We start from the raw sequence: 71257 nt of genomic DNA, 5'->3' as shown, positions 1-71257 counted from the left end.
AACAGTGCTGAACACCTTCTCTGTGTCAGGCAAGGCACTGAGGATAAATGGTGAGCATTGCAGAGTCCCTGTGTTCACCCAGGCAGTATAGTCGGTGAGGCCAACAAGAAAACAGAGAATTACAACACAGCGTGAGAAAAATGATGAGAACAGAAGCATGGGGGTGGGGAGGCAGCAGACTGGGGAGGGGGTAGTGGGTACTTGCCAGGCAAAACCTAAGCTGAGTCTTGAAAGCTGAGCAAGAGTTAGCTAGGATGGGGTGAGCAAATGGATAGAAGGAAGGAAAGGTGCTCCAGGCAGAGAGAACAGCATATGCAAAAGCCCAGAGATAGGAGAGAGCATTCAGGGTGCAGCAAGCAGTTCAATGCAGCTGCAGCGTGGAGAATGAGGCTGAAAGAGAGGAGAAATGCAGCTCAAGAAGAAAGCAAGGGCAAGAAAGGGAATGTGCCTTGGTTTTCCATGGGCTTCCAGCTGCCCAACTCCCCTTTAAAATCAAACAGCACAGGTCCATCCATGTTGCTGCAAATGGCATTATTTTGTTCTTTTTTAGAGATTGTCATACTGAGTGAAGTAAGTCAGACAGAGAAAGACAAGTATCGTATGACATCACTTATATGTGGAATCTAAAAAAAGCCTACAGATGAACTTATCTACAAAACAGAAATAGAGTTACAGATGTAGAAAATCTGTACACCTGAAACTAACACAAGATTGCAAATTAACTATACCCCAATAAAAATTAAAAAAAAAAATTAAACAGCACAGGAAGAGATTAGTTGAGAAGTGGCTCTGCGTCTGGGGAAGGAGGGGCAGTGCCCCTGAGGTGAAGGGTGCTGCAAGAGGACAGATGGGGGAACTGTGGCCACACCTTCCCGATGCCCATGAGCCCAGCCAGCCCCAACTCCTGTTCCATCAAGCACTGCTGTTCCCCAGAGCATCACCACTGCTCAGACCCCCTGGAACACCCCTTTTCAACTTCTCTGTCATTCCATCCAGCTCTTCTAGGAGATGAATAACAATTTATTGCACATCAACTTGGGGTTGGCACTGTACTCAGTACTTCAAATGCAAAATTCATTCATTGCAAAAATAATGTTTGTGTTCCTTCTATGCAACAGACAATATCATTCAGATACTGGGGACATGGTCATGAACAAAATAAACTCTCCAGGAACTTATATTCTCAGGATGGGGTGGGGCTGGAAGAGAAACAAAAGCAAATAGACGTGTCTTACGTCAGGAAGACACAGTGGTCTAAGAAAAATAAAACCCAGTAAAGTGACAGAGAGTGACAGACAGGGGATGGTCAGAAAGGGGCCTGACCATCAGAACCAAGACCTGAGGGAACTGAGGAAGTAAATCATATGGAAATCAGGAGGAATAACGTATCATCACACTGAGGGAATAACAAGTGCAAAGGTCCTGTAGTGGACATGTCACTGACACATTCCATCAGTGAGGCTGGGGGAGCAGGAGGGGACCAGGCCAGATCAATGGAAGAGAATCAGATTGTTATTATCACTGTAACATGAAAAAGTCAAGCACTCTTGTTGTTCCAACATTACAGACAAATAAACTGAGGGTAAGAAATATGCACAGGGTCTCAAACGTTTTCTAGACAGAGCTGGGAAGCAAACCCAGCCGCCCAATCTTTAGAACATGGGCCCTTAATTGCTCCCTTAGAATATCTTGTCAAGAAGCTGTAGGTAACTAGAACAGATCAATAAGACTCCAACCCGTCTAAGTTACCCAAAGCCCCAGCGATTCCACGCCTAAAATTGTAGGGGATCATCAAGGACTTGAACAAAGATTCAGCTACTTTTTTATAATGGCAAAATAACTGGAAACAATACCTTTTCCCTAATAAGAAGGAATTGGTGAATAAAGAAGTTACGACACATGCATGTAAAGAGTGTCTCATGCATTGCCATTTTAAAAGACGTGGAAGATTATGCAATGACACGGAAAGATGGTCAAACTATGTCATTGAAATGAAGTCATATGCACAGTAGGATCCCATTTTTGTAGCAAATAAATGTGTGAATATACGCATAGGCAAAAGGCTGGAAGGAATTAAATCAAAATGTTGATAAATCGCTAACCCAGGGGGTAGGATTGTGGGTGGTTTTTCTTTTTGTTCAGCAGCATTCACTACAATGAATATAAATTATTTTTGCTCAGAAAAAGTTTACACGTACACAAACACACAGAAAGCTGGCCAGAAAGCTTCCTGGGTTGGCGGCCACGGGGTGGCACCAACCTGGGCTCCTCTACCCCCCACCCCACTCCCTGAGGTGTGCAGAAAGCAAGGATCCGCCAGGTCCCCATCAGAATCACGTTCAGGTTAGAGACCCTCATCATGAAGCAGCTCCCTGGCCTGAGCTGGAAAATTCGGGGGCGTACTGACAGCCTCACCTCACTCCTCAACGAAGCCTTCAGGATCCAAAGCTGGGGGAGGGCTCCAAGCCGGAGGGCGGACAGCGGCGGCAGCACGCGGCCAGGGTGCCGGAGCGGCAGGGTAATTAACACTTCACTTGTCAAAAAATCTGGTGCTATTTTTAAAATCATTCCACCGCATAGTTTCACAAAGGATTCCAGGAGTCCTTCTCAGTCCACCCAGTGCTTTAGGAAGGCAAATGAACCTATTAATGATTTAGTAGTAATCACCCAGAACTTTAGAGGAGATGCCTCACCCCAGCCCCACCCCAGGGATTCGTTTGCTGCTCTTCTTTCTGGAGATGGAGGGGAGTTGAGCCAACCAGAACTTTCTCACCTGCACTGTGTTTGCTTTCACCCTGCAAGACACCTGGAGCCATTCGTTTATTAGGCCCTGGCTTCCGCGAACAATTCAGCACAGAGGCTTCAGAGCCAGGCTGCGGCCCTGCCACTCACCAGCATGTTACCTTGGGCGGGCTACTCAACCTCTCTGTACCTCAGGTTCTTTGTTTATAAAACTGAGGATGTGACAGAGCACCAAGCGTCCAGGGCTGTTGTCTTTAGTCTAAAGCCAGAAAACTATGGCCCCCAGGCTAAATACAGCCCACCTCCTGCTTCTTTAAATAAAGTTTTATTGGAACACAGCCAGGCACATCATTCACAGAATGCCTATGGGTGCTGTCGAACTAGGATGGCAGAGGTGAGTGGCTATGACAGACTATAAGGCCCACAGAGTCTAAAATATGTATTAAATATTTATTATCTGGCCCTGTTATTGCCGACCCCAGCTTAGGTTAGAGTCTCCCAGAAGTGTAACAAGGATTTAGGGGCAGCGATTTATCAAGGAAATGCTGCCAGGAGGAACCAGTAAGGGGGTGAAGGCAGCAGGATGGGGAAAGGGAGGAGGCCAAGCCAGGGCATGACGTCAGGTAAAGCCTCAGCCTGTGGACTTCCCTGGTGGTCCAGCGGTAAAGAATCTGCCTTCCAATGCAGGGGGTGAAGGTTCGATCCCTGGTCAGGGAACTAAGATCCCACATGCTTCGGGGCAACTAAGCCCACGTGCCGCAACTACTGAACTCGCGCACCTCAAGGAGAAAGCCCGCGTGCCACCAACTACAGAGCTCACGTGCTCTGGAGCCCCCGCCACAACTAGAGAGAGAAAACCCACACGCCACAACTAGAGAGAAGCCTGCGCACTGCAACGAAAGACCCTGCATGACGCAAAGAAGATCCCGCATGCCGCAACTAAGACCCGACGCAGCCAAAATAAATAAATAAATAAATATTTTAAAATAAATAAATAAAATTATTAAAGCCTCAGCCTGACTTGACCCCGCACGAGCAGTTCCCTTGCAGGTGAAGTGGTTCAGGCAGCCCCTGAGGAAGAGAACAGGTGTGAGGAACTAGAAGCAAAGCCCACAGAAGCTATCCCAGGCACAGGGCACTGTGTCAAGCACTTTGGGTACATTATAACATTGCCTCCTCGCCGCAGTGATAGGAGGTGGGAAGTACGTGATGCCCACGTCACAGCTGAGAGTTAAAGGAGGTAATCCGTGTGGCATGCTCAGCCCATCACCCACCACAGAGGAAGAGGTGTTACTGTATCCTGGGTCTGTTCTTGTGCTGAATTCTGGGGCCGCAGAGATAAATAAAACAAGCCTAGGATCAACGTGACTGCTCATGGGGAATCTAGCACGTAACTTCCACCAGAGCCCTACTTAGTGCTCCTATCAGGGAGGGCGGAGGAGGTGACGCTGGGAAGGAGTCTTGAAGGAGAGATAGCAGTTGCCAGGTGGGGGAGTGACCTTTCCGACACAGAACACAACATATGCAAGGGCTTGGCCCCGGGGAACAACACACACTCTGGCAACTGCAAGGAGTTTGGTGGGGGTGGATGAAGGCTGCGTGGGGGGCGGTGGGAGATGAGACTGAGGGCATGGAGGCCAGGCAGGAAGCAGATCCTGGATGCTGGAGAGTTCATGTAGATTCCAAATCGGGAGTTCTGTGGTTCGCCTGGAGGGTTAGTTTTCTGGGGCTGCCATAACAAAACATCACAGACTGCATGGCTTACACAAGAGAAATTTATTTTCTCATAGTTCTGTAAGCCAGAAGTCCAAGATCCAGGTGTTGGCAGGCTTGGTTTCATTCTGACCTCTCCGTGGCTTGTAGGTGGCTGCCCTCTTGCTATGTCCTCACGTGGTCTTTCCTCTGAGCACCCCTGGTGTGTGTGTGTGTGTGTGTGTGTGTGTGTGTGTGTGTGTGTGTGTGTGTGTGTGTGTGTGTGTGTGTGTGTGTGTGTGTGTGTGTGTGTGTGTGTTTCTGGTGTCTCTTCTTAGAAAGACACCAGTCAGATTGGATTAGAGCTCACCCTAAGGACCTCATTTTAACTTAATTACCTCTTTAAAGGTCCTATTCCCAAATACAGTCACAGTCTGAGGTACTGAGGTTAGGACTTCAACATATGGATGGGGGACGGGGTGGAGATGGGGGAGACACAGTTCAGCCCGTACCAGCAGGCATTTCAGAAAGCTCTCCCTGGTTCTGGTAGAAAGGGCAGCCTGGAGAAACCAGAGGCGGCAGGCTGGATGAAACCCATTGTAGCTCTCCAGCCACTTAGAGCCTGAAGTCAGGATGGCTGAGTCTGCAGTCTGGGGGACGGCTGAGCAGCGGGGGCCAAGCTGCACTCTCCCTGCCCTCCGGCTGCGACTGACCTTCAGATCCAGGCAGCAGAGAGAAGAGGAGGACAAAGGTATGCTTCTGCATAAAGGCAAGCAGCTGGTACCCAGAGCACCAGAGCCTGCAGAGCAAGTGTCAAGGCCAACACAGGCACAAAGCCAGCTGTCACCTGTCCCCTGGCCACGCCATGGGGGCTTGACCTCCTGGGCAGCACCTGGTGGGGGGTGCCCCCATTGTCCTGACTTGTTCACATACTCCATGTCCTCCCAGCACTATCTGGTCATCAGAGAAGCCTTGTACCATCCAGGCTGAGAGTTCACATCAGGAAGCGTCACACCTTCTCTAACCCGCCCTCGGAAGCTCCGGGGGCCACTAAGGGGGACCCACACTGCTCATTCCCAGGTGAGTCCTTCCCAAGGAAGCTATTGATCTATTATATCTTTAGGGCCAGGGCTCTACAGCTTCCTTTGTGATTAAACATTTTTCTCTCTTTATGTCTCTCTCTCTCTCTCTCTCTCTCTCTCTCTCTCTCTCTCTCTCTCTCACACACACACACACACACACACACACACACACACACACACACGATCCACAGTTCCTAAAATTCCACCACTCAAAGACTTATTCCTTCAGTTCAATCTCCTGGGAGAAGGAGGGCACAAGACATTAAGTCACCAACACCTTAGGGTGAATTTATTAATCAGATTCTTCCCTCTGCCTTAGCCAGGTGTTAAGAAAGTACCAAGCATCTGAAGGGGAGGGTTATTAAAAAGAGATGGCACTGTGGAGGAAAAGCAAATGTAAGCGGGGAGAAGCAACGTTCCTTCTACCCAGTCTTGGTCAGCCTGATGCTCTGAGTCAGAAGTCAGCCAACTTTTTCTGAAAAGGGTCAGACAATAAACATTTTTGGCTTTTCTGGCCATAGAGTCTCTGTTGCAATCCCTGGACTCTGCCGTCGTAGCACGAGGGCAGCCGTAGACACCAAGTAAATGAATAGGTGTGGCTGTGTCCCACTAAAACCTTACTTACGGACACTGAAATTTATCATTTTCATAGAATATTCTTCTTCTAATCTTTTCCCAACCACTTACAACGTAAAAGCCATTCTTAGTTTGCAGACCACGCAAACATAGGAGGTGGCTGGATTTTGCCTGAGATCCGCAGCTCGCAGCTCCCCGTCCTTCATGAGACAGAATTTGCACCTTTCCCATCTTGTGAAACCGTCCTCTCCTCAAGGACAAGCCCTTGGTCATTCTTTGCTGCTCGCCTCTCCAGCCCTCAACAGAAAAAAGTGGCTCCTTGTTCTGTGTGCTCTGTCCACGATCCCTGGGGATCTGCTTTCAAATGTGGAGGAGACAGGGTGACAAATGGGCTGGTATGCAGGCTAGCCACCAGCAAGCTGCTGCAGAGCAGTGGCCTCGGGCTCACGCCAGCTGCCTGAGGGTGGCTCGCATCTGACTACCCCTCCCCAGCCCACATGGGATGTATCAGGCCCCGAGGGGTCCATCCGTCACACTTCTGGGCCACTCTTTAGGCGCCTCTCCCAAATTACCAAAGGTATTTATTATTATCATTATCATTATTATGACATCTGACTTGAGGCGAACCACCCCCACTAATAAAACAACACTCACTTCGTACTGGGTAGTCGGCCTGTGCAGGTGCCATGTGAACCTTCTGTGGCTAATGTTCCCAGAATGAGCCAGGCTCTGTTGTAGGTGCTTTGCATGCGCTTGGGGCTCTCAGGAACCCACGGCTTCAGTACCAGCATTATTTTCATCTTATGGATGAGAAAACTGAGTCGAGAGGGGTTAACAACACACCCAAGACACACAGCCAGTCGGATCTGTCTGACTCTAAAGCCAGGTTCTCTGTCACCGGCTCCCCCAGCCCTCTCTACCTCACAGCCACACTCCAACACGGTATCCCAATTCCTCAGATGTAGAAATAGAACCCCTGAGAAGTTAACGTCTTGGTCCAAGTTCACGTAGCTAATAAATGGCGGTGCTAGAACCCTTTGTTAGAACCACTGACACGCTGGAAATATCCTGCCCTCTTGTGAAAACACAACATTTCTAGACAGTGTCAGAAGCCAGAGTCCTAGACTGAGAGTGGGGCTTTCCAACAAGCGGCGAGAGAGGAACCTTAGCCTGAGAGCGTGTCTTAGGTCTGATCTAAAAGCAGAGCCCACGACAGGGATTCTGCGCAGGTGAATTATTGAGGTGAGGGCACCCAGGAGGAACCCTGAGAAGGTACAGGTTCAGCTGAAGTCTGGCCTCAGCCTGATCTCTGGGGAGCTCTGGAGCATGAATGGGACACAGGGTCCTCTCGCCCTGAGGCAAGGAACCAGGCTGAGATATGCTGTATCTGTCAGTCATTGGCCATGGGCTGTCCCACGGTGGGGTAGGGGAGCATCTCTGGGCAAGGTGGCAATTCTCCAGAGAATGGTACAGCTTTGAGCCCTAGCAGTCAACCCTCACAGCAGCTGGTGGGCACAGTACCATCGTTTGAAGGGTCCTCAGCAGGGCGCGATTGGCATCTACTATGGGCAGGTGACCCTGTAGGCGCAGACCTCACTATCTGTCTCTGTGACTCCTGGAAAACCACATTCCCTTCCCTCCCCTCCCCTTTCTCCCCCTGTTCCTCTCTTGCTTTTGGACCTCCTCCTTTGTCACCCTCCAGCACTGGCTGGGCTGGGCTTGGCCCGGGCTTCTGGCTCCTGTATCAGACCACCAGCAATCACAGCCAGAGCTGAAGGTTCCAGGAAGCGCCCCAGTGTGGCTCCTTCCGGCCTGGGCCTGCTCCCTGCCCACCACTGCCCAGCCCCATCCTGTGTTCTGCCTGTGAGGGGATCCCCACTGACGTGATGGGGAAAGCGGGGCAGGGAAGCAGCTATGAGCCAGGTCTGGGAATTAATGAATGAGGGAGAGGACGAGAGCCAGGCAGCTCCTCCTCGCCAGACGGTGCTTCAGCCGCCAGCAGGGCAAGCAGCTGCCCTCCCGAGGGTGACCCTGGGGGCCCGTTGCCTGGCACTTGACTCCCAGGAGTTGAGCTGGCGAGGTCCATGCAAGGGCTCATTTCTAGAGCTTTCAGAGGGTCGTAATTCTCTAAGTAGAAACATCCTCTTCCTCTCTGCTGCCCTTTATTCATTCATTCATTCACTTAGCAATTATTCATTGGGCACATATGGGCCACAAACTGTGCTGAGAGCCAGGAAAAAGTGATGAACAAAATAGACAAGGTCCCTACCTCCATTCTAGTGGGGGCGACAGAGAAGAACTGAGCATGGTGGGGTCACAAATCACTCAGAGAGATGCACAACGAAGATACAGTTTCTTGGGCCTGTCTTCCTCAAATGCCTCCACCCGGCCAGGCAGTAGGGGGGTGGGAATGGGGGAACACACTTGAAAATTGCCAATTTATGGGACTTCCCTGGCGGTCCAGTGGTTAGGACTTCGCCTTCCAATGCAGGGGGTGTGGGTTCGATCCCTGCTCGGGGAGCTAAGATCCTACATGCCTCGTGGCCAAAAAACCAAAACAGAAAACAGAAGCAATATGGTACCAAATTCAATAAAGACTTTAAAAAAAAATGCCAATTTATGGTACCACTATGCTGTTTTGCTCAGAAGGGCACTCTTGAAGAATCTGGTTTCCTTTGGAGAAATGTTCAGTCTTTTCCATCCTCTCCTCACCTCCTTCTCCAGCATGGTGTCTGAGCGTGAGGGAGGGCAGTGATAACGGGATAACTAATGGTGGGGGGATGGAGGTCACTTGGAGGAACACTGGGTCCTCCCTGCTGGCCGCTGCTCCAGAGTGGCTGGCCTGTTCTCTTGCTGGCTGCACTGCTGCGATGCACCTGTCCCGTCTGGGGCACAGCAGCTGCTCCTGGGGCCCCACTCCATCCCCTTTCCTAACCAGGGCTCCCACCTCACAGCTGCTGCAGGTGTTGGCTGCTACCTGTCACACCTGCACCCTTCTCCAGGGATTGCCCTTGACGGAAGGAAGGTGGCCACCACCCCTGGAGATGGACCCTGGCCAACGCCTACCTCTCCAGGGTCACCATCCCACCACACACCCCTCCCGCCCTATGCTCCAATCCCACTAGTCTTCTTACAGTTCCTCCACCACGGAGCACGGGGTTCAAATCCCAGGAATGCTCCCCTCCTCCCTTCTCCCGGTTAATTCCCCCTCAGAATGACCTCCCTTAAACACTAGATATTTACGGCACTCTTGTTAAAAACTGTTTGCCCTTCTATGTTCCATTATGTGGTTTGATCAATATCTGTCTCCCCACTCGACTTTAAACTCCTGAGGGGAGGGACTAGTTCTGTTTTTCTAACCAGTGACTCCCTGAGGCCTACTACAGTGCCTGGCACAAAGCCGATGGTTATTAAATATTTTTTTGAGGGCATGAATAATTCAGTTTTAAACGAGCTTATGAATGAATGGAATGCAACCCTGACCTTTGAACACCTCACTCCAACATCCCTGGTACATCCTGGAAAATCCTGGAAGTGGGACACTGCTCCTCTAGGGACACTTTACCTATCCTTGGTGAAAGGATCCGAATTCTCAGCCACCAGGAAGTCCCATTCTGGCAGGAAATGGAGCAGGTTTGTTTGCAAATCGAGCCCAGGGCTCCCCGCCAGGCCCCAAGCAGAGGCCAAGCCAGCCTCACACAGAGGCCCTGCAGGTTTGGATTGGTTTGCAGTGATATTTCCCTCTGCCGGCCTTGCCTGAGCCTTATCTTACTGGACCTCCTTCACCCCGGTCCTTTAGTGATCTTCTCTAACCTTCTGGAGAGAGGAAGTATCAGCTCCCAGCTCAGCTCAGAGAAGATGAAGAGACTCTTGTAGATTCATAAATTCTGGTGGACCTAGAATCCAGTTATTCTGAGATCCAACCCAGTGATAAAAAGAATAAAAGCAGTCAATATCTATCTACTCCGTGCCAGACACTGTGCAGAGTAATTTACATGCATCATTTTACTGAATCATTACAGTTCTTCTGCGTAGGTTCTATTAGTGTTCCTGTTTCATAGGAGAAGAAATGGAGGCTTTAAGAGGTTAGAGAGAGACTAAAAATTCACTCTACTTGACCAGGAATCAGCAAACTATGTCCCAGGCCAAATCTGGCCCAGTGCATGTTTTTGTAAATAAAGTTTTATTGAAACAGAGCCATGTTTTTTTACATATTGTCCTTGGCTGCTTTTGTGCTACAATGGCAGAGTTGCGTAGCTGAGACTGACACTCTGGCCTGAAAAGCTAAAAAAACTTACTACACGGCCCTTTACAAAAAACAAGTTTGCCAACCCCTGTTCTAGGTAACACCCCCTCCCCCTGTTCCTTTACATTTGGACTCACTGGTCAGAGTGCTTTTTTACCCAGGTTTACATGTCCCACTGCCTATTTGAGTTTTCCATGTTGAGCACCCAAGACTAGAGGTGTTCATTAATGCCACTGTGCCCACAACTCCCTCTAAGGGAAACAGCCGCTTCTCTGCACTGCGCCCCCCCCCCACTCCCCTCACCCCCTTCTGACTGGATCCACAGCTGATGGGATCAAGGGGTGGGTGCCATCCACAGCTGGGCAGCAACTTATGACTTGAATAGCCTGACACAAAGAGATGAACTAGACCGATCAGATCCTTCTCTTGGGATTTGGGAAAGGGAAACAAACAGAGGGGAAATGGAAGCTGGGACTCTTGGGACAAGTCAAGGCGAGGTGGCTATGACAGGCAAGGAAAGGCAAAGTCATGAGGACAGGTGCTGTGGGAGAGAAGAAACTGGACAAACTGTGCAGATGGAGACAGAATCTGAGGAGTGGCCTGCTGCCCTAAGAAAAAAGGAAAGAGAGGAGCCTTGGTCCCTGAAGGTTTCCCAAGTCCAGGTCTCACGAGAACAACTGTCCTCTTCTTGGATTATTAGTTTGGACTTTTTGGTTACAAATGAAAGAAAATCTAATATAAATGGGCTTAAACACCAATGGTTATATATCAACTCATGTAACTGAAAAGTCCAAGGTACTTCAGACTCAGCTTGATCCAGCAGCTCAAATGATGTTACACGTGACCCAATTTCTCGCAGTCTCTCTGTCTTGCCTTTTGTGATTGGACTGCATCCTCAGTCTCCACTCCGTGCCCTTCTCCATCTTGGGCCACTCTAGACTCTCCCTCATGGTGTCAAGGTGGCTGCAGCAATTCCAGACCTCACAGCTGCATACCAGTCTGTTTGCCGTAGAGAGGGCATCCCTTCCAGCAGCTCCTTCCCATTCTGGAATGCGATCTCTTACTTCCTATCCTTGACTGCACTTTGGCCGGGGGGTGGGCTGCACTGACTCAATGAGACCCCTTAGCATCTGCCTTCAGTTTCCTCACCTATAATAACAACATTTGAGTGCTTCATATGTTCCAGGCCCTACATCACTCTTTACATGCTTTCCAAGTCTTAATGCTCACAAAGGTCATATGAGGAAGTTACTAGATCTTACCAACGAGGAAAGGAAAGCTCAGAGAGGTTGGAAGCCTTGCCAAGGGTCACACAGCCATCACACGGCAGAACTGCTGATTAGCAGCAAAACCAAGAGCCAAAAGGGGCCTGTGGGATCCTGAAGCCTGAGCTCTCAGCCTCTTCTGTGTCCCTGCCTATTAGGGGAGGATGTCACTCAACAGCCCCCAGTTACTGTCATTCCACCTCCTACTGCTATCCTGGTGACCCAAATCCTTTGCTCAGAGAGGAGTATTTTGTCCACAGATTCTCAGGCTTCAGACTGAGTTTATTCAATAGTCCTGCTCCCACCTCTGGGTTCCTCTGGACTCTATTCTCCCTCCACCTGATTCGTTTCCATGGAAACTGCTGGGCTCCTGCATCCTTTTCATCCTTCTTTCTGGGAAGCAAGGCCAGCTCTCCGGCACCCCAGTAGCCAGGCCTAACCATTTTAAAAACCAAAGAGGCAGGGGCTTCCCTGATGGCACAGTGGTTAAGAATCTGCCTGCCAATGCAGGGGACGTGAGTTCGAGCCCTGGTCTGGTAAGATCCCATATGCCGCGGAGTGGCTAGGCCCGTGAGCCACAACTACTGAGCCTGCGTGTCTGGAGCCTGTGCTCCGCAACAGGAGAGGCCGCGAGAGTGAGAGGCCCGCGCACCACGATGAAGAGCGGCCCCCGCTCGCTGCAACTAGAGAAAGCCCTCGCACAGAAACGAAGACCCAACACAGCCAAAATAAATAAATACATAAATAAATTTATATATATTAAAAAAAAAAAGACCAAAGAGGCAACATCTGAAAGAAATATTTCCAGGCAGAGGGAGGAACCAAGCAGGGTTTCTGATTTTTTCTTTGATGCTCTCCAAAATAACACCAGGTGCTCTGAGCAGCTCTGCCAATTACCTCAACACAGTGGATACTGGCTAACAAGTTGTCATCTGTTCTCCATCTCACCACCTGACAGTCAGCAGGCTTTCCTCCCTTCTTGGGGGGAGCAAGTCTGGGGTCTGAGGCCGAGGGCAAGTCTTCTTGCCAATGCTTGGTACTGGACTGCAGCCCTCATGATGCAGCTGGTGGCCTGGAGGTGCGAAAGGAAGGATGGCACCCAGTCTGCCCCTTCTGGAGAAGGAGGAAGCAGCCATCAGTTGAACTCCTAGGCATCTCAGAAACAGCAGACGTGGTGTCATCCCTTGCCACCAGGAGGTTCCCTGCAGTTCCAGTGGTCAGGACATGGGAAGAACTTTGTACATATTGTCCAGGGCCTTAGCACCTGGTCCACAAGGACTCCATAGACCAGAGGAGCCAAAATGTTCCCTATCTCCCACCCATGCCAGGTCTTGGGTGTTCATCTCTCCGAGCTTTGGTTTCCTTATCTTCAAAACAGGCCCAACTCTCGCACTGATAGGCTAGCTGTGAGGACCTCGCCAAGCAAGACACAGTAAAAGCCCTCTTTTTAAAGTCAACTAAAGGTATCCTTGCGGTCATTATCATCGTTGTCATCGTTATAAACATGTGGGGAGATCCTGGAGGAGTAGCAGAACCTCAGATCTCTGAAACTCTTTCCCATCCCTGAGCGACGTCTGCATCCATGTTTTTCTTCTCACATTCGGGTATTTAAACTTGGTCAGGGCCAGCTGACAACTCCAGTTTCTTCTGCTATTCAAAGCTCTCCTCCTCCCCCCGCTGCAGCCTGGAGTCTTGGCTGGGGACTGAGCGTGGAGACGAGCAGGGGGCTGGCTCTGAGACATCTCCTCCCTCGGTGGGCAGGGGCCGGGGCAGGGAGGAGATCTTCCCACCCATCTGGTCACCTCGGGGTGCGGGAACTGCAGCTGGTCTCTGGGGAGTTCGAGGGCACCTTGCACGGTAGAGTGAAGGCTTTCTTAGAGCCATTTTCAGGTCTACCCCGGCCTCCTTCAACACCAAGGATCGACCAGCAGTATCTAGCTTTTGCTCCTCCTTTCAACTCTGTGCACCTTCCCAGAAGCCACAGCAACCTCCAAGGAAGGGCTGCAGAGAACAGGAACGGGGTGCCATCGCCCCCACCTTCCTTCTAGGCCCAGGACAGGACAGCCTGGGCCTTCAGACAGCTCTAAGTCAGACACAAGCACCAGTTCTGTCTTCACAAGGGGCCCAGACTCCAGAATTCTGCTCCGGGAGCAGGTGGGCCTGCCAGTGTCCCCTAACAGCAGGCACCCCACAAGACCTGGCGAGGTCTTCTGGAGTCTCCCCAGCAAAGTGTAGCTTCAGAGGAGCCCCACACGCTGCACTCCCCAAAGACTAAGGCTCCTTCCTCTCCCCCATGCAGCTTCTCCTTTCATGGCCTTGACTGGAGCTACAGGGCAGCCCAGCAGACAGGAGGTACCCGGCTCCTGGGGAGAAGTTTAACAAGTGGGGTACTAAGCCCCTTTTGTGCTACTCTTTCAGAACAACAAGAAAATTCCTAACATTCTATATTAATAACAATATCCACCTTTTAATTAAGCACTTACAGCTGCCAGGATTCTTGCTAACTAACTCCTCAACTACATTATTTTGGGTTGCCTTACACTGACTTTGTGCCACCAGTATTATTATTACCTGTATTTGTGTGTGTGCGTGTGTGGTGCGCGGGCCTCTCACTGTTGTGGCCTCTCCCGTTGCGGAGCACAGGCTCCGGACGCACAGGCTCAGCGGCCATGGCTCACCGGCCCAGCCGCTCCGTGGCACGAGGGATCCTCCTGGACCGGGGCACGAACCCGTGTCCCCTGCATCGGCAGGCGGACTCTCAACCACTGCACCACCAGGGAAGCCCTATTACCTGTATTTTTACTAAGGTTCAAAGAGGTTAAATAGCTTGGCCAAGGTCTCAAAGTAGGTTTTGTACCTGCATCTCTCCAACCGCACAGCAGGGGCTGGTAATCCTAAACATGGCTGCTTCTGCAGGACTCAGCCTGGGAACAAAGGGATGTGCTTGGGCTCTGCAGCCCTCCCTGGGCCTGTATCTGGGAGTCAGGGATGCGCCTCCCACAAAGAGACTCCAAGCATGCATCTAAAATGAACGATGCAGGGCTATCCCAATGCAGGCTTTGGAGACCACTGTGGTCACCCTGCTGTCCTACTCAGGACCTCTCCTAGTCAAGCCAACATCTTCCCCCATCTCAGCAGCTCGGGAAAGTAGGAAGCATGAGCTTCACTCTCTCTTCCTCGCCAGGAAAACCAAAGCAGCAAGGGGGGTACTGGTTTGGGTCTTTAGAGAGCCAGAGATGAGATCCCTCACCCCAGATCTGGGCCAGGGGAGGGCGCAGGAAGTGAGCCAGAAGAGCCCAGATGACAGTGTCAGAGCTGGAAGGGGCTGAGCCTGGCCCCTGAGGGGCTGGCAGCACACCGGTTAAGAGCTTGTGTTTAGCCTTTCCCCTTGGCCTCACTCTAGGGTTAGCCCCTCTAGAAACTATTAGTTACCTCAGGGGAGGGATGCTGGCCAAGGAATTTCTTGCCACGCCAACCTTCAACGGCCAACCGCCAACCGCCAACCGCCGCTGCTCTTTCTCCACAAAGGGCAGCCGGAGCATGAGCTCATTTAATCCTCGGAACAATACTAAGAGGTAAATACCCACATTCGCATTTTGTAGAAGAGAACAATTGAAGCACAGATAGGTTATGTAATTTGCCCAAGGTCACACAGCTTACTCTGGGATTCAAATCCAAGCAGCCTGATTCTAGAGTGCCTGCTCTTAACCACTGAGCAATCCTGCCTCCCTAGACCCAGCGGTTTTGGTGAATTCCTCAGCCCTTGGACCCTTCACCAGCAGCATGGGGGAGGGGGATGCATACAGGCCTGGAAAGCTAGCTTCTTAATGACACCTCCTCTCTCCTAGTCCGTTCCTGCAAGGAACTCTAAACACTTTTGCTCTGGGCAGAAAAAAAGCAAGTGGTTTTGGAACCTTCACTCTGTATTGCCTCTTTTGGGCTCACTGTGGGCTCGTCCCTCCCCCTAAGGAACAACCTACCCCCTCTGTCTCCTGGTTTTCCTCTCTCCCCTGGTGACCTCCTTTTCATTCTCACCTCCTTGCCTTTGCACTCCTTTTGGAAGGCAGTTCAGCTAACACTCATTAGCACATGCTAATGAGCATCAATTCATTTCTCAGTCACTCAGCAGGAGAGGGGAGAAAGTGGGGACAAAGCTGCCACTCTGGGGGTAATGGTCCACAAGGCCAGGACAGGCCCCCAGGCTCAGGCCCCCAGGGAGAATGGGGAGGGAGCCTAGCCCCCAGCTGGGGAGTCCTGTCTATATTCTCGGGTTGTACCCTCAGCAGCTGCTTCTGTCTTTTCTGAGACCAGCACAGAATATTCCTAGGTCAGCCGTGAGACCTTCTCTGCCCACCAGCCTAAGCAAACTCCCACGAAGTCCATGGGTGGGCGTGGCTAAGACCTGATAGAGGAGGATATAGTTCTGTCTGAAAGCCCCCAGGGCCTGTCCAGGGTGCGGCAGGCACCAGAGGGTGGAGGGAGGTACCCAGGCAAGGGCAATCAGTGGAAGCCCCTCCTCCACTCCCTCCCATCTGGATCCTTCCTGGGGGTCGCTGATTCCAGCCACCCCCAGTAAAGCCTAGAGAACCCTGGGCCTCTCCACAAGACTGGGCCCCATTAAAGAGCTGTGAGAGGGAGGAAACAGAGCCGGGCTGGGCAAGTCATTTGGTCCTTTGAAGTCTCAAGTCCCCTCATCGGAAAAGTGGTCCCTGGTCTTCCTGCTGTGAAAGGGTCAGACGAGAGGAGGCATGAGAAAGTCCTAGAGAACTCCGAAGTCCAGGTGCTATAGACTTGTCAAACTTTTATTATTATTACTACTGGCGGTGTTGCTGTTACTACTGTTAGTATTATTGCTGCTGCTAGTGATGATACGTGGTGGCTGCACTCAAGATGATCAGAGAGAGGGAGAAGGAAGGCAAGGGCAGCCTCTCTCCCCTTTGCACCCGAGAGCCTCTGTTTCCCTGGCCAGGCGAGGAGTGGTCTCAGCACAGACGGGCGTCCCCACCCTGCGAACCCCTGCGGAGCCCCGGGTCGGCCGCCGCCCCGCTGAGACCCAAGCCGATTCTCTGAGCGCGCGCGCCTCCTGCTGGCAGCGGGGCGCGGGCGCAGCCTCCGGATTGTATATAAAGGCAGCGTGGCGCGCGGAGACCTGGCCGAGTGCGGTAGAGGAGCCGGCGCGCAGGGAGAGCGCAGTGCTGCCTGAGGTCTCCGAGCGGCTCGCCATGGCTGGGCCGCAGCAGCAGCAACCCCCTTACCTGCACCTGGCGGAGCTGACGGCGTCCCAGTTCCTGGAGATCTGGAAGCACTTTGACGCAGACGGTAAGTAAAGCTCCCAACTTGTGTGCCCGCTCGCCCCCAGGGGACCTGCGGTGGAGAAAAGAGGGCAAGGAAGTTGCGGGCAGGGGTAAGGTTGCCCCAGTGGGTGTTTTGGGTGCAGAGCCTGCTGAGGTAGGGGTCTCGAGTTTGGGAGACACCTGGGTGCCCTGGTGACAACCGCCCGTAAGTTTTCTTCCCTGACAGAGACGACAGAGCCCACCGGCTTTTGCAGCCTCATTCTGGGCAAGTTGGGGCTTTCCCAGAGGGGAGGCCTGGGCTGGCAAGGCTCCCCGTGACTCCCCCTGCCGTCTTATCTTCCCCGCCTTTCTCTTCAAGGTAACATCCTGCCTTCAGCTGCGGCAGCCACAGGTCTCAGACACCACTCATTTTTTCCCTCAAGTTCCCCTTTTGTTGAATACCAGGTTAGCCCCGTGGGGTCCTGGGGACTGGGGCAAACTGGGGGGTCCTGAAGGGACACTCTTGGCCTCCCCAGCCTGTCCGGTGGGAGCAGGAGTGGAGAGGGCATCCAGGCAGTGAGCATCCCCTAGGCTTCCTCTGCCCACGTTCCATCCCTCACGGGCATTCAGGTCCCACTCACAGGGTGTGGTGGGAGGCAAGCTTGGGGTGCCAGCCTGACATGTTCCCTCATGGTGATAATCCTGGGTGCTTTGGGTGACTCCTTCCTTCTCTGGGTCGGGGGAGGCACAATCTTAAATGCCTCAGTGACCCACCCTCTGCTCTGTGTGGTCTTGACATTTACTCACCCAAAAATCGAGGGCTGGACTGAACAACCTTTGGAAGTTGGCTCTAAGGACTGGTATTACAAGGGTCTATGATGGCCTGACTCGGGCATAAAGGGAGCCCCCCCCCCACCTCATTTTAGAGGCTTCTGATATCACTAGAGACAAATTTTTCTCCACCACTCCAAAAAATTAAGTAATCTGATTTCCTTCTGAGGTCCTGGCCGGGGTGGGCATCCGAAACGTTCTGGCATCTCAGACCACTGGAAGGGTGGTGGCCCACGGTGTTCATCCTAGGATTGAGAGCGAGGGGCATGGGAACCAGAGGGAGGAGCAGGTGGAGGCTCCCTCCATGCTTCTCCCTTCCCTTCCTCACCTCGGCAGGGCGGGCACAAAGGTGACTAAACAGAGGCCCTCGGCCCAGAGTGCTGTGCAGAGGCAGGGGTTAATGGGTATGATAACCAATGAAGTTTTGTTCCCTTGGAGCAAACTGAGAATCTGGGGGTGCAGAGGACTGGGCATGTGACACCTGGATTAGGATGGTGATCTGCCTATGAATTACTAAAGGAGGTGGGTAGATTGTTAAATCTGTAAAATGGGGCTAAGGAGGGGTTGTATTTCCAATCCCTGGCTGGTACCATAAAACTCCCTTGGGGGAAGGGCTATAAAAAGATTGCAGCCTCTCTGTATTCTGGGTGACACGCGCACTCCCTAAGGCTTCTCCTGCCAGTTTATCTGCACCAGAGACTTGCATGATTCAAGGAAAGTTATCAAGCGGCCAAGGTTATACCACAGGCCTCCTGCCAGATGAGTCAGCTATAAACAGAGGACTCCACAGTTCTGTTCTCCCCCAGTTCTCACGGGGTCAACCACGAGCGCTCTTGATAACCATGCAAATCCTCACATTTGTCTGAGACTTTGTACTTTTCAAAACACAGTCGCACCTTGAGTCCTGCACAGTGAGGCTGTGGGCAGACCATGATTCTCCTTGTGCAGATGAGGGAACAGACACAAAGTGTGACTTCTCTGAGGTCATGTAGCGAGGTGATGGCGGCACTGGTTCCTGGCCAGCGCTTAATTCCCCAACTCTGGTTTCTGGACACCTACTTTCCCTCCTGATCCAGCCTCGGAGGTGATGGGCAGTCCCTTTAATACCAGAAAGGGGTCCTATGGCTGGAGCATAGCTAAGCTAGCATGAAGCCAAAGAGTCTTTAAAGACCCCCAGAACCATCGTACCTCTGGTACCATGTGAAAGGGGAGCTAGACTGCTTCTTGGCTCCTTGTCCCCCTCGGCATCCCATCACCCTCTCTGGTCACCACTTCAGGGAAGTCCCAAGGAGGGACCATGGACCTAACAGAGAAGGAAAGCAAAAAGGATCAGAATACCAGAGATGGCGCAGAAGGCGATTTAGGAAAATGAGGCTAGAGCCAAATTGAAATTCGACTAAAGGACCCAGAATTAAGCTGTGGGTCACTTGCTCTGGACCTTCCGTACCTGTCCCCTTCCGAACTCCCATGGCTGCCAGGGAGCTTCTCCCTCCCCCCCGAGGCGCTCCCTGCCCTGGCTGGGCCTCCTCTTACTAACTCTGGCTTCTGTTTTTATCTTGGGGGTTTTCCCCCGACTCTAAGTGTCCCCCTGCCGCTCACAGAGTTAAAGAGCTCTGGGAGGACTCTCCATGGCTCACCAGGTCCCTGGGCTGAGCTCTCTGGAGCCCAGTTAGTCCCAGCCACCAAGCAGGGGGAGCACTGACCCACCCCACCCGTCCTGGACTCCAGTAAACAGAGACTAGGAGTCCGCAGAGAAGCTGGATTCCGAGGACAGTGGGGATGACGCAGGGAATCTGACCCTCCTAACTCAGCCCATTTCTAATGAAGGAGCAGGTGTCTGAAGAGGGGGAAACTGGGACTCAAAGAGGCAACGTTCTTTTCACAAGATCACACAGCAAAGTGAGAGGGTAGGGGGACCCAGGAATCCTCTCCTAGCCCCCCCCACTCCTTCTCAGTGGTCAGCCAAGGTCATGCCCTTGGAAGCGTTCAGGTGTCATCTCTCAAAAGCAGAGGAAGGGAAGACAGCAGCCGAGTGCACCCTATGAGCCAGGTTGGGGCTGGAGCTCTTCCACATAACATCCCCATGCTCTGAGTGACCCTTACATGCCCTACATGACTGAGTCCCCCGTTCTGTTGTTTCCTGGTCACTTCTTGGTCAGAAACGTTCTCACTCTGCAAGATCCAGGCTTCAGAGGGATGCCCAGCTCAGAGCTCACGCTGGCCTCTCTTTGTGGTTCTGACCACACGGCCACCAGGCTCCTATTCTGCTGACGATCAGTACGAGGTCCGTGGGGAGCCAAGTTCTGCCCTTGGCCTTTGCTACCCTTTGGGAGCAACTGCAAGTGTAGGGATATTTCCTCTCCCAGAGGCCAGCAGACATTCACAGGACAACGCAGGGAATCCCACTCACTCCAAGAATCAACCTACATGGATATACTTGTACATGTACATAAAGTTATGTGAACAAGGGGGCCTAGTGTCAAGTTCTTTGGGATACTGAAATTTTAAGAATGTGCTTCCCTAGGGAACAGAAAAATAAATCCTGCTAATCTCTACAGCGGAATATTATGCAACCAATGGGATTGAGATGGGGCTTTTGTACTGACATGGAAAAGTGTCCAAGATGTATTACGGAGATTTTTTTTAATTATGGCAGGACACTATTACAGTATGAGCCCATTTTTACTATTAATGAAACAAGTATGCTGGAAAATATCTGAAAGACAATAATAACAGTGGTCCTCTACAGAGTAGATGACGTAAAATTGAAAGGTATTTTCTTTAACTTTATAAGTAAATCTCTGTAGTGTTTTACAAGAGCATGTGTTTCTTGTGTAATCAGCAAAACAATAAATATTCAAGAAGAAAATAATTTTATGGGCACCCCCCCTCCCCCCAAAAGAAATGCATATATATCTCCAGGTGTAGGAATCTGCCCAGAGTGTTCTAGGCCTTTGTCTGCCTCCAGATGGCCCTAGTGATGCAGGAGGCTCTCAAAGCCTTGCACAGGGACTGACCCTTGTTCCATATGGGTGTGGCCCTGAGGACTTTGAAAATGAATGACAGGAAGGACCACCAAGAACTGAGGAAGGCCCTGTGCAGTCTTCCCTCCTCTCTCCTCCTACACCCAGTAGTAGTAACGGAAGCACCCTCCAAACCCATCCCCCATGGGGGACACTGGCCAGACAGAGAGTGCTCAGGCAGGTTCTCAGGCACTGAGGAGCTTGTGTCCCTGGGAGGGGAAACAGAAGAAAGCTGAACAACAGCACCTCTCGCAGGTGGAGAGAGGCCTGGGCACCTTGCCCTGGAATTCTAAATGACGAAGTCTTCTGGAATACTGAAGAGAAGACCTCTATGTATAAAATAGATAACTAATGAGAACCTACTGTATAGCACAGGGAACTCTACGCAATGCTCTGTGGTGACCTAAATGGGAAGGAAATCTAAAAGAGAGCGGATATATGTATACATATAACTGATTCACTTTGCTGCACAGCAGAAACTAACACAACAATAAAAATTAATAATAATAAAAGACCTGCCTCAAAAGGGTTAGAGAATATCCGGTATATATTAAGCATTTACACAAATCCTATGGCTGTTACTATGCAATACAGCTGTGCTGTTCATAAGATAATTACAGGATTTATAAAAATGATTGCTTCTTGGAGCATTAAAGGCAAAGGGGTCTGGTGCTGGGAGGGAGCCAAAGTTGTCTGAGGGCAGCTTTCTTTTAACCCTGTCGGCATTTCTCTGTGGGGTCCGTGTGTCCCATTTAGGCCTGACGTCAGGATTTGGGGTTCTCTGGGAGCAGCCTCCTGCCCCACCTGGGGTAAGCCCTAGGAATAAGTACCCCATCCCACCTCCACTTTCACCCCCAAATTCCCCACCTGTTTTGCCAACAGTGCCCTTTGGTGTGGATGTCCGCGGCATGCCAGCTGCGGACATCCTCTGTGAGGCCCTCATGCCCCGTGGCCCAGCCAGCCGATGGGGGACGCAGCTGTGTCTGAGAGCTGGGGCTCCCCAGGGAGGCAGCTGCGGGGGCGTTTTCACAAACAGGACACTTCAGCCTCGCCTCGCCTCACGTGGGCGGCCACCAGCGATCCCGCGTCCCTGCCCTCGCTCCTTGTTTATTCCCCTTTGACTTCAGTAGTTTCACCACCTGAGCCCCTGGGGGAGGTTTCCGGGGCTAAGGAGACCCCTCAGGGAAATCCCTCCCGATACCCAGGGAGCCAAAATTAACAGAGCAGGCGTGAGACACTTCAAGAACTGCACCTCTCCGGCTCTGGACCTGGCGGCTGTCCTGGAGGACTGCATCAGATCCCGCCTTTGCCCCGCGGGTCCCAGCTGGGGCCTCTGGCTCTGGCCCTCTCCCCCTCCTCTCTGGCTCTCGGCTGCCTCACCTCCTCTCTAGCCCAATCTGCCCCATCCTTCTGGCCTCCTCCACACCAGGAACTGGCCCAGCATTAGGCTGCCAGATGTCCACAGGTGCAGGGGACCCAGCCCAGCTCCAGAGCCTCTGTTCCAGAAGCAGCTCTGCCCAGAAACACAGATTAAAAGTCAAGTGTCTAAACATTCATCCAGTAGCTGTTTGCACTGGGTTTCCCCCCCCAGGAGCCTCTGGGAGACGCGCGCGCGCGCGCGCGCGTGCGTGCGTGCGTGTGTGTGTGTGTGTGTGTGTGTCTGACAAAGAGAGAAATCAAAACAAGATAAAGATATGGACAGAGATCGTCCCTGGGGTGAACAGAAGGAAAACAGGCTGTTAGCTGTGGTTCAATTTCTTTCCTCTCAAACTCCTCTGGAACACGAGGTCGATAACACCCGTCTGTTTACCTGGTAGTGTCCTGAAGACCAGCTGGGGCAGGGAGGGGAGAGCTCTTTGTAAATGGTGAGCACCGTGCAAAGTAATATTTATATTGGAGCAGAGCCTGAGGAAGTCAATTTCTTGCCGCAAAGGGTGGCGTTTGTCCCAGAGGAACTCAGGCTGGAGGGTAGAGGGCTATTTGCCCTTCCATAAATTTGAACTCCGGACAGACAGCCAGGAGGTCTGGCTTCATGAATCCTTTCTTGTGCAGGTAACGAGGAGTCTAGAACTGCATAACTCCCCTCCTTGATTTCCTTAAACTCCGCAACACAGAATAATACAGATTGGTGAGCACCACGCCCTAGGGCCGTGCTTCTCGAACTTGAGCGTGCGGGAGACTGGTTCAAGCGCGGATTTCTGGGCCTCACTCCTAACAATTCTGATTCAGTTGGGCTGGGGTTGGTCCGAGAATTTGCATCTATAACAAGCTCCCAGGTGATACTGACACCATCAGGCCGCAACCACTCTTTGAATAGTCTAGGCCCCTCCTGTCTACCATCTCGGGCTTCACACCAACCCCCCACCTCAACCTTGAATGTGAAGCCAAAGGCGCTGTCTCTCTAGGGAGAAGATGCTCACGTTCAAAAGCAGCGGTTCTGCTTTGAGATGTTCATGCTCCTGTGTTGTTAAAATGAAGATTCTAGTCAGCAGGTCTGGGGTGGGGCCTGGGATTCTGCCTTTCTAACAAGCTCCCAGGTAATTCCAAAGTTCCCGTTCCACAGACCACACTTTGAATGACAAGCCCTCATACTCCAGACCCATCAAATTAAAATCTCCATTTTAATACACTCCCCAGGTAATTCTTGCATACCTTAAAATTTGAGACAGGTCGCACTGAAGCAGTCCTTAATCTTGACTGCACATCAGAATCATCTGGCGAGCTTTGAAAACATGCCCACGAGACACCCTCACCCCATCAATTAAATCAGGAGCTCTGGGGGTAAGGCCCAGGCAGTGGTACACTTTGAAAAGCTTCCCAGGTGATTCTAATACATAGCCTGGGCTGAGAATCAGGACTCTGAGGCTGCAGTCATGATGGCACTCTTTGGGCTGAAGGGTTTACAGCCATGGATTGGTTCGGAAGACCTTAAGAGCACAGAGTATAAAAATGATGCTTTCCATTTATGTGAGAGTTTACATTTTCCAGAATGCTTTCACAGCCTTATCTTGTATGGCTGTCACAATGGTTCTATAAAGTAAAAAAAAAAAAAAAAAAAAAAAAGCATAGTTATACCCATTTTAGAGATCAAGAAACTGAGGTTTAGAGAGATTGACTTGCTCGACATTGCATGGACAGTCACAGAGCTGGTGGTAGACTTACGACCCTTAATCGGGCTCCTCTTACCTGTTTAACTCTCAGAAAATCTGTATGCACAAATCTCAGTGAGAAACAAGCCCCTTTCCACTGTGAGGCAGGGCATTCTTTGGTCAAAGTTTTCCAAGTGTCTGTGGTCAGATTAATTGTAAAGAAGTGTTGTCTCACTTCAAAATTTGGGGAAACTGAGGCACCATGGTGGTGAAGAATGGTAGCAAGCCCAGAATAAGGACGGATGCAGGGTCCCTGGCTCCTCCCATCCCCCTCCCTAATATTCACAGATTGCAGTTTGATATGGGGAAGTTAGGAATGATGGTTGCTATGGTAACCACATCCTTATCCATGCCCATCCACATGAGATTTGCGTGGTGGCCAGTCACCCCACCCCCCTATATACGGTCATAGAAAAAGCAAACCACTTGCCCAGTGCTGAAGTCCTCCCTGCAAGGAGGTAGGCCAACCTGTCCTCTACTCCCACCTCCTATAATAGGTGCCTCCCGCGTGATGGTTAGGGAGTTGCTCTGAGGGAAGCCAAAGTAGCGAAGACCTTTTCCCCCAGTGCTGGAGGATGCCCCATCTGGGCCCTGCAGCCCCTGCCTGCCTATCTAATCTCTGCTCACCCTCTCCCTTCAACTGGTAGATTCCTGCTATTCTTGTCTGGCTGCCTCACCCCCGTAGACCATTAAATGCTCTTCGGGAACAGGCCCATATCTAAACTTGGCTATAGTTCCCACAACGTTGAACTGTTGTTCAGTTCAAAAAAATAAAGACGGGCTTCCTGGTGGCGCAGTGGTTGAGAGTCCGCCTGCCGATGCAGGGGACACAGGTTCGTGCCCCGGTCCGGGAAGATCCCACATGCCGCGGAGCGGCTGGGCCCGTGAGCCATGGCCGCTGAGCCTGCGCGTCCGGAGCCTGTACTCCGCGATGGGAGAGCCCACAACAGTGAGAGGCCCACGTACAGAAATAAATAAATAAATAAAGGCTTGTGGAATTGAACAACATTTCTGTCCCTTTGCACAGAGCGAGGTGGTACTGTAATTCCCAGCATGGCAAGAGGGGTTTCTTTCCACAGGGGCACTGGGCCCCACTCCCTGCCTTTGCTAGTAGCTGGGGCTTCTCAGCGAGGCCTTCCCTGCCCACCCTGTCCAAGCAGCCCTCATAGATACTTCAGCCACCTCCTAATACACTCACGAAACAGACTCATACTCACTGACTCAGGTGTCCACCCAGCCCTGACCCGGGCCCAGCTCTAAGGCCTCTGGTACTTCGAACCCCAGCGCATGCTCACAATGTGAGCTCCACCCCTGCCCCCGCCCCCCGGCCCCTCCAACCCCAGCCCCTGCTCCTGGACCCAGAGCTGAGCTCAGCTTCCTGCCTGAGAAATGGAAGAATAGACAGATCACGGCAGGGAGCGACCAGCGAGAGAAAGAGTATTCGTTCCTCCAACTCAGTGGCACTGTCAACTGGACCACTGCCTTTTTGTCTAGAAAGCCCTTCCTCCCTCCTCACTCCCCCTGCTGCAGCTGTCCAGCTCTCCCAAGAAGCTTTCAGAACATCCTAGAAGAAAGATGACCACTCTAGCCTAGGGGAAAAAAGGGAACTCAAGTCTCATCTCTCCCCACCATGCCCACCCCCGGCGTGCAATTACAATCATATCTTTTCCCTGCAGATAAAGATACTTAATTTAGGGGCTTCCCTGGTGGCGCAGTGGTTGGGGGTCCGCCTGCCGATGCAGGGGATGCGGGTTCGTGCCCCGGTCCAGGAAGATCCCACATACCGCGGAGCGGCTAGGCCCGTGAGCCATGGCCGCTGAGCCTGCGCGTCTGGAGCCTGTGCTCCGCAACGGGAGAGGCCCGGCCACAACAGTGAGAGACCCGCGTACCGCAAAAAAAAAAACAAAAAAAAAAACCCTTAATTTATCTCACATGATTCCTCCATACACTATGTATTGTGGCACCTTCTCCACTAGAGGGCGCCACTAGGATTACTCATTCCAAATCTAAATTCTCAGGGGACACTAGTGGGGGAGGCTTGGAAGAACACACACCCCGACTCCCACATCGCCCTCCAGCCTCCCAAAGCCCCCACCAAGGCCAGGCTAAATACTTATTTTTATTCTCTTTGTTTAGTTTGTAACTCCATTTGCCCCTGAAGCAAGCTACCATCTCCCTTTCCTGTTCAAGTCTCTGTGGGAACCTTGCTCACTGCTTTAGATCAGATTTGGAACTTGACTTTTGGTCAGTGGTTTCCAAACCTTGCTATATACATGGAAATTACTTGGGGAACTTTTTTAAAAATCACGATGCTTAGTTCATACCCCAAACCAATTACATCAGAATGTCTGGGGATGGGAGCCAGACATCCATATTTTTTTTTAAGATTCTAGGAGATTCCCGTTCACAGCAGTCTGGGGAGCACTGCCTTAGACCTGTGATTTCCCACCCACAAATGATTCCTCCCGGTCACAGACAGACCAGGGAGCTTGACCATGGACTCAGCTCGCCCTGGTCTCTAGGTCTTTTGGGTTCAGTGGTGAAGAACCTAAAGGACTTCTTACTACGTACGTGATCTTGCAAGTCAGGCCTTGACCTTGGGACCCGGTCCCGATAACAGCACTTTTCACCCAAATTCATTCCCGTTTTTTATACAAGTTCTGGTAATTGAACTCAAACAATAGTAACATTTACACTGCACCCGTAATGGACTTTACATGCAAAAATCCCATTTAATTACCCATTTTGCAGATGACATGGGTTAAATATCTTTCCCAAAGCCATACAGCTCATAAGTACAGCAGAACCAGGATCTGAATCTACCTCCACAGACCTCAGCGCCCCCTCTCTTCATTACTGTGGAGTAGGTTGCCTCCCATATGCCTGATCCCTGTGACCACCTCTCAGGTGCCCCCATCCCTGCTTTTCTCTTGCCACTCTTCCCTTATGCATTAGTTTCCTGGAGCTGCCGTGACAAAGTACGACAAACTGGGTGGCTTAAAACAAAAGCAATTGATTCTCTCACAGTTCTGGAGGCTAGAGTCCAAAATCCAGGTGTTGGCAGGGTTGGTTCCAGGTTCTGAGGGGTAATGTGTTCCATGTCCCTCTCCTGGCCTCTGGTAGTTGCGAGCAATTCACAGAGCTCCTTAGCTTGGAGATGCATCACTCCAATCTCTGCCCCTGTCTTCATGTGGCCTTCTTCCCGGTGTGCCTTTGTGTCTCCACTTGGCCTTCTTATAAGGACACCAGTCATTGGACTTAGGGCCCACCCTAATCTAGTATGACCTCATCTTAACTAATTACATATGCAAAGACCCTATTTCCAAATAAGGTCACATCCTGAGTTCCGGGTGGACATGGATTCTGGGGGGACACTCTTTTTTTTTTTATTAGAAAGTCTACTTTATTTATTTATTTATTTTTGGCTGCACTGAGCGGCTCGCGGGATCTTGGTTCCCCAACCAGTGATTGAACCCGTGTCCCCTGCAGTGGAAGTATGGAGTCCGAACCGCTGGACCACAAGGGAAGTCCCTGGGGGACACTCTTCAACTCAGTACACCCTCCTACCCCAAAGACCCAAGTTCTGCCTCTGACCTCATTCGCCCTACTGACCAGGGCTTGCCACCTGCTGACAAATCTCGAGGCTGATGACCTGTTGTCCCCTGTCAGATCTGCAGCTCCTGCTGCCTGCCCAGCTGACTATGGACAGACAGCTCCCAGCTCCCCCTGCCAGCATGGCCCACACGCTGCTCCCTCCCAGTCTCTGACTACTGAATGTATATCACAAAGGCAACACCGTTATTAATCTTGGATCTCTATGGTTGCAAATGGCCAGAGGGCAGGACCCACATCCCTAACAGTCCAGGGCTGGCCCAGACACCTGCTTGACCACTGAGGAGAACAAGTTCTCAATGAAGCCCCCCATTTCCCCACCCCACCCATCCACCATAAGTTTTACTACTTAACTCTGAGGTTCATTGCTTTTTTTCTTTGCTATCTTTGCAGGAAATGGGTATATTGAAGGTAAGGAGCTAGAAAACTTTTTCCAAGAACTGGAGAAGGCAAGAAAAGGCTCTGGCATGGTAAGCCCAGACCCCTCTCCCATTGTTTGGAATTTTCTGTCATCCTGACCATGGCTTTGAGCATTGTCTGTCCTAGGTCATACATTCCATCAGCAGCCTGACATCTCTGGTTTTGACCCTTAGAGTTTTTCTTTTATCTGGAAGGATTTTAAAAATTGAAATACTCCCTTAAAAGAGTACCTTACCTCACTATCTCTGGGTGTCTGGGATTGAGGGGTGTTCATGGGTACCGGGGGTTGATAAACTGCCCAAAACTGCAAACGTTTGTGTCTGCGTCTGTGTGTATAAAAAGTATTTTTTCCTAGGGAAGAGTCCATAGCCTACCTAATATGCTCAGAGGGGTCATGACTCAAGATTGGAGGCCTTGGGGGTTTCAAGTGCCTTTGTTCAAGACTGGAGTTTCTCAGCCTCGGCACTAATGACGTTTGGGGTAGTGACTCTGTCATGGGGGGCTGTCCCTGGCATTGTACGATGATTAGCAGCGTCCCTGGCCTCTACCCATGAGATGCTAGTAGCACCCCTCCAAATTGTGACAATCAAAAATGTCTCTGGACATTGCTAAGTGTCCCCTGCAAGGGATGCAGAATCGTCCCCACTAGAGAACCACTGTTCCAGACCAGCCAAGGTTGGAACCTCGGCAAGGACCTAGAGGAAAGTGGAGGATTGCTCCAAACCAGCATCTGAGCCAGATCGGACTGGCTCATGGGTGTAGGTGTCAGACTGCCCTTCATGGCCTGAAGTGACTGCAAATCATGTCCCACGCCCTTAACGGCAGGCACATTGTTTCCCCACGTGCCAACCTGGCATGACTGACTTCACTAAAGCCTTTTGGGGGACCGTCTGAAATATTGAAAAGGTAAGGTGATTGGAGCTAGTCTGTTGTGATTCCCATGTCTGGTTCTCGAATATATGGAGTCAGACCAACTCCGTCCCCGCCAGCTCCTGCGGGTCCTTTGGTCGTGGGGCGGGGGGGGGGTGGTCTCTCTACTCTCCCCTGCTGCGTGTCCGTTGGCCAATCCACTGCTTATTAGCAAGTCTTCATGGAGCGCTTTGGGAGATGAGTCACAAATCCACTGGTGAACACCTGATTCAGAGCTTGTCAGCGCGCCCTGGTGAGGAAGATGTCCAGGCGATGGGCTTAAGTGATGGAGGTGATTCATGGGTTTGTTTATCAACAGTCCCCCGTCACCCCTCATTACTAGGATAATGAAGCCCGGATCACAGAAAACACAGGCTTCACAACTGGTTCTGGGATCGTGGGGTAGATGGAGGAATGTGCTTTTATAAAGTGCTTCAAACCTGAAATCCTTCTCTTAGTCATTCCCTTCCTCAGATGGCATCAGGGGTGATTTTCAAGTCTGTCAACAACATTCTCAACTAACATCACCCCGGACTGGATCTCAGAGCAGCTGTTCTGTGGTAGAAAAAACATTGGCCTTGGAAACAAGAGTCATGAGTTCAAATTCTGACGATACTAGCTGGTGACCTCAGGAGAAGTCACGTCATCTCAGCCTCCGTTTGCGTGTAAAATGGACAGGCTACTAACATCATGGGGACTGTTGTGGAAAGCAAACAGGATGGCCACATTTCTGATAAGGGCCTAGGCTCATTCCAGGCACATTTGTAGATGTAACGCAATAAATATTGATAAAAAAATACATATGGGCAAATTGAGACCAGTCCAAAAGGTAAAAAACAAAAGACTCTAAGAATTGGTAGAATTTTCCTTGGCCCAATCCTAGGAAATACACAACCCAGCAGAAAGCCATTGGAGAAGCGAAGAGGCTTCAGATGCCAAGATGATTCATCACTGATTAGGGATAAAGAAGAGCTCACGAATGCAAACACTTAACAAGCAGCACCCCAAGCGAAGAGAAGCTCTGAGAACTTCAAGAGGACCTTAGACTTAACTTAGGCGGTGATGGTGCAATAGAACTTTTGAAGCTCTTTGCCTTTTTAGTAGTCACATTCATCTAGTGGACTATTTAAATGACCCCTCAACTATACAGACTTTCTGGTCACATTCTTCCTAGCCTAAAATCAGAGTGAAAAGCACTGTAGAATTTCCAGTTAGTCTTTAAAGAAGAAAATGAGCGATCACCTTTGCTCTGGTGGAATGTCTAGAACTTATTGGGGGCCCCTGCAATAGGTTGGGCTTATTAGAAGCTGCCTCAATGAAATGTTGGGGCCTGAGTTCTCACATCTGAGTGATGGAAATAAGTCCTCACCCTTCTGGTAGACTTATGGTTTAATCCATCTCAAAAGCAGACGGGCATGTTTACTTATGTGGTACAGAGCACATCCATATGTTCTGTTTCCCTTTGAAAATAATGTGATTGAGCCTCAAAGAAGAGAACACTTAGGGCTTCCCTGGTGGCGCAGTGGTTAAGAGTCACTTGCCAATGCAGGAGACATGGGTCTGAGCCCTGGTCCAGGAGGATCCCACGTGCTGTGGAGCAACTAAGCCCGTGCGCCACAGGTACTGAGCCTGCGCTCTAGAGCCCGCGAGCCACAACTACTGAGCCCATGTGCCACAACTACTGAAGCCCGTGCTCCTGGGGCCTGTGCTCCACAGCAGGAGAGGCCACTGCAATGGGAGGCCCGTGCACCGCGGCAAAGAGCGGCCCCCGCTCGCTGCAACTGGAGAGGGCTCGCACGCAGCAACGAAGACCCAACGCAGACATTAATAAATAAATATTTTTAAAAAGAGAGAGAACACTTAGATTTGGAGGAACCCTAAAAAGGGAAAGGGTGCAGCCCTGATTACTCAGAGCATTGGTTCAACCTGGTTCCATGCCTGCATATTTGGGGTGCAGAATGATTCCCCACCATTGCTGCACCAAGAGGGTGAGAGATCCACGGTTCGCAGGGGACCCAGCAGCAAAATCGGCGCCCTTTGTCTTTCTGCAGATGTCGAAGAGTGACAACCTTGGGGAGAAGATGAAGGAATTCATGCAGAAGTATGACAAGAACGCAGATGGGAAAATCGAGATGGCAGAGGTGAGTCCTAGTATCCTGCTAAGAGCTACACGGGAAGGGCCATCGGTTGCCTGTGCCTCTCCCTCGCACAGGAGTCCTTCTAGGGAGGACTATTGCAGTATTGATTTGAAGTGTAAAATTCCATGAGTTTAGACAGTTATATACAGCCATGTAGTCACCACCACAATCAAAATACGGCATCTCCATCACCCCCAAAATGTTCCTCTGTCTGGTCAGGCCCTCCTGCACTCAGATTAGTTTGCATTTTCTAGAATTATACATGTGGAACCATCTAGTAAGTATTGAGTCTGGATACTCGCGTTTTAAAGTGGCACCACTTTCTGTCCCTCCAGCTGCTCATACCTGAAGGTTTGGGGGTGACCCAGAAGCGCTTCTCAGAACACCCTTCTTCCCCTTTGAAGGGCTGTCAGCCCCTGTTCTCAAGAAAGGAAGCAAAATGGAGCAAAATGTGACTCCCATGCTGCCTTGCCACTGGCTGGTTTCCATCCTTCCTGCATGAAAGTCTGTTTGCTTCCTGGCAGGGCTCTCCGTAATGCTACTGTTGCTCTCTGATCCCCACAGCTGGCGCAGATCTTGCCGACCGAGGAGAACTTCCTTCTGTGCTTCAGGCAGCATGTGGGCTCCAGCACCGAGTTTATGGAGGTGAGACCAAGGCGCTGCCTTCTCTTTTGTACATCGGGGCCTGCCTTTCTCTCGTGTTCAGAGCCAGGCCCACCCAATGCCTGGGAATGGTCCCTGGAAGACACTAAACCCCTTTTGAGTAGCTCAACTACTCAAAATGTGGTCCATGGACCAGGAGCATCAATGTCGCCACCACCTGGGTGCTTGTTAGAAACACAGAGTCCCGGGCTTCGCTGATGGTGCAGTGGTTGAGAGTCCGCCTGCCGAGGCAGGGGACACCGGTTCGTGTCCCAGTCCAGGAAGATCCCACATGCCGCAGAGCGGCTAGGCCCGTGAGCCATGGCCGCTGAGCCTGCGCGTCCGGAGCCTGTGCTCCGCAATGGGAGAGGCCACAACAGTGAGAGGCCCGCGTACCGCAAAAAAAAAAAAAAAAAGAAATGCAGAGTCCCTGACCCACTGAATCAGAATCTACATTTTAGCAAGATCCCCAGGTGACGTGTGTGCACGTTAAAGTGTGGGGAATAAGGTGAGAGGTAAGCTTGGGTAAAGTACCTTTGGAAAATAATGTGTACACACCACTTCCCATTTGGGTATTTGCCATAGATATTTGCATATTACAAGCTCTGAGAAATCCTGCAGTAAAGAGACCTGTTTCACTTGGTTTGCCTCCAGAATCTTTCATAGTTCCTTCTCACTCAATAGCATTAGTGTTCCTGGAATTCAGAGTTCCAAGGAGCATTCTTGAGAAGGATGGATTTAGGTACCATTCTAAAACTGGAAAAGCCCAGTGAGAATTCCAGTTTCCAGTATCTTCCAGGTTTGGTGTTTGACTGTGGTCTGGGGCTTCACTGTCCATCTTTAAAATAGATGTTGCCATCTTTGCAGTAGCAATTCTTTGAGATCCTCATGGGAAATAGGACATCCAAACTCAAGTGTCTTTTGAGTAATATGCAATTGACAGATTGAACCATGTGAAATTGCTCATATTTAACCATTCTTTATTTACAAAAATTGGAAATTCCATGCGGTTTAACCAAATATATTACTAATCCTGATGTCCGGCGAACTACCAGTTATTTTTGCTATTTTTCTGGGGCTCTGCACCCTAGCCATTCAATGTACGTGTCCCTCAAGGTGAAATTCAACCCATACCACCCACACACACACGCACACACAGTGCCTGCTGTGATAAATAATGACTAGCCTTCAACACAACTCCAGTCGCCATTTGTCATGTTAAATCCATTTCTAGCCACCGGTAATCCCCTGTCCCTGATTCACTGCTTAAACATGACTGGAGAGCTAGTCCAGAAACACACATGGCAGTGAGTTCCCCATATAGATAGAAAGTCAGTTAGAAATAATGGATTCTTAGGGCAGAAGACTCATTTTTTGAAGTGGTAGCTTGCCTAAGCATCAGATATGGATTTAATTTTATTGTGCTTTAAAGGATTTTCTCCAGTTTTTTCACGATGGCACAATTCCATAAGCTGGTCATTGACAGGCTGGATTCTGTTCTTAGTTCCCCCCTTGCCTGTCTAGGAGGAAAAGTCCGCCTATACATAGAACTTGTCAGGGTGCTGCTTTCGTGAGTGTCTGTTTTTCTGTCTGTAGAAAAGGGAGCGTTTATACTTGATTACTCCTTTCCTGATAGGGAGGCGGCCAGAGATTGGCCTCCCTTCCACCTATGATCAGGAGAATGGGGATGACAGCTTGCAGGGGGCAGAGATGCTTAAAGAGGAGGGGAAGGAAACCCTCTCTCTCTAAATCATCAGTGGTTTCTCTCTGTGTAGTTGACATGGTTCCATATTTTACCTGCCTTTATCCTTTAAGCCCCAGCATAACTACTGAGCCAACACCACCCCCATCCCACAGGTTTCCTGGGACCCCATCATCCTACAGGACCATCCCCTCCTGGGGTTGTCCATTCATTCCATCATTATCAGCTGGAAACATGAAATGGCCCCTCTGTAGCCCTGAAAGGTTTGTGCTGCCAGATGCTTCCATCCCACTGCTCATCCCAACATTTTAATTTCTAACGTAAGTGACACCTCAGGATTTCTTTGAGATTTCACAAAGCCCAGGTTTCTTGAACTCTTTTCCTTGAATGGGAAGAGAATCATGACCATACTTTGTGATGGCTGAGCACAAAGTATGGGATGGAAAGAAAAGTCCAGCGTGAGAGCATGGAGCTGGGGGTGGATCCAGGGAGGGAGGGAGAGAGGGAGGGAGGGAGGTCAGAACTGCTAGGATGATCTCACTCCGAAAGCAGCTGGCTGCTTTGCTTTCTGGGAGGACTGGGGTCCCTTCAGGTTATCCTCCCCTGAGGCAATTTAGGGGGTGTCTGCCTTTTTCTCCCAGTCAAGACTCAACCTAGATGAACTAAATTCCCATACACTAAAGGCATGCAGGTGGTTGGTGACGTCATATTTGAAAATCTGCACATATTTCTTTGTGCTTACTCGAGGGCGGGCTTTCAGAGCATGGGAAGGGATATGTTGATGGAGCCGGGCATTTTCTTTCCCCAAAGAAAGAACTCTCCCCTAATCAAAAATCATTTACCCAAGTTGTACGTTGAATAAATCTACCTTTTTATCGGGACTCGCTCATATCTCATAACTTTTTAAAAAATCAGGATCAAATTTTTTGAGCCACTACTATACCATGAGAATTACACAGCCTAGTTTGCTGGTATGGAAGAAAGATCCTAAAATATCTATACATTCTCACACTCCTCACAATAAAAGGGGGACATGCCATCAACAGACGAATGTGTGGTACATATATATAATGAAATATTACTCGGCCATAAAGGAGGAATGAAATAATGCCATTTGCAGCTACATGGATGGAGCTAGAGATTATCATACTAAGTCAGAAAGAGAAAGACAAATACCATATGATATCACTGATATGTGGAATCTAAAATATGACACAAATGAACTTATCTATGAAATAGAAATGGATTCACAGATACAGGGAACAGACTTGTGGCTGCCAAGGGGGAGGTGGGGTGGGGGAAGGATGGATTGGAAGTTTGGGACTAGCAGATGCAAACTATTATATATAGAATGGATAAACAACAAGGTCCTGCTGTATAGCACAGGGAACTATATTCAATATCCTGTGATAAACCATAATGGAAACAATATATATATATGCGCACGCGTGTGTGTGTGTGTGTGTATATATATATATATATTTCTGAATCACTTTGCTGTACACCAGAAACTAACACAACATTGTAAATCAACCACAATAAAAACTTCTTTTAAAGTGGGGGACATGATGTGGAGAAGTTGAGGAGACAGGAGATCAAATTTGGGAAAAGAATTAGCGCCTGCTGACTTTCAGAAAATCAAGAGTTGCTGGTGTCTAGCTGTGCTGTTTGGAGCTGAGGGAGAAGGAAATAAAAATCAAGGGAAGAAAACTTGGAAGAAAATCTAAGAACTGTGATCAGGCAGCAAAATAGACCAAGGATTAGGGAAACAGGGTTCTCTGGGCCGTTTGTCACAGATACACCCACTCTCATTCCCCACCATGGTATTCCCGCCTCCCCACAAGATAGACTGGGTTAAACACTGGGGTTTCAGGACAGCTGCATTCAGGACCAGATTTTTTCAGGACCATTGTTATTAGTTAACTATCGCTGTGTGACAAATTACCCCCCAAAATTTACCAGCCTAAGGCAACGAACATTTATTATCTCTCAGTTTCTGTGGTTGGAAATTTGGTAACAGCTCAGCCAAGTGGCTCTGGTTCAGAGTCAAGATGTCAGCTGGGCTGCAGTCATCTGAAGGCTTGACTGGAGCTGGAAGATGCACTTCCAAGGTGGTGCACTCACGTGGCTGTTGGCAAGGGGCCTCAGTTTCTCACTACACGAGCCTTTCTATAGGGCTGCTTGAGTGTCCTTACGACGTGGCACCTGGCTTCCTCCAGAGTGAGTGATCAAAGAGGCAGAACAAGAAGGAAGCCTCAATGTCTTTATGACCTAGGCTTGGAAGCCACACACTGCCATATCTGCCGTGTTCTATTCATTAGAAGTCAGTCACTAAGTTCAGTCCACATTCAAGGAGAGGGAAACTAGGGAGGTGAAGAATTGGTGGACATTTTTAAACCATTCCAACTGTTTTTCCTTGTTTCTCCTGTGTGATGTCTGCTCCTGCTCAGATGGCCAGAACAGAGAGGAAGGAGGTGGTCAGACCCATATCACCTGCTGAAGCTCTGCTTCTCTTTGATCCCCCAGATGCTGTGGTCAGCAGGCAGTTCTCTGGTCCCTCACAGGGACCCAGTGCATGTACTGAATAACTGGGACTCAGATCAGAGCCCAGAACCAGTATGGAGCAAGATCCAGTGATGGACCGATTGTCTAGGCCTAGATCACATGCCTCCCTCTGGAGATGGATCAGCCCCTCCGGAACCATGTGGACTGAGCATGAGAGAGGGGTGGTTTCCTAAAAAAAAATGGGGCGATGTTTTTTATCAGAAAGATGGGGGAGTGGCCTTGGGATAGTCTAAACAAACTGATTCCACTACCAATTCTGTTCCACCTTCAGACGTGGCAGCCACATGCATCGTGGTGGAGGGGTTGAGGACGCAGTACAATGAGGAGTAACCAAAGCCTGCTTCTGCCCCTTCCAGAGGGTTCCTACCCTTGCTCCCAACTCCCACGCGGAGAATGAGAAGCTTCCAGAACAGTAAAAGGACACCCAATATACCCACAGCAAAAATGGGATCCAACAGATCATAGTGCTGGCCCTGGTAAAAATCTGCCTGGTTAACACCTTAGAAAACCATAACCCTGGTTACAAGATGACCCTGAAGCCAGTTACAGTAAGGAGACCTTGTCCCAGCAGGGTTGTTTTCTTCTCTGTGACCTTGGCCAAGACACCTTCCCTTATCTCTTCAACTGCGACATGGAAGGGACTGGTCTAGACCATCTCCATGTCCCCATCTCATTGTAATATTCTTGAATATCAAGACCCGGCCTGGCCCGTTAAAGGAAGATGGAGGGAAGCTTATAGGTGTGGATAAATCTTTGTGAATAGGTTGACATTCTCATTGCAGGCTTGGCGGAAGTATGACACAGACAGAAGCGGCTACATCGAAGCCAACGAACTCAAGGTAAGATGAGCCTTGGAGAGGGCATGGAGGGCGCAGAGAATGGGCCTGAGACCAAAGTGGTGGTGGGTTTAAGGAACCTGGGGAGGGAGGAGAGGGTGGGTGAGGAATGTAGGTGTGTGGTCTGCTTCGGGATACTCAGGCCCGGCTCTGAATGGTTAGACATGTTCAGCCATGTGAAATCAGCAACACAGAGCTGTAGGAGTTCAACCAGTTCACATTCCTCTGCACGTCAGTGCCCAGGACAGGCATTCCAGCAGTCTGGCCTCCTCGCTTGCACGTCTACCCCTAAACTCCTCTGGACCCAAGGAGTCCCAGGCACTGCTTAGCATGTGTCCTGGGCTCTCTGAGGAGCCAGAGCCAGTTTCTACTGCCTGGCCTATGGGGTGAGGTTGCATCCAGCAGCTCCCTCCCCCTTCAAGGTTACTCCACAAGCATTAAGGGGTGAGGGAATTGTGAGGGCTGCAAGCTACGCAAATGATGTGCCCCGGAAAACAGTGTTGAGTGACCGTCTGAAGGAGCAGGTGAGTCAGGGACAGACAGCCTGAACTGGGAGCTCTGAAGAGGACTTTGGTATTCCAGGGATTCCTGTCTGACCTGCTGAAGAAGGCGAACCGACCATATGATGAACCTAAGCTTCAAGAGTACACCCAAACCATAGTGAGTGGCTGGAAGTATCCCTCCTCCCCAGGGGTGCAGGACACGGGCCCCAAATCGGTGGGATTCGGGGTTTGTGGGGTCGCTAGTTGGCTGATTCTTCAGGTCCAGGAGAGGTGACTCCCAGTGGCAGCCAGCAAGAGGGATGCTAGTTCACGGGCCCTGCACCCTCTCTCTTGAGGTCCCCGCTCAGCCAGATGCTCCTGGGACAGTGTAAGACGGGAGCATCTGTTTCCATGACAGCCTCCACAGCTCCAGGAGAGGATAAACTTGGAGAGGGTGGGCCTTCAGTGCTGGTCTGCTGTCTTCTGCGGCCCTGTCCCTGAGAAAGGGGGAGGGGAGCCATGACCAAGTCCCTGCTGTCTCCCCAGTGACCGATTCAGCCCATGCTGGTCCCTGCCACCAGGTGACCTCAGAGGACGCATGCGCATACTCCCCCATCCTCCTTCCTCTCCAGTACAGGGGATGGCAGGCCAAGGTCCGACATGAGAGAAAGTCAAAGCAAATAACCCAGGCACCACTTTCTGTCCCCAACAGCTACGGATGTTTGACTTGAACGGGGACGGCAAACTGGGCCTCTCGGAGATGTCCCGGTAAGTGCCTGCCCTCACTCACCCCAGCATCACTTTTCACAAGATCCCTGCAGATCATCCCTGTGCTACCATCCCTATCGCCAAGATCAATCAGTGGGGAAGGTGACAGGTCAGGTGTCCTGAAGCACAAATCAAAGTTAGGTCAAATCATGATCATCATCACCTCAACGTTCCGTCTCCCTCTTTTTAGAACTTTCCACTGACACCTGATTATTAAGTGCTCAGAGATCGTTTCCATAACTACAGATGCTCCTTCTGCATCCCCTCCCCCCAGGTCCGAGTTGTTCTTGCTTCTGCTCTGTCTCCTAATCGCTGCTCTAACATTCTCTTTCCAGACTCTTGCCTGTACAGGAAAACTTCCTGCTTAAATTTCAGGTAAAATAGCCTCTTTGCTTTTCTTCAATTCCTCCTCCCTTCCCCTCACCCCTGAGCTCACCCTTCCTCAGCACACGTGCACGCACACACACACACACACACGCGCGCTTTTCTTCAATTCCTCCCCACTTCCCCTCACCCGAGCTCACCCCTCCTCAGCACACGCGCGTGCGCGCGCATACACACACACACACACACACACACACACACACACACACACACACACTCACTCTCTGCAGGGCTTTGGCTTCTGTCTTTAATACCTTGGGCCTTCCAGGGCATGAAGCTGACCTCGGAGGAGTTCAACGCAATCTTCACATTTTACGACAAGGTAAGACAGAGGACGGTGTGGATGGAAAAGCAGGAGGCCCGTTCCAGCCCCCCCTCCCCCCCACCCCACCAGAATGGCTCGCCTTGGTCCTTAGGCGTAAACAAGCTGTCGGACAATCTGAGCCATGCAGTTTCTTCCTGTCCCTTTGGATTCCCTGCAGCATCTTCTGCTGTGTGAGAAGATAAATGTCCTTCAGTGTGTGGCCTGTGGGACCCAAGGTTTTGGTTCCTTAAAAGTATAGGAGAGAATAGCTCATGGAAGAGGGTTATGCCTGGAACTAGGGTGTGATTACATTGTTGGTACCCAAAGAGAGGAGGTGCTCAGTACTGCTCCCCTGGTGCCAGGTCATAATCTTGCTGTCTTCCTAGGAAGTGGGGAGTGAGAGGCCCTCCGTACCAATGTCGCCCCTCCCTTAGCTGCCCCTGTGTAGGTGACTCCAATGGTTTTCCTTGGGGGTAAACTTTAAATAGCCTGTGTTCATCCTGACATCTTGTTGTGGGATTCGACACCCAGGGAGTTAGCAAAATGCTTCTTGAACCTCACTTACAATTTCAGTGCAAATGAAAAACACCAGAAGGGAAGGTTACCAACAGTTTTCCCAGGACCCTCCCTTTCCTGCAGTGACTGGTAAAGTCAGAAGTGACACGTTATTTGGGCACCTCTTTTGCTCAGAGTAAAGACCGTTAGCAAAGCTAGACTGTGGTCGGGGGTCATGGGGCCTGAGCTCTGAGGCTCTGTGCTGACCCTCTGCTCCCCGCCAGGATGGAAGTGGCTACATTGATGAGAATGAGCTGGACGCCCTCCTGAAGGATTTGTATGAGAAAAACAAGAAGGTGAGTGGCTGAGCCCGGAGGTGGGGTGCTGTCCTGGAGGCGGGATGGGGGTGGGAAGGAAGGCCGAGGAGTGCGTTTTGCTCCTCTCTGATCACCGCCTAACAAGGCAACGGCAGTTTTTTGGTTTGGTTTTCTTCTGGTTGAATTGACTGATTTTTTTTTTTAATACACATAAAAGAGTTTGCCATCTTAACCATTTTTAAGAACAGTTCAGTGGCAGTAACTACATTCACGATGTTGTGCAACTGTCACCACCATCCAGCACTCTTTTTCATCTTTCCAGACTGAAACTCTGCAGCCATTGCTGCCTGCCCCCGGCCACTGGCACTCATCATTCTACTTTCTCTGTGCATCTCACTGCTCTAGATACTTCATATAAGTGAGATCATACAGTATTTATCTTTCTGTGTCTGGCTCATTTCACTCAGCGTAACCGTCTTCAAGGTTCATCCATGTTGTAGCACATGTCGGAAATTCCTTCCTTTTTAAGGCTCAGTAACATTCCGTGGTGTGTCTATCCCACATTTTATCTGTCCATTCACAGGCAGACACTTGGGTTTCTTCTGCCTGCTGGCTGATGGAAATAACGCAGCTATGAGGCCATGGCAGTTTTGATGTGGCCCAGTTCTTGGAAGTGTCAGCCACATGGCCAACAAAAAAGACTTTTTTACAGGAACCGGGAGATGAGTCTTGGCGGCATTTTCCTCCACCTCCTGCAAAATGTCTTTCTCTGAGAAAATGGTTTTGCTGCTTTCTTTAATTAGATGAGGAACGCTCTATAATTCCTTGCGTCGTCTAACTGCCTGGGCGGTCCGGCTAGAGCTAAATATAATGCTCAATTTCAGGGCAAAAAATTCATCACAGCCTCTGAGTCTATCTGTCTCCCTTTCCAACTGCCTTCCGACTTCTTTATCCTGAATATCATCCTTCATTTCTTTCACCCTAAATTTATTTTTTTGCTTTACACTACCTACAATTGCTTTTTGAAAGAGGCAGAAAACAAATTATAAGCAAATACTTCCTAGGAAGAAAGGAAGTACTCACCAAGTGTTTGAACTCAGCAGACGTTTTTCTGGCACCAAACTCTAGGAGAAAATTATTTGTGCATCCTTATGTGTCCAAGGAATGTTGCACATCATAATGGAAAATATCTTTAACTGTAATTGTATTAATGAGGCATGATTATTCTCCATATCACCCTGCTTTATGCCTGAGGCTGATGGGCCTTGAAGGCAGGCATTAAATCTTGGGAGAGACCCGAATTTCCTGGTCATCACCTAACTAGGCTCTTTCTTGATTACCACAAAAGACAACTCATATGGCTACACAGCTTGACTCGAGATGTGGAAACAAAAAAGAGTCAGGGGTTGGGGCTAGGAAACAACGCTGAAGATTAGAGAACAAGGATATTAATAAAATTGTTTACCCGGGAGCCTTCCACCTGTACTAAGCTCCAGATTTAGCACATGGGGATTGAGTGAATGAATCAGTAGAGAGAGCTGCATGCTTGTAAATAACAGCCCCTGAGATGGGAAGGGAATGGCCATTTTTAGGTGAGCCCACATGGCAGATGCATATGCCTTTTTTTTTTAATAAATTTATTTTTTATTTATTTATTTTTGGCTGTGTTGGGTCTTCGTTGCTGCATGCAGGCTTTCTCTAGTTGCGGCGAGCGGGGGCTACTCTTCATTGCCGCATGCAGGCTTCTCATTGCGATGGCTTCTCTTGTTGCAGAGCACAGGATCTAGGCGCGCAGGCTTCAGTAGTTGTGGCACGCGGGCTCAGTAGTTGTGGCTCGCAGGCTCTAGAGCGCAGGCTCAGTAGTTGTGGCGCACGGGCTTCGTTGCTCCGTGGCATGTGGGATCTTCCCAGACCAGGGCTCAAACCCGTGTCCCCTGCATTGGCAGGTGGATTCTTTACCACTGCGCCACCAGGGAAGTCCGCGTATGCCATTTTGATGGTGCCTTCACGGACGGTGATTCGGTTTCTGAGCAGATTTACGTTTGAGGCTCCTGAGGGACAGGCTGATGGGCTCAAACTTCGACATTTCCTAGCAGTCCTAAGACAGTTGCAACTTGCTAAAGCCATCCTCAGCTTCAAGCAATACTTCTAGACACAGAAAATAAGCAGCCCCCTCTGTCCATTCTGCTAAAACTCTTGACGCCGCACTGAACTGGAGGGTTTTGTCAAGCTCAGGCTTGATATATGGGGTCACTTCCTTAGCTCCTAATTGAGTGGTAGGTCGCTCAGGCACACCCTGGTGTTATGGACTAGGTGACATTTTTTCCAGGAACTTCACAACTTTAGTGAAGATGCCCCTCAAAGCTAGAGATGCCTGCAAAGTGCCTTGGGGCTGGGTGGTGGCACAAACCCAGGAATCAGTAACGTGAGGGGATGTCACCAAACGATGCAATAAAAGACTGACCTTGGAGCACTGAGGGCAGGTGAGCCACGTGAAGAATTACTCAGGGGACCAAGACTCCTTATGGCTGGAGAGTTGGTCCCATCCTTTAGCCAATACCTTAATCTTTACACCTCACTTTTCTCATTAGCTGAATGGAGATAATGACCCATCAGCCTGGAAGGGGAACTATTTAAAAAAAAAAAAAAAAAAGATCTGCCGACGTGTTCCATACAAAAGGAGGAGGAAGAGGAAGGAGGAGGGAAAGAAAAAGATGGTTGTTTAGTGAGTTTCCAACGTTGATGATGACTTCGCTCTATTTCAGAACTTTCGGCTATTTCCATCCAAGGCAACACAAGGCATGTGGGCTGTTGGTGTTCTGTACATGTTGGTCTCCATTTTGTATGAGACTCTGGGCATGTGTCTGTGGGTCACCTGTCTTAGTGCCCCTCAAGGCCACAGGGAGCCAGTGAACAAGCTGTAGGCTGGTAGGCTTGCCGCTGGAGGAGAAAGGAGTTAGAATCCCTTGTTGCGCTGGGTGAGGCTTTTAGGGAAGCATGATCCAAGGGGCCTGAAGACGAAACTGGGGAGCGCCCCTGGCATTCTCCTCCTCACCTGCAGGGACCCAGCAGCTCGAGTAAAGGGAGGCTCACTGAGGTAGAGGAATTTAGAGAAGCTGTGCACAGATAATGACTGTCACCACAGCTACTGTTTGGAGAGCACGCTGTGTGTCAGGTACTGTGCTAAGTATTGTTTACATTCATTTCCTCACGGAATCATCATAACACCTCAATGAGGCAGGCTCGTTACTGTACCCATTTTACAGATGAGGCAGCTGAGACTTAGCAAAGGTTGAATACTTTCCCCAAAGCAATGCAGCCACTAAGTGAAAGGGAGAGTGTTTTTCATCCAGGGCTTTCTGACTCCCAAGGCCCATGCTTTGTGTGCCTCTAAGCTACTTGCACTGAGATTGGATAAGGGAAAGGTTCTGGCTGAATGAACAGCTGGGCCGTGTAGGTGGGGCCGTCCACTGAGCCTCTTACCCTCTCCCTCTCTGTCTCCTAGGAAATGAACATCCAACAGCTCACCAGCTACAAAAAGAGCGTCATGTCCTTGGCCGAGGCGGGGAGGCTCTACCGCAAGGACCTGGAGATTGTCCTCTGCAGTGAGCCACCCATGTAAAAGGGGGGATGGGGGCTGCTTCTCCACCTCCCCTCAAACCTGCCCCTGCTGCCCTGCCACTTCCACCCAGACCCGGAGATCCTGAGCATCCCTCCCACTGCCCCTGCCATCTGCACACACCCCAGCCTGCAGAGCAGGAAAGAAGAGACGGAGAAGGGGCTGCTGACGGGCCCCCTGGGGCCCCCTCCAACCCAACCCTGGATGACCAGTCACAGCGCTCTGCATGCAGAGGGGCACCAACCGCACAGAAGGTGGGCGGGGGCACAGGTGGGGAGTCCCTCCTTCTCTTCGCTGTGATGCATGAGCTCATTCGCTGTATGATTTAGGCTTCTATGTCCAACAGAGTGCACCCTCCCCTCTGCCTCTCCCCCATGCCACCAGCCACCCCGAACCCCCGGGTTCCATGCCCCGCCTCGCTAGTGGTGTAGCTGTCTTCTCAGAGCTCCTTGTTCGTGGCGGGCACCGGCCCTGTCCTTGACTCAGCGTGCTCCCTTTCCCTTTGGGTTTCTTGTTTACCAAAGAAGAGTTTACAGACAATAAAAAGGAAATGTTCTCCTGTGGAAGCTCTCCCAGTTCTGGCTGAGTGGTCAACTTTCTCTCTGCCGCTAGTCCCTGACAAAGAGAGAGCCTGTCCTCGAGTGAGTGGGGAGAGTGAGGGGACCACCCAACTGGGGCATAACCGCTAGAAGCAAGGGTGTGGGACCCCGGGACGCTGTACTTTCCCTTGCCACTCACTGCCTTCTCTCCATCAGCCTGTCACTTCTCTGCTCCATGTTTGTTTCCACGTTTCTGAAATCATAACAGCAGTTATCAGTTCATTGAAAGTTTACTAAATGCCAGGTATTATGCAAAACAGTTTGCCTGCCGTATCTCTCTTAGTCCCTTGAGAGGGGTGCTGTGATTGTCTCCAGCGTACAGATGAGGAATCTCAAGATTAAAGAGGTCAAGTAACGAGCCCCATGTCTTAGGGCCAGTTGGCGGCGCAAAGCCAGGGTATGAATCCCGAGGATTGGATCCACATTTTTTTTTTTAATTGGCCGCACCGCACGGCTCGCAGGACCTTAGTTCCTTGACTGGGGATTGAACCCGAGCCCCCTGCAGTGGAAGCTCGGAGTTCTAACCACTGGACCGCCAGGGAATTCCCTGGATCCACATTCTTTACAGTAGGGCTACCAATGGCCTGTGGCAACCGTGGGACGAGGTGATCTCCACCCAGCAGGGGGGACCTCCACCCAGGAGTTCCAGGCACCACGAACTTAACTTCTCCCCCTCGAAATGCAATTTGCCCCACAGCCACATATCAGATGCCCCTTGGTATAGGGCCAGCATGGCCTTTGGGTGCACAGAACTCTTTGGGATCCTAGAACAGAGAGATACCTGATTTTTTTTTAATGCTATCAGATACTGACTGTTTTGACATTACCTCATTTAACGTCGCAACAATCCTTGCGATGGATACGATTTTTCAGATGAAGAAACTAAAGCTCAAAGACGTTAAGTCACTTTGGAAGTGTCCATTCAATAACCAGGAACTCACCTGGAGCAATAGAGCCCTGTGGGTCGAATCTACGCCTCCTTTCTTTCCCAGCCACGCCCCTTTCTGAGAGAGCCTGTCCTGTTCACCCCCTGGATGCTGCAGCCGGAGAGCCACCTGACCTCTGTCTGCCTGCCCACAGCTGACGGGGCCGAGAGTGGACATCTGGTCCAGGCGGGGCCCCTAAGAGTCTCCTGGAATCTGAGGTTGAGAGCCAGGGCTGTCAGGCAGAATGTGTGGCATTGAAGCTGGGTGGTGATACAGCTTTGGGGGCGAGAGGTGGCACGACAGCGATCCAAAACCAAGCCCGAAGTGATGCTGAGAAGAGTAGGAACCAAGAGCCCGGGAGAGTCAGAGAGTAGTGGAGAGAAGATGCAGAGAAAAACACAGGAAAGAAGGAAGGGAGGAAGGACAGAGACTGAGAGAGAGAGAAAGAGACAGAAACGGAGTGAGGGGAAGGGGAACCAGCCACCAGCTCCCACGAGGCCCTGTTGCACTGCCTAATACCGACTTCCCTGCCACCCCTATGTATCCTACCAGGGGATCTCCTGTCCACTAAGCGCAGCCCCCCACCCTATCATCCCTAGGTGTCCTCGGCCAGCATCCCCCAGGATGAGGCGCTGTAGCCCAGTCTATAGCTTCACACCTGCCCTCCCGACACACACTGCTCTGCCTGGGCTTCCCCTCAAAGCCCCCGAGGCAAGATGGGGTGGAGCGGTTGCCACAGCCTGGGATCCATGCAGGGGCAGAGGTGGGTCCTTTTCTACCTGGTTGCAACTCCGGGACCCAGATTTGCTGGAAAGGGAAAGGGCCTGGGAGCCCTTTCTCCCAGGCACGATCTCTATTCAGCAGAAGGGGAAACTCATGCCGTCAGGGACACCTGGTCTTTCAGAAGCCCGTTTAGTTCATTGTGAATGCAGGTATCCGTCTATTGAGACAAAGGGAGAGGGGAGGGTGATGCTAAGGCCATCACAGTGCCGTGCCGTCCTCAGGGCTGTGCTGACTCTCTCCTGTGTTAGGAGCCCACGCCAGGGGAACAGGGGCTGGGGTGACAGGGAGCGTGGGGTGGCATCTGGGATTCATTTCACCCTCTTCTTTCTCTCTTGTGGACACCAGACTTTGTTGCTGCCTGACTCACAGGTGCGTTAGGAGCTGGTGAGCTCTAAACACAACCCTTCAGCGGAAGATCCTAGCCCAGCTTCATGCCCTTGAGTGGAATTTCCCATTCCACATAGAGCCTTGGGACCTGAGACCAAAGTCCAAAATAGAGCAGTCCCATGCAGACGCAGAGATTTCAAACTTAAAGGCAACTGTCTCCCGGGTACATTCTCCATTCACAAAATTCCCTTTGGAAAGATTACCGAAAGCCAGGCACAAACCCATCTAACTCTGTATTTTGGAGGGGGACACCTGTCTTCTACCCTAGCCTCCCAGGACCACCCCAGGAACGGCCCCACCCCTGTGAGGTCCAGCACCTTTCTCTTGTCTTGAGTTTCTCCAGGCAACTCTATCAACAGCCTCACCTTCTAACACAAAGACCAGCAGAAACAGGCTATGAAGAAAAAGGAAAATGCCCAGGAACACCAAGTCCAGTTAGTAAGTCCCAAGGAAGAGAGCAGTGTCATACAACTAACTCGATTAGCTGGAATTAGTTGCATCTCAGGGCCGAGAGAGCAGGCTGGTCAAATCCACAAGGTGCCAGGTCACTGGGAAGAACCCAAAATGGTTTGGACCACTGCAGTTCTTTCCCCAAGCAAACTGTCAATAATGTAATTTTCCTGACAACTACTTTCTACCACAGGTTGCATGGGGAGACGGAAGGAAGACAAAGACATAGGGGATAGGCTCGGTGGCACTGAGAGGGCATGGCCCTGACCCTTGGGGAACACATGATCCCACAAGGAGCCTCCCTTTTGTGTATCTGGTGCACCCTTGAACGTGTGGCCCACACGCCCCCTTTGGCAGCAGCAACAAAGGGACTGCCCCTTCCTCTGGGAATCCCTCCCTGGCTTCCCAGTTTGGGTGCCACTCCCATGGGCACCTTCGTTCAATAATAAGTATTTGTTGAGTACCTTCATGGAGCTTATACTCTAAGGTGAAAAAGACAATACATAGATTAAAATGTTCATAAAGTTGTGATACGTGCTCTGAAGTTCAACAAGGGAAAGAGGTAGGAAGAGGGGAGGGAGGCACTATTTTAGGTTCTCTGAATAGGTGAAATTCAAGAAGAGATGTGAATGAGGTGAGGGAGTGGACCTTGCTGCCATCTTGGGGAAGGGAGTCCAGATGGAGGAAACAGCCAGTGCAAAGGCCCTGAGGTGGGAGAGTTCCGGGCATGCTCAGAAATGTGGTCACTGGGGCTGGGCAGAATGAGGGAAGGGGGTGAACAGTTGATGGGGCTGGGGAAACAGGTGAGGCCAGGTGGAGGCCACAACAAAAAGGACTTCGGATCTTACTGTGTCAAAGGAAGCCACTGAGGGGGGAGATCATCAGAGAAGTGACATGATTTATTTTCAAGGTCACTCTGGCTCCTGTGTCAACACTAAACTATAGGAGGCAAGGGAGAAAGCAGAGGCGCCAGTTAGGAGGCTGACGCACCAGGGCCACTGAGAAACGCTGATGACTTGGGCCAAGGAAGTGGTGGGAGGTGACAGCAATAGCAGATTCTGGACCTGTTTCTAGGATTGAATCAAAAGGGCTTGCTAAGGACTAGATACGTGACACGCGAGAAAAACAGGAGTCAAGAAATGACTCCGAGGCTGCTAGCTGGAGCGACTGGGTGCGTGGTGGGTGCCATTAACCGAGACAGGAGAGGAGCAGGTTTGGGGATGGGTCGGGGGGTAACTGGGATCTGGGACACGCTGCCTGGCATTTGGTGTCTGTCGGGACACCAACGGAAACCAGACTGCACATTCACATTGTGGACCTTCAACAAACATCCATGAGACAGACAGACGCTAGGTGCTGGGGACACAGCAGTGCAGAGGAGAGTCCCTGGCTGCCGAGGGCTTAAAGGCTCCTGGGCCTGAGAGACAAGGAAACTAGCAAGTCCGCACGGTAAGTGGTAGGTCAGAAGAAAGCACAGGAAGAGGTCCCTAGATTGGGGGTGGGGGTGAATTCCTTGGTGAGAATGCCTGGCAGTTAAAACGTCAGCGTCCACAGTGGCACCAGAGCCAGAGGAAGCCATGCTCAACTGGGGGGACTGCAAGTCTCTTGAGAGCTGAAGCTCAGAGGGGAGAAGCTCAGAGGGTAAAGCTCAAGGACCAGACAGGACCAGCTTGTGCAAGGCTGGACATCACTCTCTTTTCCCAGGCTGCTTTGCAACTCCTTTCTTCTCCTTCTGGTCCTGGCTCAACCGTCACCTCCTCAGTGAGGCCCACCCTGATTAAACTGCAACCCACTCACCCCCCACCCGATGCCCCATAACCCCTCCCCACCAGGAATGTTTTTCCCCATAGCACATGACGACGTGCCCTGACGTGCGTTCAGATGCTCCCCCAGCTAGAAGGTAGGTCCTCCAGGGCGGTGCTCACACTCTACTGTCCTGCCCACACCTGCCCAACCCACACACCTGGGGGCACCATTCCTTCCAGCCTCCTCCTCACCTGGCACCCCTCAGCTCCCCAGAATAGTGGCCCCAAAGATGTCTGAGCCCTAAATCCTCGGATGTAGCGAATACGTTATTTTCCATGGCGAAGGGGAATTGGGACTGTAGAAGGAATTAAGGTTGCTAGTCAGCTGACTTCAGGGAGACTATCTCAGATTAGCCAGGTGGGCCCAGAGTAATCACAAAGGTCCTTGGATGTGAAAGAGGCAGGCAGAACCCAGAGTCAGAAGGATGCAGTAAGCGGGAAGCGTTTAGAAACTAGGAAAGGCGGGAAAACATTCTCCCTTAGAGCCTGCAGAAGCCCCGCAGGCCTGCCGACACCTCAATTTTAACCCATTTTGGACTTCTGACCTCCAGAGCTGTAAGGTAATAAATTTGTGTCGTTTTAAGCCACCAAGTTTGTGGTAAGTGGCTACAGCAGCCAACAGGAAGTGAATACAAAACAAAACATAAAACAGAGGCCCACCTACTCGGTATTTGTGCTCCTGTCACATTATGAAATATGGGTAAGAATATATCTTCCTGTGAGTGTTTCTGTGAGGAGCCAGCGGATGCTAGTCACACACACGCTTCGCACGGTGCCCGGCACGGGGTCTCACTAACTGGCAGCCGTGAGGATGATGTCTGTTGTGGCCGTAGCGCAGGAGGCTTCCTCCGCTTTCTGCTGTGTGTTCTGTGGCTGCCCCAGGACTCACGGGGACCCAGCTGGTTCCAAATTTGGGAAGTCGCCCACCAGGCGCCCACCTGGTGCACCGCATCCTCCTTCGGGGATGGGAGTCCTCCAAACCTGGCAGACACCCCAAGGGACAGTTCTGTCTGCCAGGGCCCAGGAGCTGACCTCACACACCGGGCCCACGAGGGGGGTCCTAGAAACCACCCAGAAGCCTGGATCAGGGTGCTCGGTCCTCCTTACGCCTGTCCTTTGTTTCCACTCAGAGATCATAGTCAACCGGGAGAACTTGGCCAGACAGCCCCTTTGTTGGCCTCAAGTTCCCCATCTGTAGAATGGGAAGCTTGGAGCGAACGGTGTGCAAGCCTCCTTCAAAATCTTACCCCCTGACATCTCACTGAATAGCGTTTATAAATGGCAAACAAACACATCGAAGACGACTGACATCATCAGCCATTAGGGAAATGCCACTGTGAGATCCCACTGCACACCAGTGTAGACTGAGTATCATTTTTAAATGTCTTACCCCCGCTTACAAAAGCAGAATCTACTAAATTGTTGCGGATGACAGGGAGCTGAAGAAGAAAAAAGGTTTCCTCATAGAGCCAGTAAGCTGAGTGTTAAAACAACATTACCGACAGTTTTAAAAAATAACCACAATGAAATTCCCACATCCCTCCATGCAGTGCTCTGTAATTCATTCTTGTTCCACTGGATCTTGGATTAGCAGTCTGCTTTCATGAAGCCATCTGCTTCTGGACCAAAAAGAGTCCTGGAAATCCTGACTCGATCCACGTTTATAGTCTGAGAGCTGCTTAACTGACGTCAGCTCAGAAGCCTGCACCCAAGAGTCTTTTCTTTATATAAAGTATGAACGGTTTGAAGCACCTGGTACAGTCTTTTATCACAAGGCTCTAAGACTGTCCTTTTAAATTGATGACACACGCCGCACCCTGCAGCTTAGAGCAGAGCCTTCAGGCACACACCAGACTAAACGAAAACATCTCTAAGATGACACAGACTTCATGGCTGTGGTTAATTGATTACTCTAACCAATAAGATCAAAATGGAGGAGAGTAAACTTCTCTCTCAGGCTATCGTACGGAATGATTCCATGAGACTTTAGGTGAGGCTTTCCCGAGGGTAAAAATATATGGGCAGTGAGGCCCTGACAAATCACGAGGAGCTTCCATAAACCACACGATTTCTAAACTACTTACATTAACATTTCATCTGTATAAGCATAACCTCAGGAAGGCCAAAAACGTTCTCTGATCTGACAAGTCTTCTTGTGCAAATCTTGTAAGAGTAACACATCAAACAAACCTAATTCTTTCTGGCACTCTCTTTTGATAAGATGCAAAAACAAATCTTTGTGATTTTCCAGGGCTCCTCTGAGAAATCTCAAAGAACATAGTAGGTGTAAAAAATATCTTGAAAGTTTTCTCTTTTTTTCTATATTTATTAAATTATTTGAAAAGGGAGAATCTAAAGAGTTACCAGAAGGGATATAGACACTTGATTAATATATGATCATGGGTGCCTGAGAATTTAATCCTTGGTTACCCACTTAATTAACAACATTTAAAAGTAAACAGACCCGGGCTTCCCTGGTGGCGCAGTGGTTGAGAGTCCGCCTGCTGATGCAGGGGACACGGGTTCGTGCCCCGGTCTGGGAGGATCCCACATGCCGCAGAGCTGCTGGGCCCATGAGCCATGGCCGCTGAGGCTGCGCGTCCGGAGCCTGTGCTCCACAGCGGGAGAGGCCACAGCAGTGAGAGGCCCGCGTACCGCAAAAATAAATAAATAAATAAATAAAATAAAAGTAAACAGACCCAAGAGTATTGAAGGCATACATCCACATAAAAATTTGCACACAAATGTTCACAGCAGCATTGTTCATAATAGCCAAAAAGTGGAAACAAACCAAATGCCCATCAACTGATGAATGGATAAATAAAATGTGGTGCATCCATACACTGGAATATTAACCACTCATAAAACGGAGCGAAGTGCTGATACATGCTACAACACGCATGAACCCAAAAACATCATACTAAGAAGTTACACAAAAAAGGCCCCATACTGTGCAATTCTATTCACATGAAATGTCCAGAACAGACAAATCCATTGAGACCAAAAGTAGACTAATGGTTGTCAGGGGCTGGGGCAGTGGTTCGGGGGCTGGGGTGGCGGGGTGCGGTATTGAGGAGTGACTGCTAATGCGGACGGGGTTGCATTCTGAAAATGTTCTGGAGGGACTTCCCTGGAGGTCCAGTGGTTAAGACTTCGCCTTCCAGTGCAGGGGGTGCAGGTTGGATCCCTGGTCAGGGAGCTAAGATCGCACATGCCTCGTGGCCAAAAAACCAAAACAAAACAGGAGCAATATTGTAACAAATTCTATAAAGACTTTTTTTTTTTTTGCGGTACGCGGGCCTCTCACTGTTGTGGCCTCTCCCATTGCGGAGCACAGGCTCCGGACGTGCAGGCTCAGCAGCCATGGGTCACGGGCCCAGCCGCTCCACAGCATGTGGGATCTTCCCGGACCGGGGCACGAACCCTTGTCCCCTGAATCGACGGGCGGACTCTCAACCACTGCACCACCAGGGAAGCCCTATAAAGACTTTTTAAAAAATGGTCCACATCGAAAAAAGTCTTTAAAAAAAAAAAAGAAAATGTTCTGGAATTAGGCAGAATTAGATAGTGGTGATAGTGGTGACGGTCGCACAACCTAATAACATACTAAAACCCACTGACCTATACTCTCTACAAAGGTGAATAATATCTTAACTTTCTTTTAAAATGCCTATGCAGGCATTGATTGTGAAAAAATTAAGTAAAATAAACAGAATTATACACATAGCTTGTTCGTAAGTGAGGAGTTTCTATTTTTTGTGGTGTAAAATGGTCTATTCTAGGACACAGCGAATTCAACGTAAAGCACCAAAAAGTTTTCTGGTGGGATACAGAATCTCTGCTATCGAGAATAACCTTCTGTATTGTAGGCAATGGTATTACTCAGTGAACCAAGGAGGCAAGCCCACCCAACCTGAGCGAACTTTGCTAAAACAGAATATATTTCACCCTTTCTTTTCAGACAAAGGTATTATAAAGTAATACAAATGAAATTCACTTTCACTTTCCAGACCTTGTCCTTCACGGTGCCCTTTCACTTTCTGGAACAGACTGATACTTTACTGTAGGACAGAGAGTCTGCGGGGTCAAAACTATTTTCATAATAATGATAAAATGTTATTTATGTTAACATACAATGTGTTCATCATTGCTATTTTCAAATGACTCAATAAATAAGTAATTTTTTTAATGTCTCCATTCTGATTTCAAATGTGGTAAGTAGTATTGAGAGTTTTAACCCACATAAACAAAAGCTCTCTGGGTAATCTCAAATGAGTTTTAAGAATGTAGAGGGGAAAACCACATCCAAAAACAGTGTTGAGTGCGAAAGGAAACAGATTAAGAAACGGCGTAACAATACCACCTATGCGAATTAAAAGTACTTACAAGACAGCATCGATGCTCTGTTAGAGCATTAAGACAACCAAAAGACATCCACTGAGTGTTCCAGAAGGGTGGCCTACGGTGGGAGAGGGAGGCATGGGAGTGGGAAACCTCATTCAGAGGGCCTGAAACAAGGCAGGGGCCTTGCACAGACAATAAACTGCCACAAACCGAGAAGGGCGCTGAAATTCACCCTAGGCCCCAGAGGCTCCCATGTCCCCTCCCACAGGAAGCTGCAGCTGCCCAGGACACAGCTGACACCACACAGAGACCCTGTCCTGGCTCCTAGCATCGTCATCTTCCCGGAGGGGCCTCATCCTGGAGGATTTTCTCCAGCACATCCACACATGGAGAGGAGCAAGGGAGAGCTGGCCTTGGAGGGAGGAGCCCCCAGGGGAGGGAAGGCAGGTAGGACTGGGTAGATACCAGAGAGGCAATGCAAGCATATTTATCATGTACAGACCACCTACATGGACCAAAGGGGTTGTTCAGTTGCAGGGATAAGGGTGGGAGCGCTGGCCGGGTGGGAAGCCTGTACCTAACACGGAAATAGGCAGGAAGTGACAGAAGTGGCTGGAGGGACCAACCACGCTGTCTGTCATCCTGTTAAGTGGATGTTTTTAAAAGGTGCATGAGTTGGAGCGCCACAGTGCCTGCGGTGAGGGGTGGCAGAGGAAAAAGGAACCCAGGAGAGACACACAGAATCCAGACTGGAGGGCCAGAAGCTGAGAGAGGAAACTTCTCCAAAAGGTGCAGAGCGATCCGTGGGGTCAGTGCCACCAGCTCACATCCCATGGATATGTCCCAAAGGGCATGTGCTCCATCACATCAAACCAACCATGGAAATAGCAGTGATCAACGCCGGAGGACCTGCTGGTTTCCGCTTAACCAGTGCCCTGGCCGACAACGGGGACCTGGCTGCTTGTCAAAGAAACAGATTTCACTGTCATTCAGCTTGGTTACGAAGTTTGTCATTGTTTGACGACTACTGTTTGGAGCATTAACCACAGGCTATGAGCTACACGCACGCTGGGGTTTATATAATGAAGAACCACAACAGACCTGCCCGGATAAGGCTCCCGGTCGAGGGGATGGCCAACACTTCCAGCAGACAAATAATCACAGGGGTGTTCTTGCCTTTTTGAGTCCCATACAAAATGCCTAACCTCTCATCCTATTCATCCCGTTGATTTTAAGGCGGCCCCTCTCCCTGTCCCTCTGTGCCCACCCTCCACTCTCTCTCCGCAGTCCCAGGCTCTCTGCACAACTCTTTCTCCAGTGACCTGTCCCCTCTTCTTCCCTCACTGCCCTCAGTAATATTCCAGGGACACGCTGTGGTCTGTAACTGCCCCTCTTCAGGACCAACCAGGTAAATGATCTGTAGGGCTCAGTGCTAAAAAGAAAATGCGGGGCCTCCTTCTTCCAAAAAGTATGAAGAATTTCAAGGCAATGACAGCAGAGCATCACACCAAGCGTGGGGTCCCGTGTGGCCGCTCAGGTTGCACACTCCAAAAGCCAGCCCCTGCCCCCGGGACGCGGAGACATAAACGAGCTCATCGACCACCAGCCTGGGGCAGAACAGGACAGACGCCCACCTGCGCAGCCCAGTCTGTGACCCATCAGCTTGTCATGAGCAGGGGATGGGCTCTCATCGCTAACGGCCCCCAACGGGGCCCAGAATCTCATCAACTCCCCGTAAAAGGGATCACTAACACTTGTTAGAGCAGAAATTGCAAATGGAACTCAATGGTTAACGAAAAGCAAGGATCCTGAATATTAATTTTAATAAACCAAAGTGAAGCTGTGAAGAGTCCTCTGTGACCACAAAACTACGCTCTGAATCACAAAAGCCTGCATAGCAGGCCCCGGCTTTGGGGCAGGTATGGACAGGGCAACACGTCCCCCAGGGACATGTCAGCAAACAGAGATATGACACTGAAGGGGCTCCAGCTGTCCCCAGAGCCGCAGCCTAGAGGAGGATGGCTCATCTCACCCCAAAGGTGGGCTTTCTAAGTCCTGAAGGAAGACGGCTGCTGCTCAGGACTCCCCTTTCTTGGCCTCTGGTTTCATGAAAATCACTGAAGTCAGGAGGCACTCCTCTGAAGTAGGTTATCGCATCAAAGACTAAGCAGCTGAAACCACAGCCGGATTAACTGGCGAGGAGCTGAAGAGCCCCAGGCAGAAGTATACAGGGGAAAAGAAATGGACCCAAAAAGGCAGGGAGGCCACAAGACCCGGAGAGTTACCACCTGCAGAGCATCCCTCAACTGAGAGACTGCAGTCGGTGGGTAAAAACCCCAACTTCCTGGTGCCATTTCCCATGGCTCACACCCCACCCCCTGCCCTGTGCCCCCACCCCAGCATCCAATGCACCCCAAGTCAGAAGGTAGTTGAATCCCAGGATGAGAAAATCCGAAGTCTGATGAGTCCCATCGTGACGAATACGATCCCAAGACAAAATACTGCCCACAAGGGTTCGGAAGAGGCAGCCTCCTGCCCATCCAGATGGAGAGAGGAGGCATCGCTGCGCCACAGCAGAGAGACAAGGAAGGTGCGCAGCCCACGCTCTGCCGAAAAAGCAAGAGGAGAGTCACATGGGCCTTCAGAAGGCCACCGGCAGCAAGTCATGGCTCTACAACACAAGCAAATCGGGAAGAAAGGGAATGGTTTGAAAAAGATGCAGCCTTCCAATCCCAGATGAGATATGTGTCCAGCAGGCAAGTGTTGGAAGAGGAAGGGGAACAGTGAAGGGGGCAAGTGTTCCCTGCATCTGGCCAATGCTCCCCTGGAAAATGAAGGCAAAACCACGCAGGCCTTAATGAAGGCCGTCAGCCACGAGTCTGTGCTGGTGCACAGACAGCCAATCAGAGTGGAGAAACAGCAGAAGCGGCTTGAGGAAGTGAAAAGGAAAAAGCAGAAAATCCAAGACCTGGAGAAAAAATTAGAAAAACAAGAAAAGGTCCTCTAAAATGTACAACTGCCTTCTTAAACAGGAAAGCCACAAACTCGCGTTCTGGGAACAGGATGTTAAAAGAGCTCTTGCCACAGAGAAGGTGGGAATTGCCAACTTGAGACACGTTTTAGGACAAGCACTCCAAGAAACAGAGAGACTCTTCAACAAGCCCTGTCTCTTGAAACAGCTCCAAGAAGTAAGCCGTCCACCAGAAACTTCCTGGAAGATGCCCTCAAAGACCAGAGAGTTCCTCTGGCCCAGCCACCAAAACAGGTGAAGTCTTGCTCCCAGTATCAATAATAGGCCAACCTGTGGGGCCTTTCTCTTCCTGCTGAAGGAGCCCGGCCCAGACCGGAAGCCCTGACAACCATTCCCAGGGGTCACATGAGCCCTCCAGTGCGGTGCCTGCCTCCTGGCTGGTTCAGTGGAGTCCCACCAACAGATGCGAGAAACCCTTCTCTTCTAGAGAGATGGATGTCACAGGCCACGTGTCATTTCCACAATCTCCATGATCACAGAGACAAAGATGCCCGCCCCCCGGGAAGACCTCCTGTGCCCCCTGCATCCTTCCACCTATGGTTCGCCTTAGACCTACTGAGAAAATACAAACTGTGCTCCCCTCCCCCGCCTGCCCAGTAAGAACAATCTGAGGTTTGCGTTTTAAACAACCGTCTGACCACTGTGAAGGCCACTGGCTAAACTGCCTCTTCCCACCACCAACAATGAGTCAGCCTACAAGCCCCTCCTCATCCCTCACTGGAGGAGTTCAGCCTGGACTTGGGTCCGGGCCTGCAGAGGAAGCCCTTACACCTTGTCCTGGGCTCCTCTGAGGTCTCTCCTGACCACATATCTGTGCTTTGCTGAAACCTTTCACTTCTGCAAATACGTGGAGAAGAGCCACTGTGTCACAGCATCAAAGGAGAACCAACTTGATTCCCACAAACACAGCCAAGCCAGGGCCAACTCAATCATCATCTTCCTCAGCAATCCTCCCTGGCTCTTCCCAGTGAGAATTCGAAGACTGTGGCCCCACCTGTGGAGACTGGACATACTCCAGCATCGGCTCTGCTGTCTACATAGCAAATGAGAGGCTTCCACACTCTTATGACAATTCATACCACAATCCTTGGTGCAGTGTAACCAGCTTGAAGAGGTGCTATTTGCAATTAACTGCAAGCCTGACAGCCCCAGCTCCATGGCTACCACACTTACATGGAAAACCAGAATCTTTGAACCCACACATTGATGATGACCTGCAACATCAACTTGGTCTATATCACGCAGCCCTCAACATCCTAGCGGCACCGTTTAGAGACTCCCGTGATAACGGCCACATTCGCTCTGCAGAGAACCACCACCATGCTTTAAAGCAGCCAGCAACGTTGCCAGGGTGCACACACCTTACCAACTCCAGATGCCTCTGCGTACATTACATGTATCGTGGCAAAGCCGTGGTGTCACAAGGCACTAGATGGAATCTTCATCACCGAGCTCACAGGGCCAGCTGGGCAGATGACCGTCCAGGTCCACAAAATGGGAAGGGGGACTCAAATGGCCACACTCAACGCTACAGACACGTACCTCCCACAGCCCAACTTCACGCTGATGCTGACGCCTGGGGTCTTTGCCAAGATCCCCAAATCCCACAGAGCGCAGGGGCGACTCAAGGCAAAAACCAGCACTCGGTTCCCTCACCCAGAGGTGCTCCTTGTTGCACCCACAGCATTTCCAAAGCTTGCTTCTGCTGCCTGGTACCAGGCATCACAGTCCCAACAATGAGGGAATCTCTGGCTGGTAGACCCGCAACTGAATGACTGCCCGAAGCAGGCCACGTGAGCATTCAGACGAAAAGCTTCCTAAGTCTGGAGGAACATTCCTCACTCCTGAGCAGCAACACATCCTCGAGTCGTTTGGGATTCCTGGGGAGCTGTCAGAGCAGGTATACCAGGAATTAAGCAGGGAAAGGAGAGGCGAGTCTGACTCGGCTGTGGAGGATGAGTCATCATTAAAAAAAAAAAAAAAAAAAGACCCAAAACCCTCATTGCATCCAGGATGCCCTGGTCTGAGGGCACAGCAAGTGCAGTGCTTGTACACCACCTCCTAAACAGTGGGGACCTCAAATGCTTCCAATTCTCCTGCCACATCCATTCCCTGCTGGGCCTTCTCCTTAAAACCCTTCTCTGGTCTCTCCCCTGAATGAGCAACTACCACTGCTGAAGTTTGTGATTTAAAAAAACAAAAATGTATTCACCACACAAGAAGATTACCTCAAGACCTTGTTCGCCACATAACTGTTTAATTTTAATAGCAGCTCAGGTGTCAATTAACAGTAAAGGGCTGAGTGACTTACAGCACTGCGTGTAATGCTCTAAAAATCTTTGGGTTTGGGGCTTCCCTGGTGGCGCAGTGGTTGAGAGTCCGCCTGCCTGCAATGCAGGGGATGCGGGTTCATGCCCCGGTCCGGGAAGATCCCACATGCCGCGGAGTGGCTGGGCCTGTGAGCCACGGCCGCTGAGCCTGCGCGTCCGGAGCCTGTGCTCCGCAACGGGACAGGCCACAACAGTGAGAGGCCCGCGTACCGCAAAAAAAAAAAAAAACTTTGGGTTTGAGTGAAAAGAAACACAATAAAAACCGAGTTCCAGCCGATCCAGCTGCCCAACCAGCTTTAGGAACCAGTAATTCATATCTGAAAGGGCTGGGGTTTGAAAAGTCTGTGTCCGTCAACTTTGAAAAAACGTCTTGCCGTGGCTTCATGGGAGCCTCCAGATGGTCACAGAAGTAGGCAGAGACCACCGAGGTTCAGAAAAGTCATCTCGCTAAACTCAACACAGCACCTAACAGCCGCTTTCTGAGGGCTCACCCCACAGGGACCGCCGCAAAGCAGTAGTTCTCAACCAGAGACGGTTTTGTCCCCAACTCCCCTCCCCGAGGACATCTGGCAATGTCTGGAAACGTTTTTGATTGTCACAAATCGGAAGGGATGCTCCTGGCATCTCATGGCGAGGGCTGGGGACGCTGCCAATCATCCTACGATGCACAGGGCGGCACCCCCCACCCCAACCATGACAAAGAACGATCCAGCCTCAGGTGTCAGTACTGCTGAGGCTGAGAAGTGCCAGTCCTAAAGTCACGCGAACCCCCCTAGGCATCCACTCTCTTGAGTCCCTCTGAGCACCTCACTCAGTAGGCTCTGTCCCTGGTGGCGGGGGCGGGGTTTATACACACAGACACAAAGGTTCGCAGCCTTGAAGGGGCGGTGGAAGGGTGCCAGCGATGCCTGATGCCCACTCATGAACTCTCCCCCACACCCCGCCCCGCAATGCCAGGCACCCAGGGATGCTGAGTTCAAGTACTCTTTTTAGAGAGTCTTCCAAATTTTTAAAAATCCTTCTAAGTAAAAGAAACCCCGCTCAAAAGAACCTTCAGCACTTATTACCTCATTTAAACTTCACAGCCATCCAGTCGGGTCGGAACTCAGGATCACCATGCGACAGAGGAGGAGACTGGGGTACACAACGAGGTTTAGGTAACTTTTCCAAGGTGACACAGTCCTTGAGTAGCAGAGCCGCAGGCCCGGGCCCTCTGGGTTCCGAGGCCACCGTGGAACTGCGCGGTGGGGTCCCAGCCGACAGGGGACGGGGGCGTTCCGATCCCAGCCCTGCTTCCATCCGGCTCGCACCTCCTCCGCAGCCGCTGCCCTTCCCTGGCTGGGAGGTGAAGGCATCCGAGGCGCCGGGCCGGCCCTCTGTCACGGCCCTCACCAGAGAGGGCGGCCCTCGGGGTCAGAGGCGGGGCCTGGGACGTGAAGCGGACACGTAGCGTGGGGCAGGGGCAGCTCCTCCCACGGGCCGCCGCGGCTGCGCAGAGAGGACCCTGCCCCGCCTCTCGCGCCGCGCGGGTTCTCGCAGATGCCAGTCTGGCGGGCCAGCTCCCATTCCTCCGCAACCACGCTCACGTGCGAACGTGGCCAGCAGCACCTGTAGGAGCTACTGGTTCATGGAGCAAGTCACTTCCAAGGCCCATCACCTGTGCACTTAGGGTCCCCCAAACTTGCCGCTCACAGCATCCGCCAGGAGCCTCTCTGTGCCCCTCGGAGGCCAGCAGCCAGCCAATACCTAGAAATCAATGAGCAATGACGAGTCCCTGAGGTTTCCTTATTTTTTCCTCCATTGAACCGCTCCTCGGTTCCCTCAGTCTGTCTCTGCTTTTGTTTCACAGCAAGAGGCTGCTTGTGGACGAAGCGGGCCAGCGGTCCTGCAGGGACCAACCTCACTCTCCTCCTCTGGCTGAGACTGATGCCGGACTTGGACATTCATGCGCCAGGGCTCGTCCCGTGTCTTCATTTCCTGATGGTCACACTTTAGTCTGATCCACAGGTTCCTGTTGAAAACCACCCAGCAGGGCACCTTTGCATCCAGAGGCCTGTGACAATGAAGAGACAGCATTCAGGCAAACTATATTCCGAGGCACATTTTTTTCTTCTACTTTGCAAATACACATACTCAAATCTAAAATTTTTGTTTCAGAAAACAACAGCCAACCAGATTCTACAGATGTTACCCCTTTGCCGTATGAGCACCAGACCAGTTTTTTAAATGAGTAAACATTACTCTAAAGCTAAGCTCCCCCACCGACCACTACCCAGCTATTCCTTTCAGTCACTCACTCCCCCTCTGGGACAAGCACTATATAACCAGAGCATCCCTTCTCTGGATATTTCTTACTGGTATGGGACACTAGTGTAGCCAGAAATCAACATGTCATACCTGCCCGGTGGGTTCTGACAACTTACAGAAAAGGTAGCATATTGCCCACGTCTGGACCCTATTTAGGCTCGTTCTAAAACAGTCCCAGCACCTTTTCCTGACTGGATGTCAGATCCCTGTAGCTGGGCAAGGGTGGCTTTTTCCATCCTAGGCTGGAAGGGATGAACCCTGCCATCTGATGGAGGAGAAACAGGCCCAGAGAGGGGAAGTGAATGTGTCAAGATCACAAAGTCAGCGGTGAGGTAGGGACTAGACCTGCGCTCTTGGCCTGGGCCAGAGTGCATTCCTGAGCTGGTGACATCATCAGAACCTTCTTCCTCCTCATCCCACACAGAGCAGGCTATGTGGACGGGACTCCTCCTTCCCCACTGCACTCGGTCTGGAGAGGAGCCAGCCAGCTGCAGACAGCCATGCCGGGAGGCTCTGAGCTGCTGCAGTCCGCTTGTGGGCATCCTGCCACTGGGGTCAGCAATTCTGGTCAAGAGGGAGAGGCCTAGGGCACCAGAGCTAGGAATCTAGGTGAAGCCACAGCGCCCCCTGTGGCTAACTGCTAAGTAACCCAAACCTTAGGTCTACCTGTCAGATTTCTTGTGGTGCCCACCCAGGAAAGCTGAGGGCTGGGTTCAGAGCAAACCCCTCCTGGGGAGATTTTCCTTTTGCTCTGCATCACCCCTGGGGGAACCCTCAAGATCCCAGTCGATAAGAAAATCATGTCCACCGTGTACAAGACCCTTTGTCTCTCTGACTGCTTCCCTGAATGTGTCCACCCAGCATCATCTATTGATGGCTTTATGCGGGCCAGCCACTGGGTCCAGTACTTTGGGGATGGAAATGACAAGACACTCTTCCACCCACCATGGAATTTCTTGAGTGAGGCAGACAACCAAGGAAACATAGTGAGACAAAGATTTGATGGAGTGCAGTGGGCTGGGGGAGTAGAAAGGAGGATAAAGTACCAGGGAAATGGATCGGAGGGGCTCTAATGGCAGACAAGGTGTTTGAGCTGAGCTTTGAGGAGGAAACACAGGAAGACAGATATGGAGAGAGGGGAAGGCATTTGTGGGGGATGGAACATACACAGCCAATACCCTTCCTCACTTGTCCCTTGTCCCAGCTGCTTCCTATTCCTCCCTCCCCTCCTAATTCACCATGGGTCACAGTGGCTGTCCAGCTAGAGAAGCCACCCACCTTTCCTGGCTGCAGCTCCCCTCTCTGACAAGGTCCGTGTCTGAATGGATTCCTGTGACTCTCCCAGCCCTCACACTTTGACCCTGCCAAGGAGCACTTGGTTTCCTGAATCGTGCACAAGCCTATCCACAATCTGGACACTTGAGAATTCAATACGTGGGAAATATTTCTTATGCAGGGGATTCAGCAAAGTTGAAACCATCCTTTGTCTCTAAGAAAGAGGATTCATCCCAGGAAAGGAGAAAAGGGGCAAAGGTGTCGTGCCGAGAGAAGTTTCTCTGCACATTCTCTGCAGGCCATTATGGCTGTTATACACCCTCGCTCATGGCAGAGTGGGTCCTGAAGGTGCAGGAAAACCCATTCACCCTGGACAGCAGCATTATCCTGATACTCCTGTCTCCTTTGGAAGAAATCATCTTGAGCTAGAAATCTGTGCTGCCACCAGGGGGCAGCAGAAGACCAAAGCTTTACCTGAAAACAGCTAACTTGTTAAATTCTCTGCCCAGGAGGTAGAGCAGCCGTTCCTAACCTTGGCTGCAAATCAGATTCACCTGGGGAGATTTAAACAACACTGACGCCAGGTTCCCACCCCCAGAAATTCTGATTTAACTGGCCCGGGGTGCAAGCCAGCATCACACTTTTTGGTCTCCCCACAAGAACTTTAATTTTGTTTAACAGGGAAAGTATAGACGAGGAGAAGCAGCAACCTCTCAGACCATTCTACATTTCAGCCAGGGTGAGAACCACGGGGCTAGATAGACCACTGTAACTCAAAGCATGGTTCACAGACTACCAGCATCAACATCACCTGGGAGCTTGTTAGAAATGCAAAAATCTCAGGACCCACCCCAAACCTATTGAATCAGAATCTGCATTTCAACCAGATCTCCAGGGGATTTGTTTGCGTATTAAGATTTGAGGAATGCTGGTCTTAGTAACCAGAAGGGCCCTTGGGGAGATCCTAGTCCTACACCAAACCTGGTTTACAGATGTAGAGGTTGAAGTCCATCTGCTCAGACATTGGCGATGCGTTGGGTGGGATGGCACAGACCTCAAAACCCTGACTCCCGGTCCAGTACTCTTTCTCCCACAGCACCCAGAGCTGGGCCTGGGCACCAAATGGCCATAAACAGTGGCGCGAGTTTGGTGAGGTTTTGGAACTTCCCCATAGCTCTCAGCATGCGGACTGTGGGCATCCCAGAGATGGCTAAGTTACCATCCCGGCTCAAGGCACTTCCATCCTCATATGTAACTCAAAACACACACACGATATCAGCCAAGCATAACCTCTCACCTTGAGTCACGCTGTGGGACCATCTCTAAATCTAGGAAGAAAGAGAAGGGAAAAAGATCAGTGTGGACTGATGTGTGGCCAGGGAAGGTTTCCTGCAGGCTGGACTTGTGAGAGGGGGTGGGTGAGATTTCAGTGGCTGGTGGAGGCAGAGGCAGCCTTTCAGGCCAAAAGACCAAGATGAATGAAGGGTATTAATAAGGCAGGAAGGGGATCAGTGTGACCAGGGCACCAGGTAAGGATTGGGCAGCAGTGAGAAATAAAGCTGGGTTGGGGGAGTGGCTCAGAACACAGACAAGGCCCTGAAAGCAGACAGAGGACTGCGGGGTAGAGCTGATTCAGTTCCTGGGCTGGAGGCCACAGTGAGCCATAGAAGGCATTGAAGCCAGGGTGGAGTCTGGTCCTTGGACAGGCCTTCTGGGGTGTATCGGACATGGTACAATGGAGGAAGGGGCTACAGGAACCCTCATCCTGGGAGCTCACTGAGGGTACGGCTAGAGGCTCGTTCATCTCAAGGTCACCAGCATTTGGTAGAGCCTTGGCCTTGGCAGGTCTCCTCCAGCTGACGATATGCATGGGAGGCCAGCCTTCCACCCAAGGGCCATTTAAGACTCAAGGTCTAGATCAGAACAGGAAATTTAAGTCATGCTCTTGTGACCTTGGGCTTGTTCCACCACAGAGTCAGGATGATAACAGAAACTCCCTCTTAAGGTTAGTACGAATTATCTGTGATAAGGCACTTTCCATAGCTGGCATCTACCTGCTGCTCCATAACACGAGGACTCCCTTCTGTAAGGCCAACTGGCCCGAGGCAGGGGAACAAAATCAGATTCACAGGTTGCATCAGACCGAAATTCTCCCGACCACCCAGTTCCAGTAACTGCCCTGGAGACATTCCGGACCACCCAGTTCCAGGAACTGACCTGGGGACTTTGAACCCAGCCCAGCCTTCCTGCCTTTCGAGGGGCGGGACTAACGGTCCCCCAGGATACCCGAAAAGACCACCAAATAAGGAATACCCTGCGCCCTCCCAGATTCACCACACCCCTTTCCCTTCTTCCCCTATAAAATCTTGCCCAACCCTCGCCCGGGGGGCAAGTGACTTCTCTGGCCCCTTTCTCTCGGACCAGTGAACCTCGGCCGGGAGCGCTCCCTAATAAAGCTCACTTGAAGCTTTCCTCCGTTTCGCGGTGCCGTTTGTTAAGATCCGACCTTACACTTTCTACTTCTTAACCCCTGCTCTTCCCAAGGCCTCAGAAAGTTAGCACCACCTTGGTATCCCTTTGAGTTGCTCCTTCAATCTCTTCTCCTTCCGTAATTAATGGTAGCATCTGTTGAGTACCGTACCCATATAAAAGCACAAGCCCATTACATCCTACAATAATGCTTTGAGATCGGTTCTATTCATTCCCTGATTTAAAGATGAGAAAGCTCAAGGACAGAGTTTTACATGCACACAAGAAGGGTTTGAATTGGGTTACCATGTCAAGCACCCCTCTCCTAACCACGCTTTCATATGGCCTCCAAGTGATATGGCCCAGGACTCTCCATGGCTCCTCCATGACCCTCAAGCTACACATTCTCCTTCCACAATTCCTCCTCTGACAGCTATAGGGACCAATCTCAACTTTTTGTCTTCGGCCTTGGTCTTCTCCTTTGATCAACAGAACCATATTTCCAAAGGCCAGTGGGATATAGATCCACATGGATGTCCGTCTTCCTCTGAAACCTAACCCACCCCAAGTTCCCAGCCCCTCCCTCTAGCCTGAGCCTGTTAGCTCATGCCTTGTACCTCCTAAGTTCATTCTATCCAGAAGGGTGGCCATGCTGGTCTCCATCCCCAGTGTGGGGTCCTGGAGAGCAGGAATCTGTCCTCAGGTGCCTCTCGCAGAGCCAAGCACAATCAATACAGGACTTACCTATCCCTCCAACCAGCGTCCCCTCCTAGCTCTCCTATTTCGGCTCACAGCACTGTATCCTGCATCTGGTCCTTTAAGACCTGAAACTTGGCCCTGGACCATCCCTCTCCAGCAGCTTCCTCATTCCCCCAACATCCTCTCTGCTCAGAACCGCCTCCCAACTGCCTCTTAGGTTGTTCCCTTCCCCCACTTCCCAACAGACCAACTGCTCCCCGCCCTCCTGCCAGCTCAGGCCAAATCCAAGCCCCCTTGAGTCTTGACCACACCCTGGCCCCTATTAGAGTTAGTTCCCAGTGTATACCTTAACACAATGAACCATAAACTCCCTGGGGGCAGGAGCTGTGTCTTTTTATTTTTTGTCCCCACGACACCATTCACAAAAATTAGCACACAAAACCACTAATAAACATATTTTGAGTAAAAGAATTTGGGGATTTAGTTAAAGCAGAAAGTCTGATTCAGAGGGAGCATTTTTTTTTTTTTTTTTTTTAATTAACAGCATGGAAGTTGTATGTATTCCCAACACAGAAACTTATAAAACTGCCCACTTGGGCTTCCCTGGTGGCGCAGTGGTTGGGAGTCCGCCTGCCGATGCAGGGAACACGGATTTGTGCCCCGGTCCAGGAAGATCCCACATGCCGCGGAGCTGCTGAGCCCGTGAGCCATGGCCACCGGGCCTGCACGTCCGGAGCCTGTGCTCCGCGGCGGCAGGGGCCACAGCAGTGAGAGGCCCGCGTGCCGCAAAAAAAAAACCAAAAAAAACTGCCCACTCCCACAGCCCATATCACTCTGCCCCTTGCCATGCACACCTGCCCTATTTTTATTGATTCATTCATTTATTCTGTTTTCACCCACTGATGTCTGTTGACTATTCATTCAACTACTTCTTGAGCTAATGAATGAAGATGTTAATGGTCACCTGATCCGGGAGAATTTACACTTGAATACTGGAAATACCTAAGAAGTTTGTGAAAAGTACAATCCTCAAGACCATTTCTAAAATTTACTGAATCAGAATCTCTGAAGGAAGGCCTGAGGGCTTCCACTTTTATTTATTTGTTTTTAACTTTTAACTTTTCCTTTTAAAGTAATTTTCAGAATTATAAAACAGTTTGAAAATAACAAAGTTCCCATAATACCCTTTACCCAGCTTCCCCAAACATTAACCCTCAGGTAACTGTCATGCAATGATCAAAACCAAGAAATTGGGCTTTCCTGGTGGTGCAGTGGTTAAGAATCTGCCTGCCAATGCAGGGGATGTGGGTTCGATCCCTGGCCCAGGAAGATCCCACATGCCGCGGAGCAACTAAGCCCATGAGCCACAACTACTGAGCCTGCGTGCCACAACTACTGAAGCCCACGTGCCTAGAGCCCGTGCTCGGCAACACGAGAAGCCAGCGCAATGAGAAGCCCGCTTGCCCCAACTAGAGAAAGCCCGCGCACAGCAACAAAGACCCAAAGCAGCCAAAAATAAATAAATAAATACATTAAAAAAAAATAAAAACAGGAACGCTTTTTTCTTTCCACTAGTACTTCCATGGTTTCATTTTTTTACATTTAAATTCATGATCCATTTGAGTTTATTCTTCTATATGGTGTGAGCTGTGAATTCATTTTTATCTTTTTTGAAAAGACTACTCAGTTGTCCCAGCACCATTTATTTAAAAGTCTAGGGCTTCCCTGGTGGCGCAGTGGTTGAGAGTCCGCCTGCTGATGCAGGGGAACATGGGTTCATGCCCCAGTTCGGGGAGGATCCCACATGCCGCGGAGTGGCTGGGCCTGTGAGCCATAGCCGCTGAGCCTGCGCGTCTGGAGCCTGTGCTCCGCAATGGGAGAGGCCACAAGAGCGAGAGACCCGCGTACCGCAAAAAAAAAAAAAAAAAAAAAAAGTCTATCACTGCCTCTGAGATTGGAGATCCCATCTTTGTCATATACTAAATTTCCATTTGTACTTAGGTCTATTTCTGCATGTTCTGTTCTGTTCCATTGGTCTGTCTATTCATGTGCCAAGGCCACTCTGTCCTAATTACAGATGCTTTTACAGTTTGTTTTAATGTCTGGTAGCTACCTACCACCTCCAGCCCCTGCCCTGCTCTTTTGTTTCAATGTTTCCCTGGATATTCTAGCAGGTTTATTTTCCATATGAACTTTAATATCAACAAACTGTGCCCCACAAAATAGCTCCAAGAAGTAAGCAGTCCACCAGAAACTTCCTGGAAGACACTCTCAACTACCAGAGTTCCTCTGGCCCAGCCACCAAAAACAGGTGAAATCTTGCTCCCAGTACCAATAATAAGCCAACCTATGGGGCCTTAAGACTCTTCCTTTTCTGGGAGCCCGGCCCGTAATGGAAGCCCTGACAACCATTCCCAGGGGTCACCTGAGCCCTCCAGTGCAGTGCCTGCCTCCTGGCTGGTTCATCGGGGCCCCACCAACAGATGCAAGAAACCCTTCTCTTCTAGAGAGCTCGATGTCACAGGTCACCTGTCATTTCCACGATTTCCATGATCACATGGAGACGAAGATGCCCGCCGCACCGGGAAGACCACTGTCTTAGGGAAGACCGCTGTCTTATCTAGGAGGACCTTCTGCACCACCCTTCCACCTATGGTTCCACTTAGACCTACTTAGAGAAGATACAATCTGTGCTCCCCCCAAGTACGAACTTCCTTTTGCCCAAGGGGTATATGCAGACAATAATCTGAGGCTTGGAGTTTAAAAAAACTGTTTGACCATTATAAAGACCACTGCCTAAACTGTTTCCACCTATAGAATCATTTACAGAATCACCTTCTTAGTTTAACTCCTACCACCTCTGTAAGTATGAGTGAATTTAATTTCTAAGTGTGATAAACTTCACACTATAAATAAATCCTTTTCTATGGATGATTAGCAAGAGTCTCTCAGTTATTCCAATGCGCAGCCGGGTTTGGGAACCGGGGGAATACAACAGACAGGACAGGGATCTGGCAGCCCCAGGGGTGCTCCTACACCCTAACAGGGTCCTTGCGAAGAGCTGAACCCGCCACACCAGGCGGTGAATAGGGAAGGCTCAGCAAGACCAGGGGAGTCCTCCAGCTGAGTGGTCAAACCATCAGTGAGGAGTACCTGTCACCACAGCTGCCTTCCCAAGCTAGGTGTATTCTGCAAACCCTAGAATGGTATCTCCCTTCAATCTTCCAGCAGCCCAGTGAGGTAAATTCAGGTATGATCACCATTTTATGGGAACAGAGAGGTTAAGACAACCAATCAAGGCAGACCTGGGGTGAACAGAGGCATGTCACTCCAGCAGCCATGCATCCTTATTTCCAAGACCTTGGATTCTAATGACATTATGAGAGGTAGAAAGCGCAGCACTAAGTCCCACTCTCTACGCTGCATGGCCATAGCCCAGGGTGAAGTTACGTGATGCTGGATCCTAGAATGGGCAGGAAGGGATTGACCCTGTCATTTCATAAAGGAGAAACAAACCCAGAAAAGGAAGAGACTTTCTCAAGATCACAGCCAGTCAGTGTCAAAGCTGAGAACAGAGTCCAGGTCCTCTAAGCAGGAGTCTTTGCAACCACCTGCAAGGCATTCAGGAGTTTAGAGGCAAGGCAAGGCTGCCCCCTGGAGGAAATACTGGAAAACTGCAGGCATCCCTATCCTGAGACCCTGGGCAGCTTCACTCTGCATGATGGATTTCCTGACCCTGTACCTCCCTGAGGGTTTCTCCTTCTTTATTAGTGTCCCTCTGCAGAACCCCCCAGGACTCTGTTGATGAAGTCATATCAGGGGTCTAGCATACACAAAGCAGTTTTTCCTCTCACTGCATCCTTGAAATCACTGGCTCAAGAAACACCCGGATAGAGATGGCTTTTCATGTATGAGGCGCTGGGATGGGTGCGTGGGGACAGAGTCTGAGAAGGTGACCCTGCCTATCCACATGGAGGTTATGATGTGTTGGGTGTCTCAGACACAATCTGTGGTGAGCAGAGAGCTGGAATGGGACGGGGAGGCAGGGGAGGACCAGACGCCAACTAAAGAATGGAGGGTGGGACTCATGGGCATCACATCTGAGTTAAGTGTGAAGAGGAAAGGATTTCAGGACTGAAGATGATGGTACAAAATTCCCGGGGAAAGAGGGAAAACAGGGCCAGGGCCTCGCCGCATGTTCCCTGGTGCCTGCCCTTCCCCTCAGCCCCTCACTGCCCAGCCACCAATGTCCGACTCCTTACAAAGCGCCCTCCCCTGCTGCACCTGCCTCTTCCACAGGTCCTCCCCTACCTGGCCTTGATCACATCTCCTGCAGTCACTCAATCCCAAGCCTGAACCCTCAGATCTTCTGGTCCTTTGTAGGCCTGTCTACAGAGAAATCTCTATGGTAATCAATCAATAAGCTAAAACTAGTTCTTGTGTACCTGCTGCAGAGGATCCAGAAAATTCCAAACCAACCTCTGCCCCAAAGAAAAAGAAATCATCTCAGGGGAAGAGTAGAGGTGCAAGGAAGTGATGGAGAGGGAAACATTCTCTGCTAGTTCTGGGCAGCTGTGCAAGGGGAGCCCAGGCCAGAGGGACTTTGGGGGTGACTGACATCGGATTAGGAGGCATGGGTAGGTGGCAGGAAGGCAGCAGCAGAGGCTGGGAGGCAGGAAGGCCCTGGGTGGGTCTGCAGGTCAGCGCATGGCCTGACTCATCCGGCTGAGAGGCTAAGGGGTAGCCTTATCGGCCGAATATTTCCCCAAAGGCACTGAGGAGCCACTCAAGACTGGGACACCTTGAAAAGTGTGTTTACAGAGATTCCTGGAACAAACCGTGTCCTTTGCTCTGCAGCTTCTCAAGGTGGCGGGGGTGGTAGGAGGGAGCTCTGGCGACACAGCTCTCACAGCCCCTGAGAACCTGTCCCTTTGGGGGAGCTGTCTGCCCTGCAGCCAGTTTCTTCCTCCAGTTCTCAGGGCAGAATTTGTACCACCCCAGGATGACCGGGAGGGGAAGCCACAAGGTCAAGGCTGGGTAGTGGCTGAGAGAGAAGAGATGCCAAGCCCTGACCCCATGCAGTGCTCTTTGCTCACTGCACAAGCCCCCTCCAGCACTGAGTCTAGGCAGGAGGTGTCAGCAGAGAGTGGCTTGGGGGTGGGGTCCAGAACCTCCCCGAGCATGCTTCTGAAAATGGTGTTTCCAGGGGTGGCTCAGATCCTGCCTGTGAGTCACAGAGCACTGAGTCAAGAGAGGAGACAGAACTGACATACAGGGAACAACTGACCACAGGATGCAATACTATCACTAAGTGCCCTAGGAAATCAGAACAGGAAGGGGGAATCAGTGTGAACAGCTGTCCAAGAGATGACCTGAAACCTGTGTCCAACTGAGCACCAAACCCCTGAAAGGGGCAAGTGGGGAAAAGGGGCTAGACCCACCAGATATGAAAATACATTGTTTCCCCGGTGGAAACAAGACTTCCACAAGAATTCCACAAAAAGAATAAGCTGCCCAGTCCAAGGTAGTAATCCTACCCCATAATAATCGTTGGACACATGGGAGCGGGTACTGATTCGTTTGTAGTCATCCCTTCCGGGCATCAGCAACAGAAATTCCCCTGAAGAAGTAAGGAAGGAATGCTTTCTTAGAGATAGTTATATGTTCTGCTCATCTGTCCATTCATCCATTCATCCATCCACCCTGCATTCTTATGAAAAGATCTAAAACCTTGCTGCTACTCCTCTGCCCTTCAAAATGCGAGGCCCTATATGTAATAAGGAAACAAACAGAACCACAAGGTTGAATAAACGACTAAGATAGCAAGTCCAAGACAACCATAGTTTCTCCCTCCGTTTTCCAACGGAATTCACATTCAAGAGTCTTCTGGAATCTTCTCTCCCTTCTCCTACCTCACCTCTACGCCCAATCCCGGACCAGGGCCTGGCAAGTTCACGCCCCCAACTGCTCTGCGCCCCTCTCTCCTCTCTCCTCCTCCTCTCCCCACCTGCCCGCGCCCCAGGCCCCTTCCCACCATTCAGGGGCACCCTCGATGCCCACCTGCAGCCGCTGTCGCCCCCTCCAGCCTTCGTCCACCCGCCGTTTGTCAGCAATACGAGTCTGAGCTCACGCACCGCGCGCTCAAGCGACGGTGGCCGTCTGGGCGGACGCCCTCGGCTCAGACAGCCGCTCGCGCCGCCTCCTCCGTGCGCTTCGCGTCCCCGCTGCCCGGCCTCGCGCCGAAGCCAGGCGCGTGCCTTCCGGGTTCCCTCGGCGCCTGCGCCCTCGCCTGGCCCTAGCGTGTTCTGCCCCGCCTCCTCCTGTTCACCCAGCAGAACCCCACCGGCCGCGCCCCTTCCCAATCCCGTCCCCCGGCACGAGCTGCTGCACGAGCCCACGTCCTCCCCGGGACCCGCTGCGCTCCCGGCAGGCGCGGTCCACCCTCCCACCGCAAGACGGCGCCTCTCGCCGAAGAGCGATCCTCCTTCCCCACGTGTCCGGGGACCTGCCGGATTTCTGCCGGGAGACGCTGACACTTGGGAGGCGGCTTGGCCAGAGGAATGGGCTGCAGGCACTTTCCCTTTATTGATAAGGAAGACTTTTTCTATATTTGCCTTCTTGGTGCAGTGGGAAGCGCGTCAGTCTCATAATCTGAAGGTCTTGAGTTCGAGCGTTTTGCTGCCATTCACAGAAAATAATCTGCATTCTGGGATGGTGTTTACAGAGGCCCCGCGGGGCCCAGCATGTAAAGGGAATTCCACGTGCTGCCAGAGGACATAA

The 71257-nt window shown here is 50.9% G+C and overlaps 1 protein-coding gene across 1 annotated transcript; it reads left to right on the top strand.

Moving 5' to 3' along the window:
• Positions 1-16771: 16771 nt before the first annotated feature.
• Positions 16772-43647, top strand: CALB2 (calbindin 2). The gene is made up of 11 exons (XM_060000885.1): positions 16772-16922; positions 27885-27961; positions 30872-30961; positions 31523-31603; positions 36650-36706; positions 37286-37363; positions 37898-37953; positions 38289-38328; positions 38606-38659; positions 39421-39492; positions 42959-43647. The coding sequence occupies exons 1-11, from the start codon at positions 16826-16828 to the stop codon at positions 43073-43075; spliced, it is 819 nt and encodes a 272-aa protein (XP_059856868.1). The 5' UTR covers positions 16772-16825; the 3' UTR covers positions 43076-43647.
• Positions 43648-71257: the final 27610 nt, after the last annotated feature.

This window comes from Delphinus delphis, chromosome 20 (assembly GCF_949987515.2).
Source record: "Delphinus delphis chromosome 20, mDelDel1.2, whole genome shotgun sequence".
In the NCBI taxonomy this organism is placed as follows: Eukaryota; Metazoa; Chordata; class Mammalia; order Artiodactyla; family Delphinidae; genus Delphinus; species Delphinus delphis.
Note: the sequence above shows the minus strand (reverse complement) of the source record. Positions and strands in the feature narration are given on the sequence as shown.

What these genes read in the sequence shown, in the direction of transcription:
- CALB2 (XM_060000885.1), top strand. Translation starts at nt 16,826, where the DNA reads ATGGCTGGGCCGCAGCAGCAGCAACCCCCTTACCTGCACCTGGCGGAG. An exon ending in GAAGCACTTTGACGCAGACG is followed by an intron (nt 16,923 to 27,884) that starts GTAAGTAAAGCT and finishes CTATCTTTGCAG; the next exon opens with GAAATGGGTATATTGAAGGT. An exon ending in TGTATGAGAAAAACAAGAAG is followed by an intron (nt 39,493 to 42,958) that starts GTGAGTGGCTGA and finishes TCTGTCTCCTAG; the next exon opens with GAAATGAACATCCAACAGCT.